Source organism: Rana temporaria, chromosome 7 (genome assembly GCF_905171775.1).
Source record: "Rana temporaria chromosome 7, aRanTem1.1, whole genome shotgun sequence".
In the NCBI taxonomy this organism is placed as follows: Eukaryota; Metazoa; Chordata; class Amphibia; order Anura; family Ranidae; genus Rana; species Rana temporaria.
This window is the reverse complement of record NC_053495.1, coordinates 107,187,078-107,259,166: the sequence shown is the minus strand read 5'-3', so window position 1 is coordinate 107,259,166 and position 72,089 is coordinate 107,187,078.

Here is a 72,089-nt window from a genome sequence, read left to right as displayed (position 1 = left end):
GTTATTGAAAAAAAAAAAGTTGTCTATATCTTCCTTTGTCCTAGAACATACTTGAAAACTAGATAAACCTTTCTCCCCCATCCCATATAGGACATTATTTTTGTGACGGTGTCCACACTTATGGGCTCATTTATAACAGAATTTATGCATTACTGATCTACACACATTGCAAAAATCAAACCACGATGTGAGGCCATAGAGTCTATATAAGTGTGAAGGTAAATTCAGTAATTATACAGCAAAGTCATTTTTTGCTGAAATCTTTCCACTCACCCCTATAGTTGAGTCTATACAGTTGATATAGTGAATCTCAAATGTAGCTTGGTAATTAAATATAGTATCCATTTTCTATTGTGCATGTAATGTAGTACATATTGTTAGATTGGAACTTAATTCTACTGATTAGGAATTTGATGAGATGTGTATTCTATAATATAAATGTAAACATATGGCAGTAGTACATTTATTACTCAAAATAACATCACTGAAAATTTGCTAGTTGCCTGTAATCAGATAACCACTAGACAGTTTTTATTGAATTGAAGTTATCTGAGCATCTGTAAATACTAAGTACTCATACTATGGTCGGTATGTGAAATGAAAATCCCATGCTGCTGGTACCATTAAAACCTCTCACCATGTCTTTCTTAGACTATTACAGCTTGTACAGCTGGTATACTGCTGAGAACAGCAATGCTGCCTATGGAGTGAAAATGTAACACTACAGGCTGGCAATACTAATAAAATGACCACCTTCACAACAATGATTTCTCTGCATAAAGAAGTCAGTCAGAAAACAAAATGATATATACAAAGGTTTTGCTACAGCAGGTTGCATGATTATTCTTTAATGATGAAAAAAGTTATATCTTTTAGAAATTCATTTTTATAGTCATTCCATGCCACTCTTTTTCTTCCTTTTTTAATGTATGTTGCACTTTTTTCTGTGATTTCTTATGTTATCCACTTACTATTCTTTACAAATTCTCACCGCACTTGTCTTGAAGTTCTCTGATCCAGTTCCCCTGGGTTTCTTTTATTGCTTCTGATTTCTACATCAGATGTATTTTGTCTCTTAGTTTCTGCCCTTCAACTTCTCCTTCCAATGTTTAACTCATTCTTTCAAACACAATTTTGTAGTAGAACTTGTATTGCAGATTTTTATTTTTCCTGTTCCATTTTTATTTCCATGAAAGCATAATGCATCTGAATGATTGAATGTTTTACATTAGTCTTTCCGTGTTTACCTTTAGGTAATTCACTGTATCCCTTTCATAGTTTTAAATGCTTGCTTTTCTGTAATTTTCTTACTGCATTACATACACTGTGTGCACAATTATTAGTCAAATTGTATTTTTGAAGACTAATTTTATTATCAAACAACTACAGTGCTCTCAGTCAATCCAAAACATTAATAAACCTCAAACCTGAATATTTAATAAAGTAAACTAGTGAGGTTTTGGCTTTTTTTGGAGAATATCTATGCGTGCACAATTATTGGGCAACTATTAGACTCTGTTTACATCTCCGCATTCTGAACCGCGGGCATGTCTCTGAGCACCTTACTTCTGGGCACTCCAGGTAGGTTGCAGTTCTGGAATATGACAGCACTAGACGATAATGGGTTTATGGTAGCTTCACATTTGATTCTTCTCAAATCTTTGGCAGTTAATTTGTGTCTTTTTTTCTCAACACCTTTCTTGTGACCCTGTGACCCTGTTGACCCTGTGACCCTGTTGACTATTTGCAACAAAACTTTGATGGTTCTGTGCCCAAAATTTTGGGCTTTTCAGAGTCAGTTAAATCTCTTTTTTTGCCCACTTTGCCTGAAGAAAATCAGCTGCCTAATAAATTATGCACACCTTGATATAGGGTGTTTATATACTTGGGCCATATCCTTAAATCCAATAAGCATTCAAGTTTATACAGCTTGGAGTTGGACAATATGCATAACAATGATGATTTGGTCAAAATACAAACGTGCTTAATAATTGCGCACACAGGCCCGGATTCACGTAGAATCGCATATCTTTGTGCGGGCGTAACGTATCCTATTTACGTTACGCCTCCGCAACTTTTACAGGCAAGTGCCGTATTCTGAAACGAAAGTTGCGGCGGTGTAGCATAAATAGGCCGGCGTAAGCCCGCCTAAATTAAATGTGGTAGATGTGGGCGTGTGTTATGTAAATTTTATGTGACCCCACGTAAATGACACTTTTTATGAACGGCGCTGTCCGTAAAAGTATCCCAGTGCGCATGCTCCAAATTAACCCGCAAGAAGCCAATGCTTTCGACGTGAATGTAAATGACGCCCAGCCCTATTCGCGAACGACTTACGCAAACAACGTAAAATTTTCAAAATTAGATGCAGGAACGACGTCCATACTTAACATTGGTACGCTGCATCTAAGCCTCATATAGCAGGGGTAACTTTACGCTGCGTCGACCGGGCGTACGTTCGTGAATTCGCGTATCTAGCTGATTTACATATTTCTAGGCGTAAATCAGCGTACACGCCCCTAGCGGCCAGCGTAAATATGCAGTTAAGATACGACGGCGTAAGAGACTTACGCCGGTCGGATCTAATACAAATCTATGCGTAACTGATTCTAAGAATCAGGCGCATAGATACGACGGCTCGGACTCAGAGTTACGACGGCGTATCTGGAGATACGCTGGCGTAACTCGTACGTGAATCCGGGCCACAGTTTATAGAGAGTTTCAAATTAGCCACTAAATTGAGCTCTCAGTGGCTCAACCCAAATACAACTTTTGAAATAAAATATCATAAGGTGTGCATTGTTTACAATAAGTTGGATGAAACATTGGGCTATTGTTATAAATAAGTGAAGACTGTTTGCTTAGAAAAATTAATGTTCACTAAACTTGATAAATAAATGTAAGTTTTGTTCACAGTAATACCCAATCATATGCAGGGGATATAAAAACAAATGTATTTTGTCCATGACTCAATGATTGAAGTGAGCGCAACCTTGCCTTTTTCGCTAAGCTCTGTGAACCTTTACATTCAAAAGTGAGTAGCCTCTACTTCTTTACTAATTCCACTCCAAAAAACATTATTGTGAGAAAAAACAGAGAGACAGAGACAGAGAGATCATTACCAGGGTCTGTAGTAGACATTCTGGCTCCAGCTCTGACATAATATACATGAGCTAATTAACTACAACTGATAATGCATACACCTGACCATTAGGCTGGCTGGTAACTCACAATACACATTTATCATCAATAGACCTTCACACAATACAGGGTCAATTAGCACAAGCCACAGCGAAAGATCCTCAGAAGCCATCCTAGATTAATTTACATCACAACAGACAGACAAGTGTGCTGGAGTTGATGACATTAACATCTTTCAATTAACCTGTTGAGTTCAGAATCAACAAACAGTAGTTATTTAAGGATATCCTGGAATATATTGTGGATAATCATTACTGCCCCATCTCAGGTAGTCCAAGATATCATTTCTCAGTCATCCTGTGCCCCTAGTGGACATAGGATGATTTTAGACATAAGAGTCGCCGGGGAAGCGGAAACATGAGTATCTCATACTTTTCAAGAGCTTCTGGGTCCCACGGGCCCACATGCCCAATACTGTGTGTTATCAATATGATGTCTTTTCATTTTTATCATAAAGTTTTTTAAAGGCTATGCACTGGATTTGAATAACCAATTAGCCATGGACGCTCTTTAGAAGGCTGCAAATATAACTGAGTGGTTTCCCTGTTGCCCTCAAAAATTAAAAATTAAACAGGGCTGAAATATTTTAAATCAAACCCCATGGGCATTATTGCAGCTGTGAACTTGTTTTCAAAATTTTAAATGGTCCACCATAATATTTATGACAGTGGTAGTTAATTGAAATTCATGGTACTTCTCACTGACTTTTTCTGTAACTAAAATAGACACAGGTGCTGGATGCTTGGTGCTGAGTGCTGGGTACCGTGTCCAAAAACACCAGGTAATAAATAAGGTCCTATGGCCTCTCAATGTGCACTATTGAAGGGACTCATCTGCATGTTCGACAGAATTAGATAAATTTGCGCTAGGCAACCTCAGCACTTCAGCTGTTATGGAGCTACAAGTTCCATAAGATATTTCAAGAATGACAGCCATAGACCTGACACCCAGAGGCAGAAACATGAGGGATTTGTAGTTTCACCACAGCTGGATTTCTGAGGTTGCCTACCCCTGGTCTAAACCTTCAATGTAATAGTCAGTAGTAATGTGGTTCAACTTCACTGTGAGACTGGGATCATACTAGATGTGGCCATGGTCTGCAGCAGAAGGTCCGGTGCATCTCTGTTCTTCATTTAAGTGCAGAAGTGAATGCATACGTGAGTAGTGCCCGCATATGAAAACGTTGTTCAAACCACACATGTGAGGTATTGCCGCAATCAATAGAGCGAGAGCAATAATTCTAGCACTAGACCTCCTCTGTAACTCAAAACATGCAACCTGTAGGATTTTGTAAACGTCACCTATGGAGATTTTAAAGGGTAAAAGTTTGTCACCATTCCACGAGCGGGCACAATTTTGAAGCTTGACATGTTGGGTATCAATTTACTCGGTGAAACATTATTTTTCACAATATAAAAAAGCTAACTTTATTGTTGTCTTATTTTTTAATTAAAAAAAGTGTATTTTTTTCCAAAAAAGTGCGCTTGTAACACCGTTGCTCAAATACGGTGTGACAGAAAGTATTGCAACAATCGCCATTTTATTCTCTAAGGTGTTAGAAAATATATATATATATATATATATATATATATATATATATATATATATCATTTTTGGGGGTTCTAAGTCGTTTTCTAGCAAAAAAAAACAGTTTTTAATGTGTAAACGCCAAATTTCAGAAATAGGCTCGGTAATGTAGTGGTTATTATCCATACCAGACATGAAGGGCCTGGTATGGAATATGGGGGGACCCCCACGAAATTTTTTTTGTTAATTTTGGTTCAGGGGTTCCCCTTAATATTCATACCAGACCAAAGGGCCTGGTAATGGAGTGGGGGGAACCCATGCCATTTTTTTCAATGACTTTTATCTGTGTTGCAGGGGCCCGACAATTTATTATAGCCGCAAGTAGTTTTGAATGACTTTTTTTTCCTTTAGAAATGTCATTTTGTGTAGGGACTGGAAACATGTGCCACTTTACAGGCATACTATAGACCAGGCGAGGGCAAACTCGGCCCTCCAGCTGTTTTGAAACTACAAGTCCCATGAGACATTGCAAGACCCTGACAATCACAGGCATGACTCCTAGAGGCATGATGGTATTTGCAGTTTCACCACAGCTGGAGGGCCGAGATTGCCCACCCCTGCTATAGACGCTCCCCAGGTATAGAAATTTAAAGGAATATTTCACTTTTATTGTTTCACTTTAAGCATTATTTAAATCATTACTCCTGAAAAAACTTTAGTGCTAATTTTAAAGGCTTATATGCATGGTATTGTCATAAAAAGTGTTTGGGGACTCCGGAGTAGGACCCGGGTCCCCAAACACTTTTTATGACAATACCATGCATATAAGCCTTTAAAATTAGCACTTTAGATTTTTCATGTTCGTGTCCCATAGACTTTAACGATGTTCGAACAATTGCCTGTTTGGCAAGTTCTGGTGCGAACCGAACTGGGGGGTGTTCGGCCCATCCTTACTTGCCACACATTGCGGATTGTCGCTTGCCACATCACCTGCCACACATTGCGGATTGCCTTGTGCCACGTCGCCTGCCACACATTGCGGATTGTCACTTGCCATGTCGCCTGCCACATGTTGTGGAATGTCACTTGCCACGTCACTTGCCACACACTGTGGATTGTCACTTGCCAGGTCACCTGCCACATGTTTTGTATGGATTGTCACTTGCCTGATACAATTCTCACTTTCCTGCTAAGGTAGCGAGTGTCACATCATTTGAAGTCGGGCAGCAGAGCAATAATGTAATCTCTCTGCTGCCCATGGCGGCCTGCAGGGATGCAGGGAGGTGAGAGATGATGGGCAAGCCGCCCGCTCACCGGCCAAATGGCCAGACCGCTCACCCACCAAGCAAACCTGCCCGTTATTCACCCGCCGAGCCGTCTGCTCACTCACCTGTTGACTGGCCACTGCTCACCAGCAACTCCAGCTTGCCCCCCTGGATCGCTCCCTGTAACTGCCAGGATGCAAGGGCCCTCCTTATACTCCACACTAGATGAACTTTTTTTGTGTGGGGTTTCTTCCTACTCTTGTTGAAGAAAACCCAGGTAGCTTTGTTTAGAAACAGAAAATGTGTATTTTTCTTTCTTTGTAAATGTCACTGCATTAGTACATAGTACGGGTGCAGCGCTTCATGTCAAAGTTTAAAGCACCTTTTTACAATAGCTTCTCTCTGCCAAACAATATTTAAAAAATATATATTTTGTAATTGTACATGTCTTCCCTGGGACTGCAATTTCCCAACACCCTTTGTGTGGAGCTCACTCCTTGGGATCTATTATCACTATTATGAGTACTGTATGACCTGCATTAATTTTTTCAACTTTGAATCTATTAAACCTTCTGCCCTTCTTGTTTTAACTTTGAATAGTAAAACATTTATTTTTTTCTGCCAGTAAATACCTTATACAGCCCACTTCCTGTTTCTTGTCTGGTCATTAGCCTAGGCTTATGAAATAATGCACATCTCTCTCTCTCACTCTTGTGAGAGTTTGCCAGGAAGGGCGGGGGTGAGTCATACGAGGGCCAATGAAAGCTTGTAGGACTGCAGATCTGGAGGTAAGCCTCTGTGTGTCTGTGTAAATCCAAGAAGTAAACAGGCAGCAGCTTCAGCTACCAACAGTTAAACTGGTTGCAGCTAAACTTAGTGGAGGGAGATTTCTGTAGCATATTGGCAAGTACAGAATCACAGTATATATAAAATAATATTCAAAGTGGTTGGAGTGAAGCTTCAAAATGGCAAATATGTTTGTATTACAAATTATGTGAGCATGAATGAATGAAAAACTTATATAGCGCGGCGCATGCGAACTGAATCGCCTCTGGGCGCTAGTTGTTGCTGTCTTTCCAGAGCATCAAAAAAGCAGAGTTTTGATCCGTCTTCTGAAGGTCAGGTGGTTTTCCTCCAACCGAATGCTGGTTGGTAAAGCGTTCCATAGTTTAGGACCTTGTACCGCAAACCTTCTTTCTCCCTTGGATTTGTATCTGGCTTTGGGTATCTGGACCAGATTTTGGTCGGTGGAACGCAAGACGCGATTGGCGTTGTGGCCTTTTATCTTTTCGCATAGATATTGCGGCGCCTTTCCATGGATGCACTTATGTGTCAGACAGAGTGCTTTAAAAGCAATCCTGTCCTTTACTGGCAACCAATGAAGGATTCTCAGCGAAGGTGAGATTGATTCCCATGTTTTTTTCCCAGTCACCAGTCTGGCGGCCGTATTTTGAACGACCTGCAGACGAGCGATTTGGTACTTTGGGAGCCCGAGGTAAAGGGCATTTGCATAGTCCAGTCTGGAGTTCATAATTGTTCCCACCACGACTGCTATGTCTTCTTTAGGAATAAATGGGATAAGTCTGCGTAGTAGGCGCAGCAGATGGTGAGCAGACTGCAGTTCCTGTTTAACTTGTTATTATTATTATTATTATAATTTTCACTAAATAAAATTGCTTAATACTGGGATCAGTATGTACAAATGACTTATGAAATAAAAAGTGCATATATGTTTCTTATATTTTAGTAAAAGTTAAATTGTAAAAATCATAAAACTACAACCTCATAATAAACCACTGGCCTCTGAAAACATGTCACATCTGACAAGCTTTCACAAAAAAATAGAAACCCAGATGCATTTGGTAAAATATGTTTCAGAAAGAATGACATTTTTATTTCAACAGCTGCCAGCTATCTCAGCATTTCACATCAAACTGTTTCGTATTACCCTAGAAGAATGGTGGGGGAGGACAAAAGATTGTCGGAAACTAATTAACAATCATGGGCCAACAACTACAGTACGATTTGCTCTAGTGAATTTGTTATTACTTGCAACAAAAGAGACAATAACTTATATTATAATATAAAAATTATTTTAAATGAGTCTTTAGTGAAATATATTTTGTGACTGCATACGCACGTTGCATAAATATTCCAGCAACCCTAAATAAAAATACAACAGTTGCTGTAATTTACATGTAAAAACTAATTACAAACTGCAAAGACAAAATTTGATTTTGTCTGTAGACATCAGCGTGATCGCCGTGCTTAGATGTCCAAAAGATGCATAATGTGAAAAGTTCAGTATTCTGGGAGTAACATATTTGTAAATTAAAAACATACTGATGGCAGCTTTGTTAAACCACAGAAGTATGTTTTATTAAACACTCAATGCAACTTTTTGTGGCCCTGCAACACTACATGAAGGCCAGTCATTGTGCTCCAGTATATTTGCCATGGTCCAGTAGCATAACAAAATGATTTCTATTGTTTGGTATTTCAAGACTCAGTAGGCTTTGTATGACAGCTTAGAGCAGCTTTAGAAGTAAGGGTTAATAAAGCGCTATCATCAACCTTAATTATTGCACAGTGATCCAATATGTAGACAATTATAGTGATCCAATATGTAAACAATTATATTAATATCCAGTGAACCTCCACTAAAATAAATGAATAAATAAAGTGGTTCCGAAAATAAATGAAAGTGCTTTCCAAATATCTATTAAAAGTCAGATACCACTCCTTGGGGAAAATAGAAATCAGGAGGACAACGATATCCAGATGATCAGGATTAGGCCTCGTACACACGATAGGTTAAACAGAGGACAACGGTCTGATGGACCGTTTTCATCGGTCAAAACCGATCGTGTGTGGGCCCCATAGGTTATTTAACCATCTTTAACTTGCTTTAAATTTTACCGATGGATTTCTAACCGATAGGTCAAAACTGATAGTTAGTAGGCACAACCATCGGTTAAAAATCCACGCATGCTCAGAATCAAGTCGACGCATGCTTGGAAGCATTGAACTTCGTTTTTTTTCAACACGTCATTGTGTTTTACGTCACCGCGTTCTGACACGATCGGTTTTTTAACCGATGGTGTGTAGGCGCGACGGACCATCAGTCAGCTTCATCGGTTAACTGATGACAACGGTCCATCAGACCGTTCTCATCGGATGGACTGATCGTGTGTACGCGGCTTTAGAGTCTCCAATTATGTGATGGATTGCTTTCAATTCTTCATAGACCCGTGTTGCTCATAAAGAAAAGAGTGACAAAACTCATTGTGCAAATAAATGAACTTGGAACAACATATGTGTAATAGAAACACAGTTGCACTCACACATGCCTTGCAATATGATCGCATATAGGGAAGGTCAGTTGCATAACAGAGATCCTCACTTAGCTGCCTGGGCTCACACAGCACTGAGGTTGATGGCTCCTCCTTACGCATTACATCACTGGACACGTGAATATTTCAAAGGTGGCCATGTGACATGCTCACTACACATTTATACTTAGTTAGGCGTGCCTATTGCCATGGAAACAAGAGTGTTGTGCATCATCATACCATCACAAGCGTTCGTTACCGCATAAGCAGCATGATATGCAACAGAATACAAATTTTATTAATACATATAAACTTTAAAATTACCATAAATAAAAACTATTATATGAACAAAACTACAGGTATTTGTTAAAAATGAAACCACTGACACTAGCCTATATGTATAATAAGAGATCCCTCTAGTGGTGGCTCATAATATTACAACTAAATGATAAATAGCACCAATCTAACAATCAATAAAAATGATTATAAAATATCTCAAATATTGTTAAAAATCCAATAAAAAACAATTAAGATAAAAGTCTATAGCCCTGTACACACGGGCCAGAATCTCGTCAAGAAAAAACTGTTGTTTTTCCTGACAAGATTCTTGGCAAGAATATCTTGCCGCCCGAGTGTACAGACACGCCTTTCAAAAAAACCGCAGTTCTTTTGGAAGGCAAGAACGCGGCAACGTCATTGCGTTCGATGAGCATGCGCTCGTCACATTCTATGCCTTCGCCGCCATCTTGCTGCACCCTACCTATGCCTAGGAAGCTACCGCGCATGCATCAAAGTAATTTCGAGCATGTGCAGGTTTTCTTCAACAACAGCACCAATACCGGAAGTGACGTTTGCGCTCCACAGGAGTAGGAACCAGGAAGCAGCTGAAGGAAGTATTCCAAAGCGGTCCTCAGGTGTCCAGCAACCAGTGAGAGTTTTAAACGTACACACATCATTATTGATTTGCCTGACTATTTATTTTCTATGGTACGCATGCATTTGTAGGGGGCATTCATTTTTGGGGTGACATTAAAAGTTATCAAACAATATTGCGCTATATGGATTTTTTCCTTTCCCTATATACTTGCGAATAATACCTGGAGAGTGATAATCCATAAGCGGTGTCCAAGGAGATAGATTGTTATGCTGTTTTAAATCTACCATCTGAAAGTGACAAGTGAGGAGTTACACCGAGATGCTGTTTTAAAGCGACCATCTGGTGAGTGTTTTCCCCGAAGGGGGCCCCATATCCCCCCACGTGGTGAATTATTTTGGTGATTGAAGCACATACTATCAACACTTCTGACCTGGTCATCTCACACAGCTAATATAGCAAACCAGGGGTTTGCAGCGCTGCTGCAGGACTGTTAACAGGCTCTGTACGGGCCTGATTTTATTTTTTCTGCTTTTATTAATTGACTATTTTTACTCAAGCAGCTGCTTTTTTACATTGTTTTCTATCATTTGGACAGATTATTTATTTTCTTTGATTTTTGAATCATCTTAAGCGCAGGGTTGTACTATAAGTAGTGGGGCCAGTATTAGTACTTCTGTATATCAAGTATACACACTCTTGGGTATCTCGGCAGGAAAACACTGCCGAGAATCATGACGAGAAAATAGAGAAGATGTTCTCTATTTTTCTCATCGAGATTTTAGGCAGTTTTCTTGACGAGAAACCTGAAAGCCTCGTACACACGCTCGGTATACTCGGCAAGAAAGCTCTTGCTGGTTCTTGCCGAGTAAACCGAACGTGTGTACGAGGCTTAAGTTTAATCCCATGGGAGAGAGAGTAAACATTTCAAAAATCCATCTGGATTCATTTTTGCTGAGTTCTCTCATCTTATTACTGCCCCTCCAGTGTGGTTTGTATTTTTCTATGGCCCAAAATTTGAGACCCGTGGGATTTTTATCATGGCATAGAGAGAAATGATGTGAAACACTGTGTTTCGGAAATCCATTCCTAATATTTTATTTATGCTCTCGGATGCTTTTCCACATCGGTCGTTTTGTTCTTCCTATATACTACAAGGATCACAGGCATTGCAATATATATACTACCCCCTCAGTTCTGCATGATATAAAATATTTAATTTGGTATTCCTTTTTGTTGCTGGTAGATATAAATTGAGTGCATTTTTGACCATTTTGTTTAGTGTTCCTGCAAGCATAGCATCTCTTACATGGGAACAAACCTTTTCCCTGATAAAAAATAAACTCCTGTGATTTTTTGGGGGGATCAGTGAAATTTTTGGCTATTATGTATCTTAATGTAGGTGCCTTCCTATTCACAAAACGAGGTATCTCTGGCAAGATAGTCCGCAATTGGTCATCCGACCAGTGTTTTTTAAATATACGTTCAACTCGCCGATGTTGGATATTAAAGCCCATAATCATTGAGACTTCTTGATATTGCATTTTCCTTATCTTTAAATAAATCATCTCTGGATATGTAATACTTCATTTATTTTCTCTTCTATAAAGTTCTCATTATATCCTTTATGAATGCATTTCTTTCCAATCATAGTTGCCTGCTCAATAAAGGTTCTATCATGTGTGCAGTTTCTTCTTAAGCGTTTCATTTGCCCTTTGGGGATATTGATAAGCCAGGGATTAAAATGACAACTGTCCACCAGTATATAGCTATTTCTTTTAACAGGTTTGAAAAAGGTTTTTGTTGTGACTCCATTCTTTGTTAGGTCGTTTTGCAAATCCAAGAAGTTTATAGAGGTATCGCTGATTTCATATGTCAATTTAACCTTTTTTTGATTATTATTTAATTTCTACAAAAATTCAATCAGACTATTTTTATCCCCGTTTCATATTATGATACAATCGTCTATAAATCTTCGGTACATAACTAATTGCATGGGAGTATTTAAATATACCTCCTTTTCCTCCCATTTTGCCATAAAAATATTGGCTACGCTAGGTGCATATTTAGCTCCCATTCCGATGCCATTGAGCTGCCTGTAGTAATCTGAATTGTAACAAAAATAATTATGTTGCAAACCAAATGTTAAAAGTGCATATTTCAGGCCTTTATCCAGTGTTACAAGTTCTGTTCTCGATAATTCTATTCAACTTAAATTGTATATGTCTTCCCCCACTATTCTCTTTTTCTTATGGATCTTAAATCCTCCTTGGCATCCCCTCTTGTGTTTGGACTTCTTGTATTTGCCAATATGTCGTGCAACACGGGTCTATGAAGGATTGAAGTAATGAATGTTTGAAAGCAATCCATCACATTATTGGAGACTCTAATCCTGATCATCTGGGTATCGTTGTCCTCCTGATTTCTATTTTCACCAAGGAGTGGTGTCTGACTTTTTTTCTTAAACATTAATAGATATTTGGAAAGCACTTATTTTCGGAACCACTTTATTTATTCATTTATTTTAGTGGAGGTTCACTGGATATTAATATAATTGTTTACATATTGGATCACTATAATTGTCTACATATTGGATCACTGTGCAATAATTAAGATTGATGATAGCACTTTATTAACCATTACTTCTATTATCTTTTTGTGATATCAGTACACAACACTTAATGGCAGCAATCATCATTTGAGCATCTTAATTTTTTCGTTCACGTTTATTTGTTCACTTCAGGCTTCTAGTAACTTTAACACTTAGAGCAGCTTTACATTGCCCCCACTGTTCTTTTGCCAAAATGCAGCTAATCCACAGTTTTCAAGCAGGTTAGCTGCACTTTCCCATATATTTTTAAGGGCCTGCGATTCTAGTGAAGATAACTCACAAAAAAACTGTGAGTTAGCTGCACTTTGCTCAAAGTGCAACGGGACAGTGTCAGGGCAGTGTGAAGCCGGCCTTATAATGATTTGGCAATACTAAAGAACATTCAATATCTTTATCAAATCTGTTCTTCTCGAAGACTAATTCCAATATATATCTAAAATTAAATATAAAAAGCCAATGCATTTTTGTAGGTTTTGATTTGTTGTGATATATCTGCTTAGTATCAGGAATGGTGTCATTACTGGGTTCACCTGCTGGTGGCACTGTTGCGTCCGGCACCAATGGGTGGAGTTCTGGAGGCCACCAGAGGGTGTCTCTCTGCCAAGACTTCCAACCAGCTATCAAGCACACCTGGTCTGGGTCTGCTGGATTATATAAGCCCACCCTTAACCAAGGCTCAAATGCTCCAGAATTCCTTCTGCTAGCCTTGTCCCTGCCTGAACCTGTTCTTGTTCCTGCGTTTGTCCCGGATCCTGTTCCATGTACTCTGTCCTTGAGACCTGTTCCCTGTACCTGCTCCCTACTCCCACTACGGTCTGTTTCCTGATACCTGGCTTCTTCTGTTCCTCTTTGCTTTTGTGCCTGCCTAGGTTATTTATGTTTATTTCCGTGCTTATGATTATATCATTATTAGTTAGATAGTTAGTTAAGGGGTTTTGGGGTGTTGCTGTGTCTTGCACTTATTTCTTGTTTATGGTTTACTGTTTGGTTTGCACGTGTGTCTTTATCTTAAATAAACATACTTTTTCACTTACTCGTTTGTGCCTGATTCCTTGGTGCAGCCCAACGATCTGATCACCTGTATTAGATGTCTGTGTATGGCATCCCCCTGACACTTAGTTGTTATATATCATCCTGCTATACATGCTGTTGTAGTGATGAGCAACCATATTGGATTTTATTTACTAAAAAAGTGACTGTTCACTTATCAAAGTCAATAGGGTAGATTTACAAAAGTTTTGGTCTCCAAACTGTGGCCCGCAGGCCAGATGAGGCCCTTTGCTTGACTTAATCTGGCCCTTTGGCCACTTTTGCTCCCGCTGACACCAAAAGTGAAACATTAATCCTCCCATTGACACCAACGAGGCAGTATTCTGCTCACTGACTCCAACAATGAACCACTATGCCTCCCACTGATACGTTGATGTAAAATTTGGGATTTTCTTTTACTTTCACTTGCATAGAAAAAGGTACAAAGGAAAAATAGAGAGGATAAATCTCGCTAAAACCGTATAAAAAAATAGTTGGTTGCTGGGCCCACTTAGCAACCAATCAGGTGCATGGAGGCCCCAGCATTCAGAGGAGCAGTGTTGCCAGCCGCCAGTATTTTGAATTTTTCTCCTTTTGATCCCTTTCACACTGGAAACGTTTTTCAGGTGCTTTAGCGCTAAAAATAGCGCTGTAAAAAGCCTGAAAAAAGCCTCATCTGCAATCCCAGTGTGAAAGCCCAAGTGCTTTCACACTGGGGCGCTGCACTGTCAGGTTCTTTGCAGCGCTTTAGAAGCAGTGTGTACACCGATCCTAAATCGCCCCTGCCCATTGAAATCAATTGGCAGCGCCACCAAAGCACATGCAAAGCACCTGCAATGCGACGTGGCAGGGGCACTTTACAGGTGCTTTTAATCCTTTATTCTTCTGCTATCTGGGGAAAAAGCGGACCACTAGCACCTGAAAAGCTATGGTAAAACACAGCTAAAACTTGCATTGCTTTACTGCCGACGCCCGGGCGCTGGCAGTGTGAAAGGTCTCTTAGAGCTGCTCTGCCTCCACCTACTTTACACTGACAGCGGAAGGGCTATGAGTCTCAGGAAACTTGATATTTGTACCAGGACAGTGCTGCTGAGCTGAATGACTGGGAGTCTGAGGGGATTTGAGTGTAATCCAGACCAGGACCCTGCTAATGTAAGTGAGCAGACCTCCAGCGATGGTTGCACACTGAGGAGGGGGGTGGGGGCAGACATCACACAGTTGTATTCTAGAGGGAGAGAAGAAAGACTCTCCCTGAGCTGTGTACACTGACTGCAACATCACCACACTATCCACCTTACTTGTACAATGCCAGCAGTCTGTAACTGTCTCCTGTATCATGCCTGTGACTGTCTTCTTTACCATGCCTGCAGTCTGTGACTGTCTCCTGTACCATGCCTGGAGTCTGTGACTGTCTCCTGTATCATGCCTGTAGTCTGTGACTGTCTCCTGTACCATACCTGGTGATGAGGAGTGTGATGGCCTGCGACTACCTGAAGGAGATTGGAGCTGGAGTGAGTGAGTGAGTGAGAAAACGTATATAGCGCAACACATGCGAACTGAATCGCCTCTGGGCGCTGTATCCATTTCATGGGTAAAACCCTTTGACCTCAGAAGAGATGGGTTTTAATCTTTCTCCTGAAGGCCAAGTGGTCCAACTCCAATCGGATGGTGGTTGGTAGAGGGTTCCACAGTCGAGGTCCCTGGACTGCAAATCTTAAACCTCCTTTGGACTTGTATCTGGCTTTGGGTATCTGGAGTTGGTTTTGATTGGTGGATCGCAGAATGCGATTGGGGTTGTGGGCTTTTATTTTTTCGCATAGATATTGGGGGGCGTTTCCTTGAATACACTTGTGCATTAGGCAGAGTGCCTTGAAAGTGATTCTGTATTTTACTGGCAACCAATGAAGGGCTCTCAGTGAAGGTGGGATTGATTCCCATGTTTTTTTGCCAGTCACAAGTCGAGCGGCCGTATTCTGCACGACTTGCAGACAAGTTGTGGTGTCCCAGTACAGGTATTTGCTGTAGGCCCTGTCAGATTGAGGCCCTCGGCTTGTGGGGTCTCCCCTGCAGGGACTCAGCTAGTTATGATGTGATTTATACTGTTATGGTTGATAATACGTTTATTAGGTGTGTATAGCTTTAAGGGGTTTAGCCAGCCATCTCATGTTCAGTCAGAGTGTATTACCATCTCATGTTCAAGTGTATTAGAGTCGGGAGGACTGAATGCTAGACAATACCTTATTGTGTTGTGTTATACTACAGGTCAGTCTCTATGATCCACAGCTCTCAACCAATAGGCTTCAGTCTAAACAGGCCCTTATAAGGGATTGTACTTCCTGTTTAAGCCAGTCTAGACTACACACAGTTCCTAGCAGAGCCAACACAGTCAGTGTATCTATTTTTCAGCCTAGTTAAGCATAGGCCCTGAATTACTATCCGGCTTTTGCAGCTGAGTATTTACAGTATATGATCAACTAAGCTCAAGCATTATCAGCTGTGTGATCCAGAGACTGCCTGCAGAACATTTTGACACTCTGTTTAAAGCTGTGAAGATTTTGACACCTGCCTTCATGCCAGTAAAGCCTTTGCTGTTTTAACCCCCTGTTGTGGACTGTGTTATTACCATCCTAACTAGCGGGGATACGGAGGCCCCCGGAGCTGTAGTTTCCCGGGGTATACCAAGACTACAGTGGTGTCACGTGACAGAGAGGGTTAATACCATCTGGCCCTCACTAAGGGTTAATACCACCTGACCCTGGGCTCCTAGCCCCAAGAACCAAGTAGCTAACCATCAAGCGCATGTGTGTGGCCGTGGGACTCACCCTCCCCGGTCACCACAAAGTGATTTGGTATTTGGGGGGTCCGAGATAGAGGGCATTTGCATAGTCAAGTCTGGAATTGATGATTGCTCCCACCACGACTGCAATGTCTTCTTTCGGGATAAATGGGGTGAGTCTGCGTAGTAGGCGCAGCAGATGGTGCGATCCGCTGACTACTGACCCTATTTGTGCATCCATTGTCATGTAGGTGTCGAAAATGACTCAGAGACTTCTGACTTTGGTGCTAGGGGTGATAGTTTTACACAGAATGGGCGGGGGTGTCCATGTTGTTGCGGGATGATTTTTTTGGTTGGCGTGAAACAGGAGAAGTTCTGTTTTCGAACCGTTGAGTTTGAGATAACACTTTGTCATCCAGTTTTCTATCAAAGTAAGGCATTTCTCTAGTCCAAGAGAATGATCCTTTTTGTTGCAGATGCGAAAATATAGTTGTGTGTCATCTGCATAAGAGTGGTAAAGTAGCTTCTGGTTACTGATGATTTCAAAAAGAGGGCGAAGATAGATATTGAACAGTATGGGCGACAAAGGGGATCCCTGAGGGACTCCGCATGATACCGTGCGTTTTTCAGAAGTGAAAGACCCCAGTTTCACTATTTGTGATCGGTTTTCCAAGAGGGAGGAGAACCAGGGTAAATCACATTCCGCGACCCTGGCTACTTCAGAGTATAATATAAGTGATCATAAGAACAGATCATATGCGGTTTGCTGCTTATGGTTGCAGCTTACAGCCTGGTGAGTGCAAAGTGGTGGGGGATTGGTCGCACCGGTGGTGATACCTTTACTTGACACATGCGCTGTGTGTTTGGTGGAATACACAATATGGACACAATTTAAGAGGATATTCGATTTTTTTTATTATTATTCCCTAATATTTATTAAATACTGCACAATATTTGATATTTTGTAGCTCCATGTGATGAACATTTTCCACACAATGGCCCGGATTCACAAAGCACTTGCGCCGACGTATCTCGAGATATGCCACGTAAGTGCAAATATGCGCCGTCGTATCTGTGCGCCGTGCCCACAAAACTAAGATACGCCTGAAAATAGGCTTCATCCGACCGACGTAACTTGCCTACGCCGGCTTAGAGTGGGCGCATATTTACGCTGGACGTATTTGGCGCACCCATTGATTTTCTATTCACATATGCAAATGAGGGATATACGGCGATTCACGAACGTACGTCCGTCCGACGCAGTGCGCGTAAAGTCATACGTCCGGCGTAAAATTATGCCCCATAAAGGAGGTGTAACTCAGCAGCATCCATGCAAAGGGCTGCACCAGGGAACACAAGCCGACGTATTTTACGTAGTTTACGTAGGACGTGAATATGACTAGGCGTAGGTTACGTTCACGTCGTAGGCAGTGACCTGTCGTATCTTAGGGAGTAGATCCGACGTGATTCTGAGCATGCGCACTGGGATGCGTCCACGGGATGGTGCATGCGCCGTTCATTATACGTATCTGTCTGAGACTCAGCCCATCATTTGCATGGGGTCACGCCTCATTTGCATGGCTCACGCCCACTTCCACATATGCCGGCTTACGCCTAGGAAACCCAGCGCATATTTGGCAGCACTGGCTTTGTGAATCCAGTGCTTGCCTCTCTGCGCTGTGTCGGCATAGCGTAAAGAAGATACGCTACGGTGGCATAAATATGCGCCGCTGTTTGTAAATCCGGGCCATTATCTTCACATTGGTGACTGCCCCTGGTGGTGAGTAGCGTGATGACCTGAATTAGTCTGAAGGAGATTTTAGCTGGAAGAGTTCATAGGATTTCATAATATGCAGTTTGCTGCTTATGGTTGCAGCTTATCGTTTGGTGAGTGCATAATGATAGAGGAGTGGAGACACTGGTGGAGATAATTTCATTTGTTTGGTGGAAGACCCAAATGGACACTAATTTTTTGTTAGACACATAGTTAAAATGTTTGGACTTTGTGTTTTGTTTTATTTGTTTATTTACATAATGAAACACATAGTGGTACAGCACATTTATGCTATTGCCATCATTTACATACCGTATTTATTGTATTATTACTTTTTTATGGCACAATACATTTGTTATTCATTCATACTGAATGGTTTTTGTATATTGACCTTGGTTGCTAACTAACCAAAGCTTTCTAGCACTTATTTTGTTTCTATACAATCAATAGCATGTTAAAAGATGTTTTTAAGACGGTCGCCAGTCTGCCTTATAATATATGGTACAGACAACACATAGAGGTCTATGTATAAACCTCATGCTGTGCAGATGTGACAGACATCCACTTAGTGAGAATGAAAATTGACATATTTCCTTGAATACATGTAGTTCATATACCATTAGTTCCATCTAGTGACCATAATGCATTTTCTTTCTAAAAACTCAATTCGATAAAAAAAAAAAAAGAAATACATTAAGGCCAAAATAAAATGCTGACAGTATGTCATATTTGAGAAAATTTGGTGAATTTTCTTTCTCACCTTGTGACATCCATACAGAAAACCTTATACATACAGTTGTGCTAAAAAAAATTGCATCCCCCTTTTTAATTAAAAGATGAGTGAGCAGGCAAAACACATTTTTTTTATTAATTTTTTTCTTATGGAATTCAAATTCAACTGTAGGTCATAACAAAATGGTACAATCAAAAAACATGGCAAGTCCGCACCTCCTTAGTTTTTAATACTGTGTATTATCCCCTTTAGCATCAATGACAGCGTACAGTCTTTTGTAATATTTGTCCAGATGGCTTTAATTTCTTGCAGGTGGTATATTTGGAAAATTTCAAGTCCCACCAGTATTTGATCTCCTTTAGCAAGAGGATCGTCAGCAGTGGTTTAAGGGCTCTGTGTTGTTAAATGGTCATGGGGGAGATGTCTGCGAAGATCTGAATGTTGTGCCCTTGATAGGATATATGTGATTGTTGGCGTGACATTTTCATTATTTCCTCGTTAACACCGTAGTAGTGAGGCTTAAACACCACGTCTCTGGGGGATCTGTCTTTCCTAGGGGGGCCCAGTGATCTGTGGGCTTCTTTCTAACTCCAGTCTGGAAGTGGTTCTGTTACAGGAGATTCATTTTCCAAGAAGGTACACCCCCTCCTTCCTCCATGCTCACTTCCCCCAATTCTTTCTAGCGCATGCTGAGAATATGACAAAGGAAGTAGTCATTCTAATCACAAAAAACGTTTACATTTAAGGTTCAACTAGATCATAGAGACCCAGAGGGCAGGTTTATCTTAGTGAAGGGAGTGTTAGATGACCACCTATTCTCATTAATCTCTTACTATGCACCCAACAAGGGACAGGCAAAATGTTTCCAAATGATGTTCCAAACCGTAGGGCTATTTTTAGAAGGGACCGTGATCCTTGGAGGTGACTGCAACATAGCATTCAATCAAAGCCTGGATATGTCTAAACCGCCAGCAGCACAACTCACTCGCCCCACTAAAAACAGTTCTAGGATAGCCAAATGAATCTATTAACAAGGTCTTACTGACATCTGGCAGGAACTTAATCTCTCAAAACGCGACTGCACACACTTCTCGAACCCTCACCAATCTTATTCCAGAATTAACCACATATTCATATCCTCACTAGAAATGGCCTGGCGGTTCGCCCGGCGGTCGTTTTGCGGCGAACTTTGCTTGTTCGTGGTTCGCCGAACAGGCAAACATCTGTGTCACTACAGCCTGTCCCTCCTCCACACTCAGAAACCTCTCCCTACACTGAGAAAAAGCAGAATATAAAATGGCCACCAGATCAGGTCTATTTATAAGGTAGGGGCTATGTCCATGTGCTGAAATGTCTCAATTGGCTGTCCTGTAGTGACACAAATCGATATTCGCGGTGGTCCGCCATTTTACATTGAGAAGAACTTTGACCCATAACACATACATCAGGTGGTACAGGACAGCCAATTGAGACATTTCAGCACATGGACATACCCCCTACCTTATAAATAGACCTGATCTGGTGGCCATTTTATATTCTGCTTTTTCTCAGTGTAGGGAGAGGTTTCTGAGTGTGGAGGAGGGACAGGCTGTAGTGACACAAATCGTTACCTAACAGGTCCACAAAAGTCCTTTAAAGGACTGGTATAGGTGTACAATTTGGTGTGCAGTAAATAGGGGTGTAATACACTTATATACTTTTTGTCAGTGTAGGGACAGGTTGCTGTGTGCGGAGCAGGGACAGACTGTAGTGACACAAATCGTTACCTAACAGGTCCACAAAAGTCCTTTTAAGGACTGGTATAGGTGTACTATTTGGTGTGCAGTATATAGGGGTGTAATACATAACACTTATATACTTTTTGTCAGTGTAGGGACAGGTTGCTGTGTTTGGAGCAGGGACAGACTATAGTGACACAAATCATTACCTGACAGGTCCACAAAAGTCCTTTTAAGGACTGGTATAGGTGTACTATTTGGTGTGCAGTATATAGGGGTGTAATACACTTATATACTTTTTGCCAGTGTAGGGACAGGTTGCTGTGTGTGGAGCAGGGACAGACTGTAGTGACACAAATTGTTACCTAACAGGTTTACAAAAGTCCTTTTAAGGACTGGTATAGGTGTACTATTTGGTGTGCAGTATATAGGGGTATAATACACTTATATACTTTTTGGCAGTGTAGGGACAGGTTGCTGTGTGTGGAGCAGGGACAGACTGTAGTGACACAAATTGTAAGACAGGGGGTGTGATGGCGCTTGCTAATGGGAAGTTAATAAATAATAAAGTGCAAAAAGGCAACGCACAGCAACGTATGAATACTAAACAATATTATTCAATAAACGTGTTCCACTCTTGAAGGCCCTTGATACCATCCACAACTGGGATGTAAAGGGTGGAAAAAGTGGTATTAATGGGTTAAAAAGAAGCTACAATGAAATATTCATAATCATTGAACAGGTAGGTGTTGAATCCAATCCTAATAAATTCCAGTGCTGTCACCAAAACAAATATAAATTGGTGAGAAAAGTGAATGGTGATGACCTAGGAGTGGTCCAAATGATCCAAATGACACAAAATGAGACTCCTCCGTGTTTAAGAAAAAATTGTGCACCAAAAATTTTTAGTGCAAGATGAGCATAAATATATAAATAAATAAATATTCAAGCATTAATCAATAAATATGAAGAATAAAAATTATTTCCAATAGATGCAATGTTCAAAGTGAATAAACACTCAATATATATAGTTCAAAAAAGGTGTTCAAAGTGAATTCCAAAAACTTGCTGAAAAGAATTCCAAACGTGCAAAAAAACAGTGTGTAAAAGGGTGAAAGTATTAAAGTGCTTAGTTCCACAGTTTCCCCGAGATGTAAAGAGTTGCTGTAATCACCACACTCTCCTCCAGTGTAGCTATGCAGGCACAAGATAGAAAATGCTAGCCTCTCACCTCAGAACAGGTCAAGCAAGCCTGTTAATATATGGATGCAGCCCAGCAGCACACACTCTGAGTTCAGGAGAGCTCTGTTTGCTCCAATCCTTCAGACCTCTGTTACGTCCAGATCCCTCTCAATACAAATAAAGAGCAGGCTCCATGGTGTAGTATATCAAAATAAATTTAATACAGCAAACAGTAGCACTCACATTTCAGTAGGCTGTGAACAGCATGCAGATTATTCCAGCGAATATTAAACGATAGGCAGCAGATCTCCGCTCTCGGCCGCGAGCGGAGATGACGTCACCAACGGCACTTCATAGGTTATGACCTATGATTAAGTAGCGTTGTACTGCTACGCAACGCGTCAGGTGACCGGGAAGTGCCGTTGGTGACGTCATCTCCGCTCGCGGCCGAGAGCGGAGATCTGCTGCCTATCGTTTAATATTCGCTGGAATAATCTGCATGCTGTTCACAGCCTACTGAAATGTGAGTGCTACTGTTTGCTGTATTAAATTTATTTTGATATACTACACCATGGAGCCTGCTCTTTATTTGTATTGAGAGGGATCTGGACGTAACAGAGGTCTGAAGGATTGGAGCAAACAGAGCTCTCCTGAACTCAGAGTGTGTGCTGCTGGGCTGCATCCATATATTAACAGGCTTGCTTGACCTGTTCTGAGGTGAGAGGCTAGCATTTTCTATCTTGTGCCTGCATAGCTACACTGGAGGAGAGTGTGGTGATTACAGCAACTCTTTACATCTCGGGGAAACTGTGGAACTAAGCACTTTAATACTTTCACCCTTTTACACACTGTTTTTTTGCACGTTTGGAATTCTTTTCAGCAAGTTTTTGGAATTCACTTTGAACACCTTTTTTGAACTATATATATTGAGTGTTTATTCACTTTGAACATTGCATCTATTGGAAATAATTTTTATTCTTCATATTTATTGATTAATGCTTGAATATTTATTTATTTATATATTTATGCTCATCTTGCACTAAAAATTTTTGGTGCACAATTTTTTCTTAAACACGGAGGAGTCTCATTTTGTGTCATTTGGATCATTTGGACCACTCCTAGGTCATCACCATTCACTTTTCTCACCAATTTATATTTGTTTTGGTGACAGCACTGGAATTTATTAGGATTGGATTCAACACCTACCTGTTCAATGATTATGAATATTTCATTGTAGCTTCTTTTTAACCCATTAATACCACTTTTTCCACCCTTTACATCCCAGTTGTGGATGGTATCAAGGGCCTTCAAGAGTGGAACACGTTTATTGAATAATATTGTTTAGTATTCATACGTTGCTGTGCGTTGCCTTTTTGCACTTTATTATTTATTAACTTCCCATTAGCAAGCGCCATCACACCCCCTGTCTTACATATATCTTTGGGTGCGTGAGCACCGTTTTAGTAGTGGCTGCTGCTTTACACATATTTTATTTATTTTAATTGATTATATTTGTCCATGGTCAGTTTGGTTAGTTTGGTTGTGCGCATTAGTTCCCCCCTGTTTACAGTGACACAAATTGTTACCTAACAGGTTTACAAAAGTCCTTTTAAGGACTGGTATAGGTGTACTATTTGGTGTGCAGTATATAGGGGTGTAATACACTTATATACTTTTTGTCAGTGTAGGGACAGGTTGCTGTGTGCAGAGCAGGGACAGACTGTAGTGACACAAATCGTTACCTGACAGGTCCACAAAAGTCCTTTTAAGGACTGGTATATGTGTACTATTGTTTGGTGTGCAGTATATAGGGGTGTAATACACTTATAATATACTTTCTAATATAGAAAGAATATTATAGTGGATTTGTATTGTGCAGCATTGTAACTGGTGGTGTATTTGTGTACTGTAGAATTTGTGCCGCTTTCGCTGTGTTACCTCTGCTACACACATTGACAACATTTCCTGAAAAATACGTTTTATAACTGGTGCGATAAACCACTGGCCCCCCAAAACAACAGATTGGAGAGAGGTGTTATATACCTTCTTCCACATATACTACGCTTCTCTAGAGACTTTTGTCACAGGGTCATTCAAAAAATGACAGGCAGAGGCAGGCCCTTCCACAGGGGTGGTAGGGGTAGGGCAGGAGCACCAGGCCGGAGCCAAAGTGGGAAGTGGCAGAAGGTGCATTTGATTATGTCAAATGACGCACCAGATTTGGTTGAGTGGCTTACCACCAACACCACCACCACCACCATATACCCTCTGCTTGAGTCACAGGAATTATTTTTGGATCCATCAGAAGACATTTCCGATGCACAGCCATTCTTGGCATTGGATCAGGAAGAGCAGATAGCAACAGCCGCCACTCAGCAGTCTAATGACAGTACCCAGATCAGCCCATGGAGGTTGGTCCCCGCTGTTGCTGCCTACTCCAAGAACTCTACTGTTAGTGGTGGGGAAGGTGACATCGATGATGACGTGTCTACAGATGTCACGTGGGTGCCCACAAGAGAGGAAAAGGAGGGGAGTTCAGAGGGAGAGATGGACCAGCAGATAGGGAGGAGAAGCAGGCTGAACTTACATTGCACAGGAGGGACAAACCTGACTGATAATGTATCAGGAGTGAGCCATCAACCATGTACGGTCACATCTGGCGCTCCCAGGACGCCGGCCCATAGCTCCGCAAGTGTGGGCTTTTTTTTACATGTCCGCTGCTGACAATAGTGTTGCCATCTGCAGCCTTTGCAGTCAATGCATAAGTCACGCTAAGCCCAACACTCACCTAGGGTTGACCGCCTTAAGAAGGCACATGGCCTCCCATCACCGAGCCCAGTGGGAGCAACACCATCAGAACCCACAAAGCCACATTCCAGGCTCTCACCGTCCAGCCTCTTCTCCTTTTCCTTCTCCTCTATCCTCACAATTGTCCTCCACTCCACCTTCCATCATGCCGTCCTCAGGTTTTTCTGCAAAAAGGCAGGCTTCCGTGGCCCAAATGTTCGATCGTAAAAAAAATTATGACTGAACTGATAGCCCGCCAACTACTGCCATATAGACTGGTGGAGTCGGAAGCCTTTCGAAAATTGGTGCCCATTGGAACACCACAATGGAAGGTCCCAGGAAGGAAATATTTCTCACAGAAGGGCATCCCGGAGCGATATGGCCATGTTCAGTGGCAAATGAATGTATCTCTGGCACACAGTGTCGGTGCCAAGATACATCTGACCACAGACACGTGGTCTAGCAAACACGGCATCGAAGGTATATAACTTTTACTGCCCACTGGGTGAACCTTCTGACAGCCGTCAAGCATTTAACCCGTGGCACCCATGTAGATTTGGTTTTACTGCCACAGATTGCATGCAGGCCTGCCTCTTCTTCTCCTAGTCCTACTCCATCCAACCTCTCTTCCTCGGCTGACTCCTCCTTTTCTGATGCTACCGTCTCTTCCGTTGCGCCGCCCAAGATCCCCAGAACCTATTCGACATGCCAGGTGAGACGTTGCCATGCTGTGCTGCGTCTGTTGCGCCTAGACAAGAGCCACACTGGTCCTGCACTCCTTTCAGCTTTGCGTTCACAGGCAGATCAGTGGCTAACACCGCTCAATTTGACAGTTAGTAAAGTGGTGTGCGACAACGGTGCCAATCTGCTGAGCGTGCTGAAACAGGGCAAAATTACACACGTGCCATGCATGGCACACGTCCTGAACTTGATCGTGCAGTGATTAGTTGCCAAATACCCTGAGGTCCAGGATGTCTTGCAGCAGGCCAGGAAAATCTCGGTCTATTTCAGAAGATCTAACATGGCCATGGCTCGCCTTTCTGACATTCAGCGGCGACACAACCTGCCCGTCAGACGTCTTATTTGTGACTGCCTGACGCGATGGAACTCAACCTTGTATATGCTTGATAGGCTGCTCCAGCAGAAACGTGCAGTTAATGACTACCTGTACGAACTCTGCGGCAGGACAGGTTCTGGGGAGCTTTTTTTTTTTTTTTCACCGCACCAGTGGCTGCTTATGCGCGACTCATGCAGACTTCTGCGGCCATTTGATGAGATCACCTAACTGGTCAGTCGCAGCCAGGGCGCCATCAGTGACATCGTACCTTATGCCTTCTTTCTGGAGCGTGGATTGCGTTGTGTCATTGATCAAGACACCGAGGAGCAGGAGCAGGAAGATGAGAAAGTCGCAATGCTGGATGAATTCCCAGGGGGGCTACTCCACCTGAGACAAGTCAACAACGGGAGACTGAAGAGGGGTCAGAGGAGGATGGTGCCGGGGCGGATGAGTTGGAGCAAGAAGAGCATGCTTTAGCCTTTTTGGGATCCCTGGTGTTGTCCGTGGATGGGGGAGGAGAACGAGGACGACATTATCCTGGATGATGAGCAGGAGCCAGGCCACTACACCTCTTCCAGTTTAGTGCAAAAAAAGCATAAAGGGCAAGGACCAGTACTGGGTGGCAACGTACTTAGAGCCCCGGTACAAACAAAACATGGCGGAAATGTTACCAACAATACAGAGGGCTAGCAGAATGCAACACTTCCAGGCCTTGCTTCGAGAAATGCTGCATTCTGCTTTTGCGTGCGCTGGCAGAGGAATTTCCACTCACAGAGAAACAGCTGCGGGTACCAATCCAACAGCGCCTGCAAGAAGAGGGCGGTTTGAAGATGTGTTGGTCACTAATGATATGAGATCATTCTTTCTACCGACCCATCGACAGCTGTCCTCTGGATCCAGCATCAGGGAAGCCAGAGCTTGCACAATTTGCAATGGAACTGTTGGCTTGCCCCTCATCCAGTGTCCTGTCCGAAAGGACGTTCAGCGCAGCAAGGGGGGTCGTGACCGATAAGCATACTCACCTAGCTCATGACAGTGTTGACTACCTCACATTTCTAAAAATGAATGAGGCATGGATCTCAGAGGAATTCAACACATGTGACCAGTAGACCATGTTTGATTCATTGCTAATTTTTGGGGCCTGTAATGGCCGACACTTACTTTTGTATTCGGTGAATGCCTATTGTACCACCAGCCACAGAATACAAAGTTGTTTGCTGTCAGGTGAATGCCTGTGGGCTAATTTTTGGGGCCTGTAATGGCCGACACTTACTTCTGTATCCAGTGAATGCCTATTGTACCACCAGCCACAGAATACAAAGTTGTTTGCTGTCAGGTGAATGCCTATCGGCTAATTTTTGGGGCCTGTAATGGCCGGCACTTACTTCTCTATCCGTTTTTTCGCTTTATTCTTCTAGTAGGTCAGTGTCCATGTTGTGGGACTATTTGTACACAGCTAGTAAGTATTTTGTGGCTGCAAATATGACCTGCAGGTTTTTAATGTTCGCCTACTATTAAAGTCAATGGGGCCCGCCGTGAACTTGCAGTTCATCCATCACTAATCCTCACTACATATCCTCTCAGTTCGCAAAGCATACATTAAGGACACAGTTTTATCAGATCATTCCATGATCTTCCTCATTTTACAAGGACACTCCACCCCTAACACACTGGAAACTCAAAGAAACTATGCTTAAAGACCCCGTCAAGGTTTTAGAACTAGAAAAAGCGTTAAAGGAATACATTATCCTTAACGACGTGGAGGGAATCTTGGCTGAAACCTTTGGGCAGCCCACAAAGCAACGATCCGAGGAAATCTGATACAAATAGAAACTCAAATTAAAAAAGAAAGATCCTCGGAAGTAGAGAAGCTGGAGAAGCACTTCGCTTTATGCAAACTCCACTTGAAGGTCTCTATAGCTCAACTTGACGCTTCCCAAGTTGCCTTAATCCTGGCGCTCACGGGCAAGGCTGAGAAAACCATCTGCTGGAGTGGAGCGAGATTTTACCAGCACAAAGACAAGATGAGCTTGATGTTTGCCGCTAAACTATCCCCCAAATTACACTCCTTCACACTTCCAAAAACTTGACTACAGGATGGGTCCACGACCCTAAATCCCCAACGCTTTTTAGATGAACTTCCCATCTCCACTTTAAAAAATTACCTCAAGCATATAATGGAAGCCTCATTCTCAGCGGAAGAAATCCTAGAACTAAAAGGGGGTTTAGCCCCAGGTCCTGACGTATTTTTAGTCCTATACTACAAGACTTCTTCAGAAACCCTAGCCAAATTCTTTAATTCTAAGCGGAAGGGGGACCCATTAAATCTACATCTCAATGCAGCACTCATGTCAGTTATCCCTAAACCAGACAGAGACTTAGAACTAGTAGAGAACTACAGGCCCATATCATTGATTAACAACGATTTGAAAATACTGACCAAAATCTTAGCAAATAGAGTAGGCTACTTTATCAATCACTAAATACACAAAGACCAAATAGGGTTCATTCAAGGAAGACAGGGCCCAGACCAAGTAAGGCAGGCTATAGATGTAGTCTCAATCCTTCAGTCCAGATGGGACGGAGGTCCCCCCAAGGAAGGATTGTTTCTATCGTTGGAGCTTCAGAAGGTCTTCGATTCACTATCTTGGCCCTACCTCTTCGCAGTTTTAAAACTATGGCGATTCGGAGAGACCTTCCTGGGGCTACTGGGATCTCTCTACACTACAAAATAGGAAAAAAATACAGCGCTAAGTGAACAATTACAAAAAGCAGCAACTAAAATGTGATATACACACAAGATATACAATGGAAAAAATGTAGTTGCGCTGTGAATAGGTGTATAAACAAATTACTACAACAAGTAGTGATAAACAACAAGTGGTAATAAAGGTGGTAATAAAACATATAAATAAAACTATAACAATTGTGTTTAAAATGAAGTTCAATGAAGTCCAAGAAAAACACAATCAGTGCAAAATCTTCCTGGGGTTCAAAAATGGAAAAAAACACCACCAAAAGTGAAGACAACACCAGGAATGCAGGCTTACCAGATGGCAAGCAAGGATAGCTTGCGGCTGTAAACCCCAGCAAGTCTCCTTCTCCCGACGCACACAAATGACGTTGTCTGGGGCACGGGCGACGCACTGACGCATCGCGTTAAATATCATAATAGGAAACCAAGCCTCGATCTGAGTCGTGAGCTCCGAACGCTCGCATATGGTAGCCTAGAGGTTCAAAAAACTGTTTGCATCAGGAGGAACCCCAGAAATATAAGGAAAGAACATTGTGAATTCCGAACCTTCATATATGGTATCAAAAAGATTCAAACCCTGTTTGCATCAGGAACACCCTCAAAGAAAAAAAATCAATAACATGTGTGCGTCTAAAGCCAACACACATCCAATAAAAAAATGCAATGAAGCATATATATCCAAACAAAACATTGGAATATATATAATAAAAATGTTAATAAAATATTATGTACAAAAAATGTATATAGATGTAACCAAAAAACTAAAAATTATATTCAAACAGTAAATGTTCAATTGCTGATTCATGAAGGCGAGACCTCCAAGTGAAAAATGAAATTAAAAAGATAAGATTAAAAAAAATAAAAAAATAACAGTATGTCAACCACAGGGGAGGAAATTGACTCATCCCCTGAGGAATATCACACTCATCCTCATCAGGTTTCCTCCCACACCACAAGGAAGGCAAACATATGGGGGTATTCTCACCTCGATCAAGTTCACATCAAATAACTCTAATACAGGTCTATAAACACACGTGATAAGACAAATCACAAATTGTCAATAAATGCGTTGACATCAACTTCGATGTTGAGACCAAACGGGGTATAACACTTTAACTTGTGTATCCATGACATTTCTAGCCTGGAGATACTCCTCACCAAAGAGCTTGCTCACCAATGTGGGCAGTACTTATCAATCCCCAAAAAGATTGTCTTGGATGGATCTTTGTTATGAGCCAAAAGATAATGTTTAGAAACTGACATGTAGATTTGCGGAGGCGTATCGTATCCCGTTTACGTTACGCCGCCGCAAGTTTCCAGCGTAAGTGCTTGATTCACAAAGCACTTGCGTGTAAACTTTCGGCGGCGTAGCGTAAAGCCGTCCTGCGCAAGCCCGCCTAATTCAAATGGGGCGTGTACCATTTAAATTAGGCGCGTTCCCGCGCCGAACGTTCTGCGCATGCTCCGTTTGGAAATTTCCTGCCATGCTTTGCGTGAAATTACGGCGCCCCGACGTGTTTTTTGAACGGCGACGTGCGTAACTTACTTTCGTATTCCCGGACGTCTTACGCAAAAAAAAAAAATTAATTTGACGTGGGAACGACGGCCATACTTTAACATGGATGGTGTAATTTTACACCATCTAAATAGCACACTTAACTTTACGTAACACGTACCTTCGTGGATTGCCGTAAACAGCTAATTTGCATACCCGACGCTGGAAAACAACGCAAACTCCACCAAGCAGCCGCCGGAGAATTACACCTACAATCCGAAGGCGTACGAAGCCGTACGCCTGTCGGATCAATGCCAAAAGCCGTTGTATCTTGGTTTGAGGATTCCAAATCAAGATACGACGCTGCAAATTTGAAAATACGCCGGCATATCAGTAGATACGCCGGCGTATTTCTGCTGTGAATCTGGCCCTGAATGCTTAGGGAATCCTGCTTTAATGTTGGTGATGTGCTCATTCAACCTTACTGAGAGGGGTCTCTTTGTCCTACCAGCATACTGGAGCCTACAAGGGCTCAGTGGAGCAGGTTATAAAGGGCTCAATTTCATGTTCCTGTGATGTAGTTGTGGAACTGAACCTATGTGTACATCTGTGTGTGTGCATCCACTGAAGGACCATACCCAACACCTCCTGCATTGATAGAATCCAGTGAAGGTGTTAAGAAACGTGGTTTTAATAGGAGGGGGTTTCGAGAACATTGGGAGCTAACCTATGTTTCAATGCAGCTGCCCCTCTATATATCATTTGCGGTGTACTTGGTAGGATAGAGCTAAAAAGAGAATCGTTCCCCAAGATATGCCAGTGTTTCTTGATGAGGTTTTTGATACTGTTGTGTTGAGCCGAATATGTGGTTACAAATGGAACCACAAACGGCTTGTCATTACACAATGGCTTAATTTTGAGGAGGTCAGCTCTGTCTTTAGGCTTGACTTCCTCCAGCGTAGACATGAGGGAATCTCTACTATAACCCTTTTCAGTGAATCTCTGGGTCAAAAGCGCTGCTTGGCCCAAGAATTTACTGTTGTTAGTACAATTACTGGCTCTTTGGGACAGACTTAAACCAGGACTCATGGTGGCAACTGTCAACTGGTATATATGAATTTTGATCTGTACTCTTGAAGTGAGTAGAGGTAGTGAATTTATTCTGGGAGATGGAAATCTTTAAATCCAGAAAATTGATACTAGACTGATTGGCCTCGAAATTCAAATAGATGCCTCTAGAGTTGATGTTGAGGGATTCCATAAATAGTTAGAGATCCCACTAAGAGCCGTCCCAAAGGAGGAGGATGTCGTCGATGTACCTGACCCACAACTTGAGTTGGGGCTTTTGGTCAACATAGACGACATCCTCCTCCCACATGGCCATAAACATATGTATCCCCCATTGCAACACCTCTATCTTGAGGATGAATTGATTTTGAAGTCAAAAATAGTTTCGAGAGGCAGCAAAATGTAGCAACTCACAGCGCAAGTACATTTTTTCCATCTTTCTACACTAATCCGGAGGCTAAGATTAGACTGCAGGAACTCGACAAGGATGTCCTACTCTATCTCCCCTGATCTTCGCCTTAGCAATCGAAACCTTAGCAATAGCAATTAGATCTGATCCGACAACCAAGGGGGTCCAATGTGGACAAACCAATCACAAATGCACACTATTCGCTGCTGACACCCTTCTCTTTGTCACCTCCCCAATTACCTCTTTACCAAACATCTGTAAACTGCTAGAATCCCTTGTGAGCATCTCGGGACTACATAATAACTTGACTAAATCCCAAGCAATAAACATTTCCCTCCAACCTCTATTAGCTGAGCAACTAACAAATCCTTCAAATTTAAATGGAGTGACTCTGATATTTAGGAATAAACCTCACCCCCAAGATTGAACAATTATACCAGGCGATTTTCCTCCCATGTACCACAAGCTTGAAACTGACCTCAAAACTTGTTCCCCCTAGACTATCTCTGATGGTGCCCACGAAAATCTAGACCCCCAATAATGTCCCCTACTCTTTCCCACTCCCTAAAGTTATGGGATGACATGGGACACCTTTCCTCACTGACATCTAAAATACGCCCTATAGCACATATTCCACAATACACAATTCAAACCAGGCATGGACATCAAATCATTCCAGTGGTGGCTGGACAAGAGGATGTACCGTATTAGTCACTACTTCTCTATTACAGGCCCAATATTCCTGAAACATTGTATAAACAAACTGGAACTATCAAACTCAGAGAGATTTAGGTTTTATCAAATCTCTCACTTTCTCTCCTCTATTTGGAAAAACAAACCCATTCCCCCAGAGTTCACAAACTATGAGCGCTGGTGTGGCCAAGCAATGGAGCAAAACGGTGGCATATCAATAATTTACACATCACTTTCCGAACCCATCTTCAAATTCCCATACATGGAAGCATGGGAAAGAGACCTACAGGAAATCTAGGACCTGGAGGATTGGCATAAAGCGGGAATGAGGACCTTCAAAGGCTTACTGAACATATCCATAATAAAAGCCAACCTGAAAGTGATTACAAGATGGTATCTAGTACCTTCCATACCAGCAGTAATTTTCCCTTCCGCCTCCCCCTTATGTCTTCACGTATGATGGGAATGCCTGAAAATCAGAGGATTTTGAAACAAAAATGTTCAACCTTATCTGGAGAGCCTTGGGCCACTTGGTCATGAAGTCCCTCCAAGTAGCATTGCTGAATGCCCCATTCCAACAATCCCCAAATACGCCCAACAATGTATCTTCTTTATGCTTCTGGGAATGAAAATCACCATTGCCAAAGCATGGAAACAACCCACAGTATCTCACCTTGCTGCCAAGAGAAAGATTTTGTGGATCATGACCCAAGAAAAAATCGTCAGCTCAATACTAAATACCACCAAAATATTTGAAGCAACATGGGAACCCTGGGCTAGACACGTAGGAACCTCTCTCATCCCTGGCATTAAAACAACATAAATGGGGTGATCTCCCCAACATCTGGCACCTCCTCTCCCTTCTCTCTCTTTCTACTACTTTCTTTCCCCCCTCTACACTTTCCTGTTTTATTACAAAGGTGAAGATAGCAAAATTGTAATCTCTAACTTTGTTTAGTTTGAGCCTTTACCAATATCACAACCTCAGGAGTTAACAGGCTATAGCTGTATTTACTTCTAGAGACTCCCTAAATAGAACTGTTTCCTAGTATCCTCAATTTTGTTGCTCAGCATAGGACTCTTCCGCAACTTCAGAAACCACTGTCATTTCCAAGTTGCGAGGCCAGATATCAATACTAAGGGCACTTAATGCTATCACCCGTGCCAGTCGCCTCCTGACACAGTATACGCCCATAAGGGGTGTCAGGAGTGACAAACAAAGTAGGTGCCTGTGCATTTTATGTCTCTAGTAGCCCAGAACATGGTAAGTTGTCCTAATTTTTTTTTGCCTGAATTCTGTTAAGTGATATATGTTTATTCAGATATTAAGCCCTGTTAATCTGATGTTCTTCTCTATTGTGATTTGGTTATCATCTCATGTAATTTGCTGATTTTCAATAAATATTTTGAAAGGAAAGATTAAAAAACCTTCTGTGCGCAGCAGCCCCCCTAATACTTACCTGAGCCCCATCTCGGTTCAGTGATGTTGCACGAGAACCTTGGCTGCCTGGAACTCTCCCTCTTGATTGGCTGAGACACAGCAGCAGGCGCCATTGACTCCTGCTGCTTTCAATAAAAGTAATTGAGCCAATGAGGAGAGAGAGGGGGTGGGGCCAAGCAACTGCTTCATATCTGAATTGACACACAGAGCAGCGGCTTGGCTCGGGTGCCCCCATAGAAAGCTGCTTGCTGTGGAGGCATTGGGCAGGAGGGAGGGACCAGGAGCGCCGGCGAGGGACACGGGAAGAGGAGGATCTGGGCTGCCCTGTGCAAAACCACTGCAAATAGCAATTAAGTGTAACATGCTTATTTTTAAACTAATAAAACAATACTTTAATATCCCTTTAAACTTTAATTGCCATTTTAACCTGTGTGTGTCACTTTGTGTGTCTATACCAAGACCAAACATTCAAGGGTATGGAAACTTTTGATCTGGGCCATTTGGGTGTTTTCTGTTATCATTATCATTTAATAAGGAGCCTGACAATAATGTGATAATAAATGACTTTATATGATCACTATCCTTAAATAAAAGACAGTTTTTGGCATGATCAGTCATTATATCAATATGAATATCAAAATGTCATGATTTCTGAAAGGGTATGCAAAACTTTAAACAACTGTAGTTTCCCAGTCTGGTTTTATGCACTGTGGTATTTATTTTATTATTTTTTATTTTAGCATGTTGTTGTTAGGAATTAAATGGTTAGCTGAGTGTGGTCTGTGACTAAGCTCAGGTAACCCATGAAAGCATTATATTTTTGTCATGAGTAGAATAAAATGGTTTCATCTTACATTTGTATTAGGCTTCATTCAGACAGCTACCTTTTACATGCTCCCTTTGTTACTGTTGTAACGGCTACCCGGCTAGGGAGAGGGTCTCAGCCGTTGGAGAAGTCCTTTTCCCTGGCAAGCTGCGATATGCAGGTACCGCCGGTATATCCCATCGAACGCCCTTTCAAGAAACGAGACGGGCTACGTTTGCAGAGTCAAGCAGGACTGACTTTTTAATGGTTCACTCTGAGATTTTATACAGTATTCAAGGCACATGAACAATCAAACTGTCCCCACAGAAGCTTCAATCACCTTCTTTGAGCTAATTATAAACATTTCTTCATTACCAGAACTCAAACACAATGATCTCCTTGAATCAATCAGTCTCTAGACGTTCCAGCACCGAGATCTACTTAACATGACCTGGCCGGGCACATTCCTTTCTCAATAGAATTCAATTAACCTTTAGAACAATATACACTCACAGATCATCACGTTAGCATACACCTGACAGGAGGCTGTTACTACACAAAGGAGAGTCCATTAGCTATGTAAAGGGAATATTAGCATTCAGCAGTGAAAAAGTCCCTTGTATAATTAACCCTTTGAGCTCAGAATACAATGTGGTAAATCCAATTGTAATGAGCCATGCAGTTCTTTGTAGACCTCACTGTAGGAGTATTATAGGATGTCCCGGCAGAATAGTTCATACATCCGTTACACTGCTCCCCTTTTGTGGAACACTCCGGCAGACCCGGATTGATCCTTTTCGGGTCAACTTGGGGATGTCCGGTCTGCTGTTAGGGTAAAAGTGCCCATTATCTCCGGCTACTCGGTTCAGCCATACTAGTGGGTTATGGTCGGTGATCAGGGTGAATTCCTGACCATACAGGTAGGGTGTGAGCTTCTTTAAGGCCCAAACCAGGGCTAAACATTCCTTTTCCACTGCCGCGTAGCTCACTTCCCTGGGTAATAGTTTTCTACTCAGGTACGCAACAGGGTGTTCTCCTCCATCCTCCCCGATCTGGCTTAGAACTGCCCCCAGTCCGTACATGGACGCATCTGTATGAACGACAAATCTTTTGTTAGGGACGGGGGCAGATAGAACAGGTGCGTTGATCAATGCTTGTTTCAAGGTTTGGAATGCTGTTTCACAGGCGGGAGACCACAGGACTACTCTAGGCAAATTCTTTTTGGTCAAATCCGTCAGGGGTTTGGCAATTGTACTGTAGTCAGGGACAAATTTTCTGTAATACCCCGCTGTCCCTAGAAATGCCAGTACCTGGGTCTTAGTGTGGGGGGTTGGCCAATTGGCTACAGCCTCAACCTTAGCGGGTTCGGGTCGTTGTTTCCCACACCCCACTCTGTGTCCCAAGTACTGGACTTCTGCCATCCCGAAATTACATTTTTCTGGTTTCAGGGTTAGGCCCGCGGCCCTAATCTGATCCAGTACAGCCTCAACATGCCTCAAGTGTTCCCCCCAAGTCTCACTATAGATCGCAATGTCATCCAGGTACGCGCAAGCGAAATCCTGGAAGCCATCAAGGATGCGGTCCACTAAGCGCTGAAATGTGGCTGGGGCGTTCTTCATCCCAAATGGCATGACCTTGAACTGGAATAAGCCAAATGGGGTGACAAAGGCCGACTTAGGGATAGCCTCCTTGGACAGGGGAATCTGCCAATACCCTTTGCACAGATCGATTGTGGTCAGATAACGTCCCCTGGCAATACGATCTAATAGCTCATCTACTCGGGGCATGGGGTAGGTCGCGGTTCTGTCATTGAGGCGTCGGTAATCGACACAGAATCGGGTTGTTCCGTCCTTTTTGGGTACTAGGACAACGGGCGAGGCCCAGGGGCTGTCAGAGGGTTCTATAATCCCCAGTCTTAACATTTCTTGTATTTCCTTCCTCATCTCCTCTTTTACTGCCTCAGGGATTCTGTAGGGAGTCTGTCTGAGAGGGTTTTGTCCTGGGGTCTCTATGTAGTGCGTCGCTAAGAGAGTGTACCCGGGCTCCTGGGAAAATGTCAGTCCTTTCTCAGTTATCAATTGTCGCATCTGTCCCTTTTCTGCGGGAGGTAACCACTCCCCTAGCTGTATCGTATTGAGCAGAGTTTTAGGTTCCGAATCTGCTAATAGATCTGGGATGGGTAAGCTGTCAGGGTCTTCAGTGGCTGGAATACATATGGCTGCTACATCCTCTGATCTTTCTTGATACTCTTTTAATAAGTTTACATGAAAGGACTTCTGGACCCTTTCATCTTGGCTGCTGGCGATTACATATGTAGTATCGCAGACTTGCGCTACCACTTTGTAAGGGCCCTGCCATGAGGTCTGGAGCTTATTCCCTTTGACAGGCCTAAGCACCAGCACCTTCTGGCCTACTTGAAACGTTCTCTGACGGGCGCCCCGGTCGTACCAGTGTTTCTGTCGTCCCTGGGCCGTTTGGAGATGGTCCCGTGCCATCCGAGCTAACTGTTCCATGAGGTCCCGCATTTCCAGCACATATGGCACAATGGGGACACCTTCATGTTCTGTCTCGCCCTCCCAGTGCTCCCGGATGAGGTCGAGGGGGCCTCGCACTCTCCGTCCATAGAGCAGCTCGAAGGGGGAGAACCCTGTGGATTCCTGCAGTACCTCTCGATAGGCAAACAAGAGGTGCGGCAAAAATCGCTCCCAGTCTCTGTATTCCGCCGTAAAGGTCCGCAGCAATTGCTTGAGGGTACGATTAAAGAGTTCACAGAGACCGTTGGTCTGAGGATGGTACGGTGAACTAAGCAGGGTCTTAATACCGCAGACCTTCCATAACTGTTGGGTTAGGTCTGCAGTAAACTGGGTCCCTCGGTCGGACAGGATTTCCTGAGGGAACCCCACTCGGGTGAATATCCCGACGAGCGCACTGGCAACAGTGTCCGCCTGAATATTCGTCAGAGCGACGGCCTCCGGGTAGCGGGTAGCATAGTCTACTACGGTAAGAATGTATTTCTTACCCGAGGGACTGGGGTTAGGTAGAGGTCCCACTAGGTCGACTGCGACCCTGCTAAACGGTTCCTCGATCACGGGCATAGGTGACAGTCGAGCCTTAGGGTGGTCCCCTCTTTTTCCTACCCGTTGGCATACGTCACAGGTGCTGCAGTAACGTCGCACATCCTTCGAGATCCCCGGCCAAAAGAAAGTCTGGGTGATCCTGTAGGTGGTGCGGTTACCCCCTAGGTGCCCTGCCAACGGAATGTCGTGGCCGATTCGGAGAAGTTCCAACCGGTACTTTCTGGGTACCACTAGTTGGCGCTTTTGCGAAGGGACACCGCCTCTCTTTCTGCCTTCCGTCAATCTGTATAACCTGTCACCATCCCATACAAAACGTTCCCGCTCATCCCCTCTACTGTCTGCAAATTCTCGATACTTTTGAAGGGTGGAGTCCTCCCTAGTTTCCCTCCCAAATTCCTCTGGGGTGTTCCAAGCTATGGGTCTCTCTACCGTAGTGGGGTTACATGTCGGTTCTTGGCTTACCTGGGTCTCCTGGCCTGTTGTAGGATCATCTGTGATACGGGTCTGTGAGCGGGTGGTCACGGGGCAAGCCGCATCAGGTGTAGGTAGATACGCTGAAGTCAGAGGGCCAATGTCTTTGCCCAGCACAACCTCGCCGGTAGGTTGTCCATGATACCAACTGTGGTCTTTCCTGACCCGACTCCCCAGTCTAAGTGCACCCGGGCGGTGGGTAAGCGGAATACAGCGCCCCCTGCGACCCGGATGGCAACTGTGCGAGTGGACACGTTCTCTGGCTTTACCAGATGTTTTTGAACCAGAGTGATAGTGGCCCTGGTATCTCTTAAGCCTTGTGCTACTTGTCCATTCACCCGTACCTCCTGACGGTGATGCTGACGGTTATCTGGAGAAGCAGCTTGTATTGGGTCTGCCTCATACAAAATTCCCAGACATTCCTCCGGGCCCCCCTCGGTCTCCAGGCAGTGGGCCGCAGAGGGACGTGATGGAGTGACCTCTGTGTTGGGTGTTGTACGTCTCCAGTTGTTATTTGTAGCTCTCAGAGGGCAATAACGAGCAATATGTCCCGTGTTGCTGCAGTGATGGCACGTCACCCTAGACGAATCCCGGGGGTAGTTGTTAGGCCCCTGAGGACGTGGTGGTCCTGGTGGGACTGGAGCCCGAAACTCTGGGTGTGGGGTGACGGTTGGAGTACGTGGTTCCACCTTATGAGCCAGCCGTGTAGTACTCTGGCTTACTCTCCTTGTTTCCGCATACTCATCTGCTAGCCGAGCCGCCTCGTTTAAGTTAGCGGGACGGCGATCTCGTACCCAGTCTTGTATGTCTGCGGCCAGGTCTTGGAAGAAATGTTCCATTAGGAACAGCTGTAATACTTCCTCCCCGGTGTTGGCCTTGCACCCTTGGACCCAATGGGATGCCACCCTTTGTAACTGGTTTGCCCATTCCATGTGGGAGTCCACAGCCTTCTTCTTGGACTCCCGGAAGCGACGGCGGTAGGCTTCTGGAGTTACGGCGTATCGGGTTAGCAGCGCCTTTTTAACTTGCTGGTATTGTAAAATATCCTCTGGAGCGAGAGCCCGAAAGGCTTCATTGGCTTTGCCCGACAATTTCCCCAACAAAATAGTGACCCATTGGTCTGGTGGTACCCGGTGTAGTGAGCACTGCCTCTCAAAATCCGCCAAATATCCATCGATTTCCTCCTCACTTTCTACAAAAGCTTTAAATGCCGTGAACGGTATTTTCTTTCCTGTAGCCACGGGTGGGGGAGTAGGAGCTGCATGTGTAATGGGCTGTCTCGCTTTTACCAGTTCCAGTTCTTGTCCCCTCTTCGTTTGTATCTCTTCCCTTGCTTCCCGGAACAGCTGGTTGATTAGTTCCACGGACGTCTCTGGATACAAGGATAATCTCCGCTGTACAATCCCAGTAATTACATCTTCCTCGCTGACAGATGCAAGGGGCTCCGTTCCTTCCATGGATCCATCCATTTCGTCCAGCTCCAGCAGGTCAGCTATCAGCTCCCTCCGTGGTCTGTTGCTGGCGCTCCTACCACGACTCTCCAATAAATCTTTTAGTGTGGATCTTTTCAGCCTGGCGTACTGCGACTCCATTCAGAACTTGCTCTTTGGATAAAAGGACCATCCCAGTGCTGCCAACCAATGTAACGGCTACCCGGCTAGGGAGAGGGTCTCAGCCGTTGGAGAAGTCCTTTTCCCTGGCAAGCTGCGATATGCAGATACCGCCGGTATATCCTATCGAACGCCCTTTCAAGAAACGAGACGGGCTACATTTGCAGAGTCAAGCAGGACTGACTTTTTAATGGTTCACTCTGAGATTTTATACAGTATTCAAGGCACATGAACAATCAAACTGTCCCCACCCACACATCACACCGCGGGGAAGCTTCAATCACCTTCTTTGAGCTAATTATAAACATTTCTTCATTACCAGAACTCAAACACAATGATCTCCTTGAATCAATCAGTCTCTAGACGTTCCGGCACCGAGATCTACTTAACATGACCTGGCCGGGCAAATTCCTTTCTCAATAGAATTCAATTAACCTTTAGAACAATATACACTCACAGATAATCACGTTAGCATACACCTGACAGGAGGCTGTTACTACACAAAGGAGAGTCCATTAGCTATGTAAAGGGAATATTAGCATTCAGCAGTGAAAAAGTCCCTTGTATAATTAACCCTTTGAGCTCAGAATACAATGTGGTAAATCCAATTGTAACGAGCCATGCAGTTCTTTGTAGACCTCACTGTAGGAGTATTATAGGATGTCCCGGCAGAATAGTTCATACGTCCGTTACAACTGTGCCTGCACTCATCCTGGGCTGTGCTCAGGCACCCCATAGAGATTAATGCAAATGCAGCGGCTGCATGAATACAGCCACAAAATTTGACATGCAGGCAGGAGCAGGTGCATGGATCCAAACACACATTGTCTGCATTCAAATTTGTGCACATACTCCTGTCCGTATGTCACATTTTGACATGTGGCTGTGTCAGTGTAGCTGCTGAATTTGAATTACCCTTTTATAGGCTGCATGCATGCAGCCTAAGGCAGATGTGGTTGCAATAATACAGGGAGCCTGCACACAAGATGGGTATCAGCACCTGTTTAATTAAATAAACTCTTTGAAGAACTCTGCCTAAAATACCACAGATGATGTCTGTCATCAAAGTCACAACAGCAGATCAATAGAAATTAATAATCTTTGTGTAAAAAATTGTACAGAGGCCTTAAATCATTAATGACTAATGTGCAAAGCAGGGACTTATTTTTGTATTTTATCTTTTTCTTTTAGATGAAAACAAAAAGAAGCAATACCACATGATAATTTTCAATTTACTTTAAGTATATATTTTAAAATCTAAATGCTATAATGCATATTGCTTATCATTTTTTTTTTTTTTTTTTACAAATTCAGAACTTGAACTCTTTTTTTATACATCAAAATCCTAAAACAAAAAATTAGAACTTTTTGACCTGTAATTAAAAATTAAAAACAAAAAACAAAAAGATCCTAATTCACACCAAAAATAAATTATAATACAGTCATTTCAAGATAATATTTACATTATTCAAATGATATGGCACATTGACTGTTAAAAAGTGTTGCAATGTTAGGAATCATGGATGTCAATTGCAAAATATCTCATTATTCACCATACAGTATATGAAAATACTTTCTGGCACCCAAACTTTTTCTTTTCCTTTATAGCCAATAGCTGTATCTGCCGGATAGCATAATCGTTAAAGATGGCAACTACAGTTAATGTGTTATGAATATTATTTCAAAATTAGTAATGCATTTAAATCAGCCGTAAAATACAATATTTAGGCTTGGGTTCACAAAAGAACATGGCACATACTTATCAGTTATGTGATTCCCTTTTTTTAGGTGGAAAACTGTGGACTTTATATGAGGCATATGACAGACCATATTGTGTAGTGGTATAAAAGTATTTATTATCAAAGGGTATATCTAACACATGATACATACATGCAGAGTAAAATTGTATACAAAACTTGGATACATTGTATATATGTAACCGCATATATTACATTGGTATCAAAACACAAGCTGGTGGTTAAGGTATGGTGCTCCATGTATTGAGTATAAAGGTAATGGTATTAAAACCATGAGGATGTAGAAGAAACATGATGGTTTGAAGTCATGACTGCATTTCATAAGGCTCAACGCGTTTTATGATACAATACCACTCTTCAGGGGCAAATGCGTCAATATGTCTAAAAAAGACCAAAAATCTCATAGGAAGTAATATGTATATGTATGTGGTAATTAGGAAAGAAAGTCCAATCCCGTATAACTTAAATGGAACAGGTAAACAAGACATATGGTATGATCCAACCGAGGGGCCGTATAATAACCTGTCCCGGGAGCTGAGGCGGGCAAACTACAGGCAGCGCGCAGGCGCACACAACATTCAAGTGGATAGAAACCTCTGTGCGTGTTGAGTAAAGGTGCATGACTCCAGGGTCTATGGAAATATATATATATATATATATAGGAGGAGTGTAGAGAATGGAGATAAGCACTTCCCCTTTATCTCTGGCAAACACAATTTTTAGATATGAAATGTTTGATAACTATTTACTCAATGCAACCTCATCCTTTATATTTTACCCAACAATGGGTATTATATGGTGTGGTTTTGTACTAAAATTTGTTTTGTAATATTTGTTCCTGAAAATTAGAATTTAATAAACAGTTGCACGATTATCGTGTGAAACAACATTTTGAAACTATTACTTTTTTTATTTTACAGGGCCTCTTCTTTCAGAAAATATATAATGTTCTGGGGGTTTAATAAATTTTATTGACAAAAATTAAGATGTTTATATTAATGCGAAAAATAAAATAAAAACTACTCTAGTGCCGAACTAGATGCTCACATTGGGCCAGCTTGGCTTGGAAATGCTGTAAATCACTGTAGTAGTCCGTTCTACAGTGATGTCACTGCTTATCCTCTCTATCTCATTCAATCAGAGATCACTGTGTATTCATGGTGAATGAGCTGAGCAGTCTGCAGAGAAGTTGTTCACACAGAACCCAGAGGGGCATGATGTTGAAGATGTCTGTGCAGACCAAACTTGTCAGGGCAGAGCTATAGCTATGATTCCATCATGCCCGCCTGCTTTTCTGAGCGGTGTGGGGTTTACATGCACTGACATTGTTTTACAATTGTAAATGCCTCTCTTTTAACATAATGAACCTAACTGAGATACTACATTATGGGCTTCTCTTCTCTTTCCTTCCTGTGTGTATGTATGATGTAGGAATGAGCTGAACACCCCGGTTTGGTTCGCAGCAGAACATGCAAATAGGCAAAAAAATTGTTTCTAACACACGAACACCATTAAAGTCTATAAGACACGAACATGAAAAATCAAAAGTGCTAATTTTAAAAGTTAATATGCAAGTTATTGTCATAAAAAATATTTGGGGACCTGGGTCCTGCCCCAGGGGACATGTATCAATGCAATTATTTTTTTTTAAAACTGCAGTTTTTTTGGGAGCAGTGATTTTAATAATGCTTAACCACTTAAGACCCGGACCTTTAGGCAGGTAAAGGACCTGGCTAGTTTTTGCAATTCGGCACTGCGTCGCTTTAACTGACAATTGCGTGGTCGTGCGAAGTGGCTCCCAAACAAAATTGGCATCCTTTTTTTCCCACAAATAGAGCTTTCTTTTGGTGGTATTTGATTACCTCTGCAGTTTTTATTTTTTGCGCTATAAACAAAAATAGAGCGACAATTTTGAAGAAAAAGCTATATTTTTAACTTTTTGCTATAATAAATATCCCCCAAAAATATATATATATATAAAAAAAATTTCCTCAGTTTAGGCCGATACGTATTCTTCTACCTATTTTTGGTAAAAAAATCGCAACAAGCGTTTATCGATTGGTTTGCGCAAAATTTATAGCGTTTACAAAATAGGGCATAGTTTTATTGCATTTTTATACATTTTCTTTTTTTTTTACTACTAATGGCAGCGATCAGCGTTTTTTTTTTCATGACTGCGACATTATGGCGGACACATCGGACAATTTTGACACATTTTTGGGACCATTGTCATTTTCAAAGCAAAATTAAAAATGCATTGTTTACTGTGAAAATGACAATTGCAGTTTGGGAGTTAACCACTAGGGGGCGCTGAAGGGGTTAAGTGTGATCTCATCTGTGTTTCTAACTGTAGGGGGGCGGGTCTGGACGTGTGAAGTCATTGATCGTGTTTCCCTATATCAGGGAACACACGATCAATGACAGCGCAACCGTTCTTCAGCTCCGGGGACCGATCGCGGGACTCCAGCGGCGATGATCGGGTCCGCGGGTCCCACGACCGCGGTCACGGAGCTTCGGACCCGCGACCCACGGCTGGGCACTTAAAGAGGACGTACAGGTACGTGCTTGTGCCCAGCCGTGCCATTCTGCTGACATATATCTGCAGGAGGCGGTCCTTAAGTGGTTAAAGTGAAACAATAAAAGTGAAATATTCCTTTAAATTTTGTACCTAGGGGCTGTCTATAGTATGCCTGTAAAGTAGCACATGTTTCCTGTGTTTAGAACTGTCCCTGCACAAAATGTAATTTCTAAATGAAATAAGTAATTTAAAACTTCTCGCGGCTATTCATGAATTGTCGGCTTCCGGCAATACAAATCAAAGTCATTGAAAAAAATGTCAGGGGTTCCCCTCAGTCCATTACTAGGCCCTTTGGGTGTGGTATACATATTAAGGGGAACCCCGCGGCATTTAAAAAAAATGGCGTGGGGTTCCCCCAAAAATCCACACCAGACCCTTCAGGTCTGGGAGACAGGGAGTGAAGGGGGGTGATGGGGGGGTGAAATATGTGCCTAAGTCTACTATGTCAGTGTAGTGCTAGTGCAACTCACGTTTGGATGTCCTCTTTCCTCGCTCTGAAACCTAAAAAGATTCCACAAAGGGAGGTGACATCACTTTCTGCCTGTGTTTACATCACATAGGCAGAGGACAGTCTGCCATTTGCCAGAACTGATCACCAGGTCAGGGCCAGAAATCATTGGTCTGGGCATGGAGACTGATCGGTTCTGAAACTAATTTGATCGCTGCGTGTGCGCCGGGAGCGTGTGTGCGTGTGTGCGCCCCGACAAACAGCTATGGCGATTCTCTGTGGCAGCTGGTCCCTAACTGGTTTATATATATATATATATATATATATATATATATATATATATATATATATATAGATATATATATATATATTATATTGTCAAAAGTATTGGGACACCTGCCTTTACAGGCACACAAACTTTAATGGCATTACACTCTTAGTCCGTAGGGTTAAATATTGAGTTGGCCCACCCTTTGCAGCTATAACAGCTTCAACTCTTCAGGGAAGGCCATCCACAAGGTTTAGAAGTATATTTATGGGAATGTTTGACCATTCTTCCAGAAACGCATTAGTGAGGTCAGGCACTGATGTTGGACGACAAGGTCTGGCTTGCAGTCTTCACTCTAATTCATCCCAAAAATTCGGGTTGAGGTCAGGACTCTGTGCAGGCCAGTCAAGTTCCTCCACCTCAAACTCGCTCATCCATGTCTTTATGGATCTTGCTTTGTGCACTGGTGCGCAGTCATGTTGGAACAGAAAGGGGCCATCCCCAAACTGTTCCCACAAAGTTGGAAGCAGGAAAATCGTATGTTCAAAATATCTTGGCAAGGATGAGTGAGTTTTGGGTGGAGAAACTTGAGTTCTAACCTCAACACAATAGAACACTTTTGGATTGAATTAGAGTGGAGACTGCGAGCCAGGCTTTCTCATCCAACATCAGTGCCTCACAAATGCGCTTCTGGAAGAATGGTCAAAGATCCTCATAGACACATTCCTAAACTTTGTGGATAGCCTTCCCAGAAGAGTTCAAGCTGGTATAGCTGCAAAGGGTGGGCCAACCCAATATTGAACCCTACAGACTAAGACTGACATGCCATTTAAATGCATGTGCCTGTAAAGGCAGGTGTACCAATACTTTTGACAATATAGTGCATTTTAAAAAATTGAAGAACTCCTGGTTCTCCAACAGGCCAGTCCAGCCTTCCACACACACCCCACAATAAAAAAAAAAATATTGATTGAGATGCTGTTTTCAACCATTAAGCCATAATACTGTATGTTGAAAAAATGGAAGGATTCCCCCAAGGTTTTTTTTTGCAGCTAGGTATTCATCTTGAGGAGGTGGGAACGGTGTGTGTAGATTTGGACCAATGGGATCTCTTTTTAAACAATTTATGGCTATAGGGTATAGTTCCATTTCCTGAGCGGTAATTATCAATTTACCAAATATATCACATTTACAAATGCTCACAGATTATGAGGTATTAAACATATGGATGTTTTTATATATCTTTTTAGAGAAAAAAAAACCTGAAGAAGACTATGACTGAATAAGTTTAAACGCGTTAGGGTGTTCGTGTGGATATCATTCTTGTAATGTACTGTCAATTGATAATTGTACTGTGTAATAATGTAATGGAACATGATTGTACACACCTGTAGCCAGAACTCATATTTTAAATCATATTCCCATTATTGTACTAATTTTGTCCAATAAAAATTTTACAATATTATAAACGATATGAACTTTCTTGATTAGAATAGCTGCTAAAAAAATCCTTGGGGGGATTTTCTTTTTCAATTATTTGGGGTGTGCAGCCCTTTAGACTCTTGGATGTGTATTTTTCTATTCTATATTCTATACTGTATGTTTAGATTGCAATATTTGTTTTTACTACAACGTAGATGTGTGAAGAAAATATGTAACTAGGGTAAAGTAAAACTTGGATGGAGTTGCTGACATGACCATTCACATTGACACTGAAATTCTTCTGCAGGGGGAATTCTGCAGTGTAGCATTATGATCTGAGGCTTAGGCCCCATACACACCATAGAATCTATCCGCAGATAAATCCCATCAAATGGGTTTCAGCGGATAGATCCTATGGTGTGTACACTCTGTCGGATATTTATCCGCAGATAAATCTCCCCTGGGATGGATTTCCAGCAGATGGATATTTGCTGACATGCTCAACAAATCCATCTGCTGGAATCCATTCCAACGGATGGATCCGCTCGTCTGTACAGACTTACCGGATCCATCCGCCCAAAGGGATTCCCCGCACGCGTCGTAATGATTTGACGCATGCGTGGAATTCCTTATATGACAGCGTCGTGCCCGTCGCCGCGTCATAATAGCGGCGACGGCGCGACACGTCATCGGCAGAGGATTTCAGCGCAGATTTCAATGCGATGGTGTGTACACGCCATCGCATAGAAATCTTCTGAAATCCTCGAGAGGATTTATCCGCGGATACGGTCCGCTGGACCGTATCTGCGGATAAATCCTCTCGTGTGTATGGGGCCTAACATCACCAAAAATCTGTACTGACTATTCAAAATGCTTTTATTTGTTGATATGTATAACTTTGAAAAAAATTACTCTAATGCAGTGTTTTTTAAAAATGTCAATAAAATGGCTGCCTAATTAACAGGCAATTACCTTCAATAATTTAAAACCAAGCATTTGAGGGCAAGAACTTTGTGTAGACATTAGATTTCCAATAAAAACATTATTCTGTGCTAGTTAGCCTTATGATTCCCATGAAAAGACCAAAGATAATTTAACAGCTCTGTTATACCCAGATCTTTAAACTTTTACATGGTGCTTAAATATTAATACTGCAACATTACTGAACATAAAATGCATGTAATAATACCATCCATTAACATCTTGTAAATAGCAGAATTATAATTAACAAATTACTTCCAAACCACAGAGGTGTGTTTAAGCTTGGTGTGTATTATCAAAATATAATTTTGCAGTTAAATAAAAGATAACAAATTTTTATATCCTATCTGGGAACTAAAATGACCCCATCGTTAGTTCAAATCTTTTACTCAAATGATCAACCCATACTCTGTGTGATCCAACATAACCTTAATGCCGCATACACACGATCGGTTCGTCTGATGAAAACGGTCTGATGGACCATTTTCATCAGACGAACCAATCTTGTGTGGGCCCCATCAGTTTTTTTCACATCGGTGAAAAAACTTAGAACCTGTTTTAAAATTATCTGATGGTTAAAAAACCGATAGAAAAAAACGATCGTCTGTGGGGAAATCCATCGGTTAAAAATCAACGCATGCTCAGAAGCATTGAACTTCATTTTTCTCAGCACGTTGTTGTGTTTTACGTCACGTCGCGTTCTGACACAATCGTTTTTTAACTGATGGTGTGTAGGCAAGACTGATGAAAGTCAGCTTCATCAGATATATGATGAAAAAAACCATCAGACCGCTTTCATCGGATGAACCGATCGTGTGTACAGGGCATAAGTGTTGGCATAAACTGACCCACACATGGTTTGGAAAGATAACTATCCAAAAAAAAGAATACATTACTCTTTATTGTTTATCTATTGCAGACCCCCCCCCCCCCATTTTAACAGTTATGGCCTTCCTGAAATTCCTACACTTTATATGGTCTCAAACCATAATATATCAACTTCTCTTCTTTCCCAAGATTCAAAGCTTGACACTGTGCACTGCTACCAGGCCGTGCACATTTCTCACACCTTAGGCCCCATACACACGAGAGGATTTATCCGCGGATACGGTCCAGCAGACCGTATCCGCGGATAAATCCTCTCGAGGATTTCAGCAGATTTCTATGCGATGGCGTGTACACACCATCGCATTGAAATCCGCGCCGAAATCCTCTGGCGATGACGTGTCGCGCCATCGCCGCGGTTATGACGCGGCGACGGGCGCGACGCTGTCATATAAGGAATTCCACGCATGCGTCAAATCATTACGACGCGTGCGGGGAATCCCTTTGGACGGATGGATCCGGTCAGTCTGTACAGACGAGCGGATCCATCCGTTGGGATGGACTTCAGCAGATGGATTTGTTGAGCATGTCAGCAAATATTCATCTGCTGGAAATCCATCCCAGGGGAGATTTATCCGCGGATAAATATCCGACGGAGTGTACACACCATAGAATCTATCCGCTGAAACCCATTCGATGGGATTTATCTGCGGATAGATTCTATGGTGTGTACGGGGCCTTAGACTAGTGACATAGTTCCTCTTTTGCCCAGGAACAAGCGATGGCAAAGGTACTTCTATATTGACTTACCTTGGTCACCATACCATTTCCCCACCTAAAAATATTTGTGGCTGTTCATGGCCAACCCAAACCTGACATCAAGATCACCACTATTACCCCTGTTATAGGAAATCCTGTTTCCCCCCCTGGACTAAATGACAAATAATTCTCCCACTACTTCACTATCAAAACTTTTAGACTTGGGGACTCCCTCGCTGGCACATGGCTTAAAGCCCCTGAGGAAATCTAAACATTACTTGACCCCCCACTTGATGACTGGAGACTCCAACAGCTCCTTTATTTGCTTACTGTCATCCACAAAAAGGGAATATACATTGCAAAAACTAAGCACCTTGAAAGGCTGTGCATGGAGGCTGGCCCACCAAGTCATTCTATTTTACATACCTACCAGCTTCTAATGCTCTGTATACACGGTCAGAATTTCCGATGGAAAAGGTCAGATGGGAGCTTTTCATTGGTTATTCCGACCGTGTGTATACCACATCAGACTTTTTCTGTCGGAAATTCTGATGGACTTAGAGAAAATGTTCTTTATTTTTACGACGTAAAAAAATCCGATCAGAAAATCGATTCTTCTGTATGAAATTCCAACAGGAAAAACATACACGCATGCTCGGAAACAATTCAACACATGCTCGGAATGCATTGAACTTCATTTTTCTCGGCTCGTCGTAGTGATGTACGTCACTGCGTTCTTGGTGTTCGGAATTTGGTGTGACCATGCGTATGCAAGCCAAGCTTGAGCAGAATTCCATCGGAAAAAACATTCAATTTTTTCCAATGGAAAATCAGTTTGTGTGTACGTGGCATAAGACAACCCTTGAAGCCCTTGTACTGCCCCCTGTGCTTAAACAGGACACATTTATACCACAGCAAAGAGAAGATATTCTCTATTTTTCCCATTACTCCTCCATAGCTAGTAGATTTTAAGAATCAGGCTACACGATCTTGATGAAATGGTATAAGGTAACTGTAGTTCTCCAAAAAATCTTCCCACAAACTCCTCATTCTATGTTGGAGATGTGCCAAAACTGAAGGAAATGGAAAACCTCACAGCCTCCCTAAAATATTGCAAGAGAAGTTTACACATACCTGGTTCTATTGGTCAGTATCAGAGAATGCTTATCAGACATTTGGCTCACAGAAATGTGCATGCTTTTGGTATTCTTAACAGAATTGTGACCAGGCGCATGCAAAAATGCGCACAGGGGTTCACACACATGCACAGGCAGCATTTAACCACTTGCTTACTGGGCACTTAAACCCCCTCCTGCCCACACCAATTTTCAGCTTTCGGCACTCTGACTCTTTGAATGACAATTGCGCAGTCATACAACACTACTGTATACCCAAATTATATTTTTATATATTTTTTTGACAAATAGAGCTTCCTTTTGGGAGTTTTTTTTTTAGTAAAAAAGACCATTTAAAAAAAAGAAAAAAATACAAAACCGTTTTATATTTTGTTATAAAATTTTGCAAACAAGTATTTTTTCTCCTTCATTGATGTACGCTGATGAGGCTGCACTGATGGGCACCAATAGGCTGCACTGATGGGCGGCACTGGTGGGCACCGTTAAGGTGGCACTGGTGGGCCCTGATAGGCAGCACTGGTGGGCACTGAGAGGCGGCATTGGTGGGCATTGAGAGGTGACACTGAGAGGTGGCACTGATGGGTGGCACTTAAGGGCATTGAATGAATGAATGAATTTACTTATATAGCGCAACACATGCGAACTGAATCGCCTCTGGGCGCTTGATGTACCTGTCTCTTTTGATATCAAAAGAGATGAGTTTTGATCTTTTTCCTGAAGGCTAAGTGGTTCTCCTCCAACCGAACGCTGGTTGGTAAAGCGTTCCATAGTCTGGGACCTTGGACAGCGAATCTTCTATCTCCTTTGGACTTGTAGTTGGCTTTCGGTATCTGAAGAAGATTTTGATTGGTGGATCGCAGAACGCGATTGGGATTATGGGCTTTTATTTTTTCGCATAGATAATGGGGAGCATTCCCATGGATACATCTATGGGTTAGACAGAGTGCTTTAAAAGCAATTCTGTCTTTTACTGGCAACCAGTGAAGGGTTCTTAGTGAAGGTGAGATTGATTCCCAGGGCTTTTTCCCAGTGACAAGTCTGGCGGCCGTATTTTGAACGACTTGCAGACGAGCGATTTGGTACTTTGGGAGTCCGAGGTAAAGGGCATTCGCATAGTTCAGTCTGGAGTTCACAATTGATCCCACTAAGACCGCTATGTCTTCTTTGGGAATAAAAGGAGTCAGTCTGCGTAGTAGGTGCAGCAGATGGTGAGAACCGCTGACTACCGACCCTATTTGTGCGTCCATTGTCATGTCGGAGTCGAAGATGACCCCGAGACTTTTGACTTTGGCGCTAGGGGAGATGATTTTGCCCAGAATGGGCGGGGGTATCCACGGTGTTGCATGTTGATTCCTCCGTTTGGCGTGAAACAGGAGAAGTTCTGTTTTTGCTCCGTTGAGTTTAAGGTAACTCTTTGTCATCCAGTTCTCTATCAAAGAGAGGCATGTCTCTAGATTTAGGTGGTGATCCTTTCTATTGCAAATGCGGAAATATAGTTGCATGTCATCTGCATATGAGTGATAGAGCATTTTTTGGCTGCTGATGATTTCAAAAAGAGGACGAAGATAGATGTTGAATAACACCGGCGACAAAGGCGATCCTTGAGGGACTCCGCACGATACTGTGCGTTTCTCAGAAGTGAAGGGTCCTAACTTCACTGTTTGAGATCGGTTTTCCAAAAAAGAGGAGAACCAAGATAAATCGCCCTCTGCAACTCTGGCTACTTCAGTTAGCCGTGTCAATAATAGTTTGTGGTCTACAGTGTCAAAAGCTGCACTTAGGTCTAACAGAACCAGAAGACAAGATTCTCCTTCGTCTGCGGCCTCGAGAGCGTCGTCCCATATTTTAAGCAATGCTGTTTCTTTCCCGTGTCCGGGACGGAAGCCAGATTGAAATGGATCAAGTAGGTTGTGGGTATCTAGATGCTGTTGCAGCTGTTGCACCACTACTTTTTCCATTACCTTTGAGAGTACATTTAGGCATGTTATGGGACGGCGGTGGAGTGGGTCCTTGGGGTCTAGTGTGGGTTTCTTCAAGATGGGTTGGATTATGCCCTCTTTCAACTTGGAATTGCATTGATAGGTGGCACTGGTAGGCACTGAGAATTGGCACTAATATGTGAAATTGATGGGTGGCACTGATAGGTGGCAGTGATGGGCACTGATAGGTGATGGGTGGCAGTGATGGGCACTGATCAGCACTGGTAGGTGAGACTGATATGCATCACTGCTAGGTGGCACTGATGAGGCACAGACTGTCACCACTGGTGGGCATTCATAGGTGGCAGTGATGGGCACTGACAGGTGGTACTGATTGGCACTGACAGGTGGCACTGGTGGTCATTGTGGGCACTGGCAGGGGGCACTGGCAGGGGGCATTGGTGTGCACTAATGAGGCTGATGTGCCCCTTCCACTGGGGATGGATGTCCCCTATGCAGGAGCTGGTGATCGTTTTTTTTTTCTCCTTATGCTGTCAGCGCGAGGAGAAAAAAAACGATTACCGACCATTGTTTAGATCACGTGATCAGCTGTCATTGGCTGACAGCTGATCACGTGGTAGGGGGTCGGGACGGGCCCCTTACTCGGATCTGTCATCACCCGAGTCTCAGTGACTCGGTGGTCACAGCGTGCACCGCGCATGCCCTGCAGGGTGCGCGCGCAAAGGGGAGGACGTCTATTGATGTCCTCCCGGCAATTGGAGTCCGCGCTGTAGCTGTCATTCTGCTATTGCGTGGGCCTCTAGTAGTTAAAGATGCTTCTGCTTATGTTAAGTGCTGATTTTTTGCTATAGCACACCCTTAGGTGTGCGCAGCCTATTGCATTAGGGTGTGCACCCCTAAGTTCACACATTCCTGTGTGTGTGTGTATGTATATATATATATATATATATATATATATATACGTATATACGTATATATATATATATATATATATATATATATATATATATATATATATTGTAAACATTGGGGGTTTAACTTAATGGTAAATGTGTTTTTCAGCGAGTCCACAGCAGTCAGATGTTAGGTTTGAGGGCATGGCAGCCCATTTTTATTTAAAAGCACAAAATTACAGTTCACACACAGGATTTCCACGCAGGGGTTCTTTTCCAGTAATGTTCATAGAAAAAAAATACCAAGCCTCCTGGCTCCCAGGCTGACTCAGCCTTGCAGTACCTGCTATACCTGGCCCACTCCTGGCCTCAACAGGATTCTCCAGCTTACTGTCTCCCAGACTTCCGGACTTCCTTCAGCCCCCGAGGACTCGCTAGCAAACTCAGGTCTACCAGCCTTCCCAGTCCGCCAGGCACAAAGTTCCCCCCACACCAGGGATGTAGTCTTCCAGGGCAGACAGCTTTCCACACACACTATGTTGAACCAGCAGCCAGCTGCACACACTCCACCTTCCCCTCCTCTGCTCTCACCAGTCCCTCATTATATTCACCTGGGCACACAACCTGCTGGTTATTCACAAGACCTGGACACAGGGTTGAAGATCCCATCCCGCCCAAGTCTCTGCAGGATCTAAAAACTACACAGCCCCATCCGAGCTTAGAAAAACCCGGAGAAAGCTGCCAACACAGTTTTCTCTGTTTCAAACCTATGCCGTGTAGTTCTGCAGTCCGCTGACATGCAGACTCTGGCCCAGATTCTTGTATGAGTTACGCCGGTGTATCTCCAGATACGCCGTCGTAACTCTGAGTCTGAGCCGTCGTATGTTGGTGCCTGATTCAAAGAATCAGATACGCCAGAATTTGTATAAGATACGACCAGCGTAAGTCTCATACGCCGTTGTATCTTAACTGCATATTTACGCTGGCTGCTAGGGGCGTTTACACTGATTTGCACCTAGAAATATGTAAATCAGCTAGATACACCAATTCACGAACGTACGCCCGGCCGACGCAGTACAGATACGCCGTTTACGTTAGACTTTTCCCGTCGTAAAGTTGCCCCTGCTATATGAGGCGTAGCAATGTTAAGTATGGATGTCGGAACAGCGTCAAATTTTTCACATTTTACGTCGTTTGCGTAAGTCGTTCGCGAATAGGGCTGTGCGTCATTTACGTTCACGTTGAAAGCATTGGCTTCTTGCGGGTTAATTTGATAACAAGTGGCAAATGGAGCCACGGGAACAGCACAGACAAATAATGTTACAGTATACTATGGCACCTATATACTGTATAAAGGATGACAAAAACTTTTTGGGGGAGATTTGCTAACACTAGTGCAAACAGAATTTGGTGAAGCTGTGCATAGTAACCGATCAGCTTGTAATTGTAAAAGCTTAAATGAACAAGCTGAAGTTAAAAGCTCCCCTTTTTGCTTCACTGTGCTGTTCTATTCTTCTGCAACATTTCACTTTTTTCTCTCTTTTATATCAGTATGTTCCATGCACATTTCTCACAGCACATTCAAAACACAGTTTCAATCCGCAGTGGGTGTCAATATTAAGTCAATGACACCCTAATTGCAGGTCACAAATGCAGTATGTTTGCCCACACTGAATCACATGGTATAGAAGTACCATGCGATGCGTTTGAAGTGAGTTTCCAAAAGTAGTGCAGGCCCTACTTTTGGTATAGTGCAGTGTCGTGATATTTCAGCCCATTGAAAATGAATGGGCTGAAATCGCAACACACAGAGCTGCATGTGAATCGCACAGGAGCGCACAGCGCATTCCAATGTGATTCCCAATGTGAACCGGCCTAATACAATTTTGTAGTGCCAAAAAGATGCAAACTGTTTGCAACTGATATTTTCCCATATTAAAAATGGTTTGGGAATTGTTGGGTGCTGAGTAGAAGTGTTTAAAATAGAAGGGGACATTTATGTGACTGATTTCCACGTTGCCAATGAAATTATAAATGTGTCTTTAGGAATCCAACCATTGATGTTCAAAATAATGATTTTCTGTATTTCTCACAATAATCGACTATCTTATCACATTATTATAGGCCAAGTCAGCACTGATTCTGATTAACCGAGACAGATGCTCTTTCAAACGTTTCTTTATACTCATTAATAAGGCACACAATCTTTTCAACAATTTTTATTTTTATTTTTACTTCATGGAATGCAGACGGTACCTGAATCTTTCATGTGTTTCATGTAAAATGACCATTGTCATAGAAGATTTAGCATTGTGATACAAAGGGTTTCATTTACTAAAGACAGAAAGGTTCTTCACTCATCAAAGGGAAATTACCTGTATTTCAGTGAATGAGGTACAGCTCTCCTGACTTCCATTATCCAGTCATTAGCATGCAAATTTTGTTTTGTTTTTTTACTTGCATGTGATTAGCTATAATTTGTGCAGTTCATATCCACCACATTGACTAGGCTAAGGGTAAATTCCTTTGCAAAGTGAACAGCATTTTTTAGCCAGATTCAGAGAGACTTACGACGGCGTATCAGTAGATACGCCGTCGTAAGTCCGAATGAGCGCCGTTGTATCTTTGCGCGCATTCTTAAAATGAGATACGCCTCACTGTTGCTAAGATACAACCGACGTAAGTCTCCCACGCCGTTGTATCTTATGTGCATATTTACGCTGGCCGCTAGGGGCGTGTACGTGGATTTATGCGTCAAATATGTAAATGAGCAAGATACGTATGCACGCCCGTCGCAGTAAGCTACGCCGTTTACATAAGACATACGCCGGCGTAAAGATAAACCACCAAAAAGATGGCGCAGCCCATGCAAGGTATGGATGACGGAACAACCGTCGTATTTTACGTTGTTTGCGTAAACGTACGTGAATGGGGCTGGGCGTAGGTTACGTTCACCTCAAAAGCATTGAGTATTTGCGACGTGATTCTGAGCATGCGCGCGCATGCGCCGTACCAACGGCCTTATTTACATGGGGTCACGGTTACTTTACATGTAGCACGCCCACTACCTGCCTAATTTGAATTAGGCAGGGTTACGCCGGGCCAATTGTGCTACGCCGACGTAACTTAGGGAGCAAGTGCTTTGTGAATACTGGCCTTGCCTCACTATGTTATGTCGGCGTAGTGCAAATGGGATGTGCTACGCCGAACTAAAGATGCGCCCGTCTCTTTGAATCTGGCTACATGCCTTTAGTAAATCAAAAACTGTATCACTATTCTTTCACTATTCTTTTCTGAAGTAATCTTATTTGCTTTTCTAGATTGCTACTTATGGCATCTCACTTTTAGTGTTATAGTCGGTTTATGTTACTACCTTCAACCATATTAGTGTACTGGACTTCTTTCTTGATTTGCTTTGGCTTGCTCCCCACTTAAAGAAAAATCTTTGTTTAGTTATAGAGAGTCGATTAACCTTGCAATTTTACATACTTTTTAATAAATCACTGGGAGCAGATGGCTTGAACCCATAGGTACTTAGGGAACTCAGTCAAGTAATTGCCAGACCATTGTTCCTAATTTTTACTGACAGTCTACTGACTGGAATGGTACCAGCTGATTGGAGAAAAGCCAATGTAGCACCAATATTTAAAAAGGGCCCAAAATACATTCCTGGGAATTACAGACCAGTTAGCCTAACATCAATAGTATGTAAGCTCTTAGGCCCCGTACACACGACCAAACATGTATGCTGTAACTGGTCCGCGGGCCAGTTTCAGCATACATGTTCGGTCGTGTGTAGGCGTGAGCAGGCCGAATTCCAGCAAACATTTGCCCGCCGGGCCTTTTCCCAGCAGACAAATATTCCTGGACGTGTTTTAAAACCGTCCGCTGGAATCCTGCCCGCTCGGACATGTACAGTCGTCAGTACAGACCTACCATACATGTCCGAGCGCCCGCCATCCCTCGCATGCGTCGAATGACTTTGACGCATGCGTGGAAGCCTTTAAATGACAGGCCCGCCCACGTCGCCGCGTCATCGCCGCGTCATCGTCGCGGCGACAACGCGGACACACCACACGTATTGTTTACGCGCGGACTTCTGTACGATGGTAAGTACAACCATCGTACAGAAGCCCTCTGGCAGGCATGTACGGTGAAAACGGTCCGACGGACCGGTTTCATCGTACATGTTTGCTCGTGTGTACCGGGCCTTAGAGGGGATGATAAGGGACTATATACAAGATTTTAGTAATGAGAATGGTATCATTAGCATTAATCAGCAAAGATTCATGAAGAATCGTTCTTGCCAAACCAATCTATTAACCTCCCTGGCGGTATGATTCTGTCTGGAATTACGTACCAAAAGCGGTACATTTATTTTGCAAGGAAATTGGCGTTTTATACTGTAGGCCTGTAATTTTTAGAAATAACTCACTTAAATCTGACCAAGCAAGAGTCTTGTAGGCATCCCGGGTATGATTTTTTTTTTTAAAACAAAATTATAAATTATAATATAATAAATAATTATAAATAATTATAACAAATAATAATATAATTATAATAAAAATTATTCAATAATGTAATCAACTCAAAATCACTGAAATTTGCAGTTGCAGAATTGTCGCTGTCATTATTTTATTTTTTTTATGACGAATTTCCCCGCAAATCGCTATCGCACATTTCTGCAAGTGATTATAATTTATTATCGCTGTTTTCTAGCTGATCTAAAACCATTTTTGACATAAAGGGACACTTTTGGACAATCTACAGTTTGCAGGCAGAAATGACATTTTTTATTATATAAAAGTACATGCAGGACACTGGGCAGACCACTAGGGACAAGGGGGGTGTGTATTTTTTACATACAGTACTGTAATCTATAAGATTACAGTATACTGTATGTAATGTGTTTATTTACTTTTTTGAATTTGGCGCCGTTCTCCGTCCCCGTGCGTCGTAACGTCGCAGGGAACGGAGATCGGCATCACACGGGGACTGTGAATCGAGCGAGGAGGTCCCGCTCGCTCACACAGCGGGTGGCATCGCTGGATCCAGGGACAAGGTGAGTAAACCAAGCCTGTGGATCCAGCGAAAGGTAAGCCCGTCCAGCCCGAGCGTGACTCGGGTTTGCCGATCCTAACATGTAAAACCAACCCCGAGTCGCGCTCGGGTTTACCGTCAGGGGGGTTAAACTTTGATGAGGAGGTCCGTTGCCATCTAGATAAAGGAAGGCCCATAGACGTGGTGTATCTGGATTTTGAAAAAGCATTTGACACAGTTCCCCATAAACGTGAGTACATGGATTGAAAGCTGGCTACAAGGGCAATTTCAGAGGATGGTGATAAATGGGGAGTTCTCGGAATGGTCAGGGGTGAGTAGTGGGGTCCCCCAGGGTTCTCTGCTGGGACCAATCCTGTGTAATTTGTTCATAAATGACCTGGAGGATGGGGTAGACAGTGCAATCTCAGTATTTTTGGACGATACTAAGCTAAGCAGGGCAATAACTTCTCCACAGGATGTGGAAACCTTTCAAAAAGATCTGAACAAATTAATGGGGTGGGAAACTACATGGCAAATGAGGTTCAATATAGAAGAAAGTTAAAAAATGCATTTGGGTGGCAAAAATACGAATGCAACCTATACACTGGGAGGAGATCCTCTGGGGGAATCTAGGATGGAAGAGGACCTGGGGGTCCTAGTAGATGATAGGCTCAGCAATGGCATGCAATTCCAAGCTGCTGCTAACAAAGCAAACTGAATATTGGCATGCATTAAAAAGGGGATTAACTCAAGAGATAAAACGATAATTCTCCCACTCTACAAGACTCTGGTCCGGCCGCACTTAGAGTATGGTGTCCAGTTCTGGGCACCAGTTCTCGATAAGGATGTACTGGAAATGGAGCGAGTACAAAGAAGGGCAACAAAACTAATAAAGGGTGTGGAGGATATTAGAGGAAAGGTTGCGAGCACTGAACTTATTCTTTCTGGAGAAGAGACGCTGGAGAGGGGATATTATTTTTAATTTACAAATACCATTCTTGTAACCCACAATAGGGATACAACTTTTTTTGCAGAAGGGAGTTTAATAAGACACGTGGCCACTCATTAAAATTAGAAGAAAAGAGGTTTAACCGTAAACTACATAGAGGGTTCTTTACTGTAAGAGCGGAAAGGATGTGGAATTCCCTTCCACAGGCTGAGGTCTAAGCGGGGGGCATCAATGGTTTCAAGAAACTATTAGATAAGCACTTGAACAACCACAACATACAGGGATATACAAGGTAATTCTGGCATATAATCACACACTTAAATTGGACTTGATGACTTGTGTCTTTTTTCAACCTCATCTACTATGTAATAGGGATGAGCTTTATGTTCGGGTCGAACATGAGTTCGACTTGAACATTGGCTGTTCACCCATTCGCCAAACAGTGAACAATTTGAAAGTGTTTTTGTGGCAAATTCGAAAAGCCGCACCTGGGGGTGTCTGTAGTATGCCTGTAAAGTAGCGCATAGTTCCCGTGTTTATAACAGTCTCTGCACAAAATGACATGTTGATGGGCACAAGGGCCTCATCCCCACAACCCTTGCCCGGTGGTTACATAGTTACATAGTTAGTCAGGTTGAAAAAAGACACAAGTCCATCCAATTCAACCATAAAAAATAAATAAAAAAAAATAAAAAAATATTGTTCAATCCCATATACCCAATTCTATACCCACAGTTGATCCAGAGGAAGACAAAAACCCCAGCAGAGCATGATCCAATTTGCTACATCAGGGGAAAAAAATCCTTCCTAATCCCCTGAGAGGCAATCAGATTTTCCCTGGATTAACTTTACCTTTACATGTTAGTACTCAGTTATATTATGTACATTTAGGAAAGTATCCAGGCCTTTCTTAAAGCACTTTACTGAGCTGGCCAAAACCACCTCTGGAGGGAGTCTATTCCACATTTTCACAGGTCTTACTGTGAATAAACCTTTCCGTATTTGGAGATTAAATTGTTTTTCCTCTAGACGTAAAGAGTGCCCCCTTGTCTTTTGTGTTGACCGTAAAGTGAATAACTCAACACCAAGTTCACTATATGGACCCCTTATATATTTAAAAATGTTGATCATATCCCCCCTTATTCTCCTCTTCTCAAGAGTGAATACATTCAGTTCCTCTAATCTTTCCTCATAGCTGAGCTCCTCCATGCCTCTTATCAGTTTGGTTGTCCTTCTCTGCACTTTCTCCAGTTCCCCAATATCATTTTTGAGAACTGGTGATCTGAACTGCAAAACTGAACTGCATATTCCAGATGAGGTCTTACCAATGATTTGAACAGGGACACAATCATCTCTCTCTCTCTCTCTCTCTCTCTCTGGAGTCCATACCTCTCTTAATGCAAGAAAGGACTTTGCTCGCTTTGGAAACCGCAGCTTGGCATTGCATGCCATTATTGAGCGTATGATCTACCAAATCCCCAGAGCCTTCTCCACTATGGATCCCCCCAGTTGTACTCCCCCTGGTATGTATGATGCATGCATATTCTTAGTCCTCAAGTGCATAACTTTACATTTATCAACATTAAACCTCATCTGACACATAGTCGCCCAAATAGACAGAGCATTGAGGTCAGCTTGTAAATTGGAGACATCCTGTAAGGACGTTATTCCACTGCATAGCTTGGCGTCACCTGTAAAGACAGAAATTTTACTTTTGATCCCAGACCCGATATCATTTATAAAAGTATTAAAAAGTAAGTGTCACAACACTGAACCTTGTGGTACACCACTGATAACCTTAGACCATTCAGAGTAAGAATCATTAACCACTACTCTCTGAATTCTGTCTTTTAGCCAGTTTTCTATCCATTTACAAACTGATATTTCCAAGTCTGTAGACTTTACCTTACACATGAGCCGTGTCTGTTGAACTGAATCAAACGCTTTTGCAAAATCCTAGTGTACCACGTCCACCGCCACGCCTCTGTCCAAGGCTTACTTACCTCTTCATAAAAGTAAATCAGGTTTGTCTGACAACTTCTGTCTTTCATGAATACTTGCTATCTGTTGCTTAACCACTTAAGACCTGGACCAATATGCAGCTAAAGGACCCAAGGTGTTTTTACAATTTGGCACTGCGCTGCTTTAACTGGTAATTGTGCAGTCATGCAATGTTGTACCAAAACAAAATTTGCATCCTTTTCTTTCCACAAATAGAGCTTTCTTTTGATGGTATTTGATTGCCTCTGCGATTTTTATTTTTTGCGAAAAAATATCATTTTTCTTATAACAAAAAGTAAAAAATATCGAATAAACTCAATTTTAGTCAAACATTTAGGCCAAAATGTATTCAGCCGCATGTCTTTAGTAAAAAAAATCGCAATAAGCGTATATTTATTGGTTTTCGCAAAAGTTATAGCGTCTACAAACTAGGGTACATTTTCTGGAATTTACACAGCTTTTATTTTATGACTGCCTATCTCATTTCTTGAGGTGCTAAAATGGCAGGGCAGTACAAACCCCCCCAAATGACCCCATTTTGGAAAGTAGGCACCCCAAGGAAACTGCTGAGAGGCATGTTGAGTCCATCGAATATTTTTTTGTCCCAAGTGATTGAATAATGACAAAAAAAAAATACAAAAAGTTGTCACTAAATAATATATTGCTCACACATGCCATGGTTATATGTGGAATTGCACCCCAAAATACATTCTGCTGCTTCTCCTAAGTACGGGGATACCACATGTTTGGGACTTTTTGGGAGCCTAGCCGCGTATGGGGCCCCAAAAACCAAGCACCGCCTTCAGCATTTATAAGGGCGCAAATTTTTGATTTCACTCCTCACTACCTATCACAGTTTCGAAGGCCATAAAATGCCAAAATAGCACAAAACCCCCCCCAAATGACCCCATTTTGGAAAGTAGACACCCAAAGCTATTTGCTGAGAAGCATGTTGAGTCCATGGAATATTTTATATTTTGACACAAGTTGCGAGAATATGACAAACTGATTTTTTTTGCACAAAGTTGTCACTAAATTATATATTGCTCACACATGTCATGGTTATATGTGAAATTGCACCCCAAAATACATTCTGCTGCTTCTCCTGAGTACAAGGATACCACATGTGTGGGACTTTTTGGGAGCCTAGCCGCGTACGGGACCCCGAAAACCAAGCACCGCCTTCAAGATTTCTAAGGGCATACATTTTTGATTTCACTCCTCGCTACCTATCACTACCTATCACAGTTTTGAAGGCCATAAAATGACAAGATGTCACACAACCCCCCCCCCAAATGACCCCATTTTGGAAAGAAGACACCCCAAGCTATTTGCTGAGAGGCATTTTAAGCCCATTGAATATTATTTTTTTTTGCCCCAAGTGATTGAATAATGAACAAAAAAAAATTTTTTACAAAACATTGTCACTAAATGATATATTGCTCACATATGCCATGGGCATATGTGAAATTACACCCCAAAATACATTCTGCTGCTTCTCCTGAGTACAGGGATACCATATGTGTGGGACTTTTTGGGAGCCTAGCCGCATACGGGACCCCGAAAACCAAGTACTGCCTTCAAGATTTCTAAGGGCATACATTTTTTATTTCACTCCTCACTACTTATCACAGTTTCGAAGGTCATAAAATGCCAAAATAGCATAAACCCCCTCCAAATGACCCCATTTTGGAAAGTAGACACCCAAGCTATTTGCTGAGAGGCATAGAAATCTTGAAGGCAGTGATTGGTTTTTGGGGTCCCGTACGCGGCTAGGCTCCCAAAAAGTATCACACATGTGGTATCCCCGTACTCAGGAGAAGCAGAAGAATGTATTTTGGGGTGTAATTCCACATATGCCCGTGGCATGTTTGAGCAATATATCATTTAGTGACAACTTTGCGGAAACAAAAGTAATTATTTTTCCCTCAACTTGTGTAAAAATATAAAATATTCCATGGACTTGAGATGCCTCTCAGCAAATAGCTTGGGGTGTCTACTTTCCAAAATGGGGTCATTTGGGGGGGTTTTTAATTATCCTGGCATTTTATGCAAAACATTTAGAAGCTTATGTCATACATCACCCACTCTTCTAACCACTTGAAGACAAAGACCTTTCTGACACTGTTTGTTTACATAAAAACATATTTTTTTTGCAAGAAAGTTAAGTTGAACCGACAAATATTGTATATTTTTTTTAAAGCAAAGGCCCTACAGATTAAAATGGTGGGTGTTGCATTTTTTGTTTCCACACAGGATTTGCGCAGCGATTTTTCAAACTCATTTTTTGGGGAAAAAATACACTTTTTTTTATTTTATTTTATTGCCCAAATTATTGATAGAATAAAAAAGATGATCTTAGGTCGAGTACATGGATACCAAACACGACATACTTTAAAATTGTGCACGACAGTGGCGACAAACTACATACATTTTGAAAAGCCTTTAAAAGCCTTTACTGGTTACCACATTAGATCTGCCCTTCGCGGTGATACCTCACATGCATGGTACAATTGCTGTTTACATATGACTCCAGACCGACGCTTGCGTTCGCCTTTGCAAGAGCAGGGGGGGACAGGGATGCTTTTTATATATATATATATATATATATATATATATATATATATATATATATATATATATATATATGTATATATATATATTTATTTAGCTTTTATTTTATTTGTAAACTGTTACTTCCATTTTATTTTTTTCTACCATTTTAATTGTTATCTCAGGGAATGTAAATATCCCTTTTGATAGCAATAGTTAGTGACAGGTACTCTTTTTTTTTTTTTTAAATGGGGTCTATTAGACACTAGATCTTTCCTCTGCCCTCAAAGCATCTGACCACACCAAGATCGGTGTGATAAAATGCTTTCCCAATTTCCCAATGGCGCTGTTTATATCCGGGGGGGGGGGACATTCCCTCCCACTGAATGTAAAAGCAGTCTAGAGGCTAATTAGCCACTAGGACTGCTTTTACATGAAAGTCGACCGCTGGCTGAAAAGAATGATACCAAGATGATACGAAAACCTGCAGGCATCATTCTGGTATAACCATTCAAATTCCAGCAACATACCAGTACGTTGATGGTTCTTGTTGGACATGTATTGTAATCTTTTTTTTCATGCAGCCTGTTGGCTGAACGAAAAAAAGATTGATCGGTGGGTATGCCCACCATTGGAATACCTCCCTTCATCCACCCACTTCTAATGATGGGCATACATGCACCATTTATATATGCCGAAGCATGGGGGCATCCTCCCGCAAAAAAGTTATGCCGCGTACACACGGTCAGACTTTTCTTTTCCGTGTACACATGGTCAGACTTTTCCACGGGAAAGCCTCCGTAGGAATGTCAACCGTATGTACGCGGCATTAGGAGCAAAATCGCTCCCCCGCCCCTAATGCCCCCATGCTTCGGCATATATGCTCTTTTTTTAACTGTGGTGGTGAAATCACCTCCTACAGCGTTGGAGTCACGGCTTTATATATCGTGGGAGCAAACACTGTTGCTGTCACGCTAAAAAAATCCGCGCTGCAACTGAATGGCGTACCTGCTAAGCAAATGATGGTTAACATTAAAACTAAGTAACATTACAGTATAACAGTAAGATCATACCATACCTGTAAACCAAATAAAAATACTCCAAAAAAACATAGTAAAAAATAAAACATTTTTTAACGCAACCTGTGCCTAAAATAAATATATGCCGAAGCATGGGGGCATCCTCCCGCAAAAAAGTTATGCCGCGTACACACGGTCGGACTTTTCCACGGGAAAGCCTCTGTAGGAATGTTGACCATATGTACACGGTATTAGGAGCAAAATACCTCCTCCGCCCCTAATGCCCCCATGCTTCGGCATATATGCTCTTTTTTTAACTGTAATGGTGAAATCACCTCCTACAGCACTGGAGTCACGGCTTTATATATCGTGGGAGCAAACGCTGTTGCTGTCAAGATAAATAAGTCTGCGCAACAGCTGAATGGCGTACCTGAAAACAGTAAAGTAAATTTCATACCTGAAAAGCAAGCATGAAAAAACATAACAACAATAAAACTTTGCAGAATAGAATACAGTAAAAAAGAGCAGAACAATAGAGAGAGAATAGAGAGGGAGAGAACAATAAAATGACAACTAATTTATTTTTTATTTTTTGTGTGTTTTTATTTGTAACTTTTTTTTTTAACACTTTTTTTTGTAACTGTAACTGTTCAACTTTTCGGTTCCAGGTTTGGGTCTCTCAAAATGTGATGGCATCTTGGGAGACCCTGTGTAAGTGTGCCCAGCCTGTGAAATGTTTTACCCTACGCTAATACTTCACTAGTGTGTGGAAGCGTTCAAAACATTCACCAATACAAAGACCAGGATCGTAAGGACAGCGGGGACAAAAATAACATCTTCTTTGGGGAGCTCGTTGGGTAGGGGTACTCCTGAGGACATAAGAAAAATGCCTCTCATGCAGTCGGCTTACTGCATTTGGTAGGGGATGGTGAGGTGCAGAACCGCCTGGATACAGCAGTTCTAAGATGATCTCATCCTGGAAGTCAAGGAAGGATCTATTCCGTCCTGAAGCTTTCTATAAGACATAAGCATTCAGTAAAGTCAATTGAAATAAATATAGAGACACTTTTTTGTACCAGCGTCTCGCCTTACGGGCAATATTATACAGCGCATCAACTGGTCGTTGAGGTCCACCCCTCCCATATTTTGGTTATATTCGTGGACACAGAGGGGTTTCTCCACAAGACCAGCCGCCGTACAAATTTGTGCTGTCGTATCTGCGTGAAGGGTGGTAAGAACGAAAACATTCTTATTGTCCTGCCACTTCACAGCGAGCAATTTATTACACCTGCAGCAGGCTCTCGCCCCCAGCCTAAGACGGGAATCTACAAGCCGCTGGGGAAAGCCCCGGCGATTAGGTCGGACAGTGCCACATCCAATCTGCTGATCAAACAAGTGACTAAAAAGTGGCACGCTGGTGTAATAATTGTCCACGCCAGCGCTCCCCATGTAATCTGGGCATCCCTCCGGTTCTACCTCACTATCTTTGCCCTCAAAAACCCTAAAGCTCCATGTGTAGCCTGTTGCCCTGTCACAAAGCTTATAGAGCTTGACCCCGTATCTGGCACGCTTGCTGGGAAGGTACTGCTTGAAAGACAAGCGGCCAGAAAATTTAATCAGGGCCTCATCAACGCAGACAACTTGCTGGGGATTAAACAAGGCTGCATAACGTTCGTTGAAATGGTTTATGAGGGGACGAATTTTGTAGAGCCGGTCAAATTCAGGGTCTCCACGCGGATGATAAAGTGCATTGTCACTGAAATGCAAGAACCACAGGATCGCCTCGTATCGTTTCCTGGCCATGTGAGCAGAGAATATGGGCATATTGTGGTGTGGACTTGTGGACCAATACATCCGCAACTTCAGGAATTGGTGTATGCCCATGTTGAGGGTAAGGCCCAGAAAGGTCTTAAATTCGGAAACCGTAAGTGGTTTCCATTCTCTGGCAAGGACGGAACGGGGATTAGCGGCGATGTAGGTACCAGCATATAAGTTACTCTGGTCCACAATAGATCTATAGAGATCTTCCGTGAAATACAGCGAATAAAAATCAAGTGACATAAAATTAGCTGTATCCACCTGAATACCGGGTTGGCCATTGAATGGGGGAAGTACGGGTTCTGCAGAAGTGGTGGGGATCCCAATCAGGATAGGCGAATTCTGCAGGAAGGGCACTATGGGCACGATGGGCCTGTCTTTGTCTTTTTCCCTGTGGCAGCGGGACACTACTTGTGCTTGCCACCTCGCCAGCTTGAACTGCGCTTATGGGACTCGCCACGTCACCACGTGATACTGCAGTGCTGGATGAACGACCAGGGTGTACTAGGCCGCTGGTGCTTGCCAGTTCACCAGAAGGAATAGTGGCGCTAGTACTTCTCTGCTCCATACAAGGGTCCTGCGGTTCTTGCTGCTCAACAACTTTAGAACGGGGTCGGGTACGCTTGGCCTTAGCAGGGACCACAACTTTGTCATCAGAGCTATCTGGCATGGAGCCGCTGTCGTAAACAGGATCGTATTCTGAGCCAGAATCTGACAGATGCGTGACCTCCTCTTCACTATCTGTCATACTCAAAATCCTGAAGGCCTCTTCACTACTGTACATTCGCTTTGCCATTTTGGGCTCTAAATTTAGTCGTACAGTAGTGATGATTCACAGGTAAAAAAAGCACCTGACTGTCAGCAAACCTAGAAAACGCTTCCAAAAAAAACTGTTAGCGATCGCAGGGATCAGGCCTGTCTCTGCGAACGCTGCAGTTATATGTGTTGTGTTTTGGAAGTGACAGTAAACGATCGATACTGCACTTGGGTGGGTTGGGCTGGGCTGGGCGGAGGGACAAATTGCAGGTGCTAGCGGGTATCTGGACTGATTCCGCTAACAATGCATTTTGGGTACCCTAAACTGCTGGGTACGCTAGCATAGATCTGATCAGATCAGGTATCGATCCGTTCAGATACTATACCTCTAAGGGGGGTGTATGCTTTGCGCGTGGGTGTAAGCGTTACTGGCACTAACCTAATGCTGCCTGGGGCGACGCAGACCCTGACTGACGCTAAAATTTAATTGATATCACCCGCCAGGGGATCAGGGGGTTAAACCTTTATTGGGTTATATACGGCGGGTGCCCTGATGCTATAAACAGCAAACTAACTAACCAGCGTCAACCATAACACTTATACGGTGATCACTGGTGAAAGGGTTAACTAGGGGGCAATCAGGGGGTTAAAACCTTTATTAGGTTATATATGGGGGTACCTGGCGCTTTCTAAAAACCTGGCGGTGAACCTAAATAACTAAATAACTAACTGGCTAACCTGTGTCACCAGTGACACTTATACGGTGATCACTGGTGAAAGGGTTAACTCTAGGGGCAATCAGGGGTTAAAACCTTTATTTAGAAAATGTATGGGGGTACCTAATGCTATAAAAACCTGGTGGTGAAACTCAAAAAATAACTAGCTACCTAGCGGCAACAGTCACACTAATACAGCGGTCAGAAAACCGATCGCTTAGTGACACTGGCAATAGGGGGGTGAAGGGGTTAACTAGGGCGGTGATCAAGGGGTTAAACCTTTATTGGGGGGGTAGGGGGCTACCCTGAACCTAAAGGGGCGTAAGACTAATTGCCCTGCAACTTTTAACTGTCACAACTGACACTAAATGCAGTGATCAGTAAATAAATGATCACTGCAATCAGTGAAACTGTGACTGGGGGCTAGGGGGGTGATCTGGGGGTGACTGGGGGGGTTTATGTGCCTGTGTGTACTGGTGTCAGTGTGGTGCTTGGTGCAATTTACTGTGAGATGTCTTCTCTCCTCTGTGTCGGACGAAAAGACCGCCAGAGGAGAGATGACATCACTTCCTCCTGCCTGTGTTTACATTACACAGGCAGAGGAAGTCCATCGGCGGAAGGGGATTGGCTGGGAGCGATCGCGAGGGGGTGGCCAGAAACGAACAGCCGCCCCCTCATCCCCGATCGCTCCCAGACCTACGGGAACCGCCGCATGTACGGGGGGGGGGTCCCGATCGGACCCCCGACCCATGTCAAGGCAGGCACGTACAGGTGCGTGGATGTGCCTGTCCGTGCCATTCTGCTGACGTATATGTACATGCGGCAGTCCTTAAGTGGTTAAATTGTTTTTTTTTTCAGCAAAAACTCATCTATGTGGTCTTTTATTAATCTCTCCAGTATCTTCCCAACTATAGAAGTTAAACAAACAGGTCTATAGTTACTTGGTAAAGACTTTGGCCCGGATTCAGAAAGACTTCCGATGGGCGTATCTGTAGATACGCCATCGTAAGTCCGAATCCGCGCCGTCGCAACTTTAAGCGTATGCTCAAACTGAGATACGCTTAAATGCTGCTAAGATACGACCGGCGTAAGTCTCCTACGCCGTCGTATCTTAAATGCATATTTACGCTGGCCGCTAGGGGCGTGTACGCTGATTTACGCCTAGAATATGTAAATCAGCTAGATACGCCTATTCACGAACGTACGCCGGGCCATCGCAGTACAGATACGCTGTTTACGTAAGGCTTTTTCCGGCATAAGTATGGACGTCGGGCCAGCGTAGAATTTTCTGTCGATTACGTCATTTGCGTAAGTCGTTCGCGAATAGGGCTGGGCGTAATTTACTTTCACGTCGAAAGCATTGGCTTTTTGCGGGTTAATTTGGAGCATGCACACTGGGATACTTTCACAGACGGCGCATGCACCATTCATAAAAAGCGTCATTTACGTGGGGTCACGATGATTTTGCATACAACACGCACACATCTTACATATTTGAATTAGGCGGGCTTACGCCGGCCAATTTACGCTACGCCGCCGCAACTTTGCTTTGTGAATACTGCACTTGCCTGTCAAATAGGATACGTTACGCCCGCACACAAATACGCGCTCCCTATGTGAATCTAGGCCTTTGTTCCCTTTTTAAATATAGGCACCACATTGGCCCTGCGCCAATCCAGTGGAACTATTCCCGTCATTAATGAGTCCCTAAAAATGTGATACAATGGTTTTGAAATTACAGAGCTTTTAGGATCCGTGGGTGGATGCCATCTGATCCAGGTGCTTTATCCACCTTTATTCTGTCTAAATATTTCTGGACCATATCACTTTTGAGCCATTTTGGGTCATTTGGGGCTGTGTCAATACCACCCCCATTATGGACATGCTTAGTTGTATACACAGAGCTAAAGAAAGTATTTAATAAATTAGCCTTCTCTTTGTCCCCAGTCACCCTCTCTAGATTATTTTGTAAAGGGCCTACATGCTCAGACCTGACTTTTTTACTAATAATATATTTGAAGAATTTTTGGGGGTTTGTCCTACTATCTTTTGCAATCAGTCAATCATTTTGAATTTTTGCATCCTTGATTTCCTTTTTATATATTCTGTAAAATTCTTGCGTCTCTAGCCCTGCCCTCAGCTATATAAGAGCTGTCAGGCTGGCGGCGCGTCATTCGTCGGGTTGCCTCTGGTGGAGGCAGGATCGCGTGTGTGGTATCCTCGCTGGAGATCATCGCTGGAGATCATCACTGGAGATCGAGAAAGGATTACATCACTGGAGATTGAGAATGGATTACATCGCTGGAATCTTTTTTTTTTATTTAATTGTATTTATTTTTTTTAATAAAGGACTTATCCCAAGCCGTCTCCTGTAGTTTTTAACATTTTGTTCAGGAGGGAAGGGGGGGCGCTCTCTTGTCCCCGCTCTTTTCCTGCGGCCTGCCAGGTTGCTCGGATAAGGGTCTGGTATGAATTTTTGGGGGGAATACCACTCCATTTTTTTTATTATTTTGGCATGGGGTTCCCCTTAAAATCCATACCAGACCTGAAGGTTCTGGTATGGATTTTTGGGGGGAACCCCACATAATTTTTTTATAATTTGGTGCAGGGTTCCCATTAATATCCATACCAGACTTGAAGGGCCTGGTAATGGAATTTGAGGGGACCCCCACACATTTTTTCTTCAATGACTTTCAATTACTTTTATCTGTATTGCCGGGATTCCATACAGTTCATTATAGCCGAGAATAGTTTTAAATGACTTTTTTTCCTTTAGAAATGTCATTTTGTGCAGAGACTGTTATAAACACAAGAAACATGTGCTACTTTACAGGCATACTATAGACACCCCCCAGGTACGAAATTTAAAGGAATATTTCACTTTTATTGTTGCGGTTTAAGCATTATTAAAATCACTGCTCCCGAAAAAAATATCAACTTGTTTGCATTGATACATGTCCCCTGGAGCAGGACCTAGGTCCCCAAACAATTTTTATGACAATAACTTGCATTAACCTTTAAAACTAGAACTTTTGATTTTTCATGTTCATGTCCCATAGACTTTAATAGTGTTCGCGTGTTCCAACAAATGTTTTGCCTGTTCGCATGTTCTGCTGCGAACCGAACCGAGGGGGTGTTTGGCTCATCCCTACTATGAAACTGTAGCACCTGGTTACTTCCAAGTACCGGTGCTTCGTTAAATTTAGAGGGGGATCAGAGAGTTAATTGGGACTGATCCAGTTAATCTGTTCAAATTGGGTCTCTGTCTCAGCTTGGCTGTGCTGTTGGCTCATTCTGTTGTTTCTGGGGTGCTGTTACCACCACAGGACGATAGGTGACAGCAGTGGAATCAAGGTTTGGGTGTTTTTCCCCAGCAGCCTATCAGGGCTGGGGGAGGGTATTTATGAGACAGACACCATTGGTCTGGGATCTTCTTCGAGTGCAGAACCCACCTTTAGGGTGAGTGCATCACGGCGCCCTGACAAAATGGCCTTCCAGGCCGGGTGCACATGCCACGTAGTGTTCCTGGTTCTGGGACCACGTAGGTCCGAAACTTTTGAGCTGTGGCTGGGCACCAGTAATCGACTGGGTCCCCAATCCTGAGAGGATTCCCAGTGAGAGGAAGCTGTTCAGTGGGGAGTCCACCTGAGTTGAGCCTAGAGAGGCTGGCAATCCAATAGGGTCTCGACAATCCACTGGGGATCAAGGTAACCGGTTACTGAAAGGCTGGACATTGGTCACCTATCAGTCGGTAACCTGCAAACTATCTGAAGGAAATCCAGGCCAAAGTCTATTAAGGAGGATCACCTCCGCTACCTCAATCCTAAGGAGGGTCTGTGGCAGAGACTTTTCCTCTAAGTCCCGAGTGATACTCTTGCTGCCGGGTCAGTGAGAGAGGCCTGCCAGGTACGCTTTACCCATTCCGGCTGGAGTGGCGAAGAAGACTAAGTGTTGTTGGAAGCAGGACTGTTTCCCTATTGTTACGCCTGAATCTACTATTTCTCCTTTTACTTTAACTCTACTATCACCACAAGTTTTATTGTTTTTACCCGGCTGGGTAATAAAGAGCACAGAAAAGGACACCTGTCGTGGACATTCCGTTACTACTACATTCACCATACACCCCTAAACGGCGGAGGAGCCATGAGGTAACATGTCACCCAAAACAAACCAGCAGCTCCTTCAGGGGTAGTGCTACATAACTATGCATGGTATTTGCTTTAAACAACATATTACTAGATTCTCTCCTTAAGGGGTTAACTTGAATTTATGTCGTGAAAATAAAATTGATCTTTTTCTCTGCTTCCACCAAAAGCAATATAAACTGTGTTCAATAAAATGAAATTACTTTACACTTAATATTTAAAATATTGATGTGTGCTTGCAGAATATACAGCCGTAATTTTCTTTAGGTTGAAAGCACTAAATGCTAATGATGCTCTGGTTAAATAGGGACCACTATTATATCTTTCTCCCCATCTCAACAACACAGAACTGTATGATTTAATGATACACCCAAACGCTGATTCAGTAAACTCCA